Source organism: Alligator sinensis, unplaced genomic scaffold (genome assembly GCF_000455745.1).
Source record: "Alligator sinensis unplaced genomic scaffold, ASM45574v1 scaffold377_1, whole genome shotgun sequence".
Lineage (NCBI taxonomy): Eukaryota > Metazoa > Chordata > Crocodylia > Alligatoridae > Alligator > Alligator sinensis.
In genome coordinates, this window is record NW_005842047.1 from 441,325 (window position 1) to 492,970 (window position 51,646).

Here is a 51,646-nt window from a genome sequence, read left to right on the forward strand (position 1 = left end):
TAAAAGGCTACAGAGTGACAGGTGGGTTTGGTGTGTGGTATTTGCATCCTCTTTGCTTGTGCTGCTACTTTGTACCTGTAGCCTAAAATTTAGTTGCAACTTGAATTATCAAAATGGTAATGATACACTTTCAGTGAGGACTTGTCAGAACTTATACTGAGATTTTAGCTCGTCTGAATTTTAGCTTCTGGTCAGAGGTTGTTCGTTTTGAAGTCCATTTAAGCTTGATTCACTGTGAGCAGTATGAAGGCTGTTAATATTACTTCTGTTATGGCTTTTTTGTTTTAATGACAACACGATCAAAAATGGCCTGGGAAGTCAGTGGTATAGAGACTTCTCAGCCCCTGCCACTTTTTTAAAATGGAACTTAGGCTCTTAAATTATTTGGGACCAAACTTTTTCACAGGTGCTGTGGCTTTGAAGGCTCAGCTAGATACCAAGTGCCATCTACCTGGTTAAAGTCTCCCTTGATGAATGGGATTCAAATGCTAAACTTGTTCGGGCATTTGAAAATCCACTAAACACCTTTTACAGCTTTTTGAAAAACCTGGCTCTTGCATTCTCAGAATTATGAGGGAGTAGGTTTCTGCCTCCTATTTTAATGGGCAGTGCCAATTCATAACTACTGCAAGTTCAGATACTGGCAGAGACTTCATCCGTGACTTGAATGGGTGCAATTCTTCTGAAGTCAATGATGTTTATATTTTCCTATATGAGGATAGAGTTTGGCCCTAAATGGTGAAAAGCTGACATCTGGCTGCAAGGAAACCAGAAGCTGTATGGGGTGGAAGTGTGGCTTTAAATGTGACCTCCTGCAATATTCAGTATGTGTGATTTTTGGCATGATTTAGCAGTAAATGTTGGTTGAAAACAGAAGCCCAAATTACAGAGTGAATATGGGCCAAACTGAGGCCTCCTTTTCCATGTATGCATAAGTAGGGAATAGGAGCAGAACCACAAAACACAGTTGTTCCATATTGCTTCTGGTTCTCCTGAAGTGTGAATTAATTATTCAACTGAAAATGTGGAGTGATCATCTTGGGCAGTACTTGGGACCACATGGCCTGGTTAGCTCTTTCATGTACGTATGCAGTATGTACCCCGACATGTAAATCATTTACTGATTAGTCATGTATTTGGCAGACATCATCTGTGCAGGGGACCTTATGTGTCATAGCTGGGCTGGAATGCATACAGGGCATTATTAATTCTCCTTTGGTAGATGACCTAATAAGCGTTTTCCATTTAACTTCTGTAATTTTCTACATTTTAATAAAAATGGCATACTGTAAGGCTAAATGCACCAAATTGGGAGAGGACTCAAAATCTCAGAACTAGAAACTTCTCCTGTCCTGTTATATTCCCTCGGCTTTTAATCTGCCCCTACTGTGTTATCAACCAAAACCAGAAGTCATTAGGGAGATGTGCTGAGCTACCCAATGGGGAAATGCATTGAGCTATCCATTCAAAACACATTTGGATCACTTTATGGTAATGATTTTTGCCTAGAGAGGAAATGTATTAAAGGTACCTAGAGCTGTTGCTTAGTATGTACTTTACTTTTTTAGCCAGATTGTATGTCCCTTATTAATGCTGAGAAGTAATTTGGAAATCAGTTGGATGGACTGTTCAGTGAGCAAGGCACTGATAAATCAGTGGATTTTTTTGGCATAATCTGGATTTTTATCACAATGCTAACTGCCACAATTAATTCTTGCTTTAATAGCAAGAATCTTCTCTTTAACTGTAGGCTGCCTGGCCCTAAGAAAAATTAAAAACAATTTAAACGATACAGAACTTTTCCTGTCTACCAGGCAAAGGTACAGCACTATGAGAGAGAAGGCACCAAAGGCAGCTAGTAAATATCAGTTTGTGTTCCTGGGAAGCAAAGATGTGACTTTGTTGTACAAGGAAACCGCCTTGCAGCAATATAACATTTAAAACTATATGTCTCCAGAAGCTATGTGTTTCAAATGAAGGAGGATAATGGTTTCAAATGCAGGGGTGATTATACTTCATTATAGATTAGATTAAATGTGTTCATTTGAATGTGTTTGTTTCCTCTGGAAGCTAATACACAGAATAATGACATATGTAGTAGGAATTTTACCCCAGTTGTATAGATGCTGTATAATAGAAAAAAGTAAATAGCTCAACGATTTACTTAGAAAGTAATTTAGGCCAAAACTTCTCAGTAACACTGTGGTTTGGGTGCAGCTGAAATAAAACAGCAACACCAACTTTTATTGCTGCTTAAAAGTCTTGAGGTAGAGTACCGTTTAGTTGAAATAGGAGCGATATACCTGTTGAGGATGGAGAGACCATACCTTTAAGACGTCAAAAAATCTTGAGTAATGGCTGGTGGTTACACATTGAGAAACATGATAGTCTTGTCCAGCAATCTAGTAAGTAAGATCTTGGTACTCTTGCTCCTTGGCTTTGTAGATCTATTTAATCTCTGCATGTAACTCATGCTGTAACTAAATCAGCTGACATCTGGAAATATATTGATTTGCATTTGGAAGTAGGTCCATAATTTGTGAAGTACCACATCTTGACAAAAAGGCAACATCAATGTAAATTGTGCAGAGCATGAATGCATAGCAACTCGTATGAAATTACTCTGGATCAGATTAAATGAGTGAGACCTTAATCTGGTCTGTGGACACCAGATCAATGTTAAATGACTGCTAACATTTCATTTTGCTATATAATTTGCCTGAGTATAATGTGCTTCTGGCCTTCTCTACACCTACCCCCTTTGGCAGCAGCCAGTGGAAACACCCACACATTCCTATTTGGCTGGTCTGGGGCCAGAGTATGAAGTGAACCCTGCAAAAGCACCAGCAGCTGTGTAGGGACTATGGTAGTTGACAAAGGACACAGGAATTTCTTTGTGTTTTTTGATACCACCCAGCAAAGAACAGAACCCTCCACCTATTCAAAGGTGGAGTTATTCAGAAGAAATGGTTTTGTCACTTGAGAAGAGCTGAGTTTTATACTGTGCACTCCAGTGTAGAATAGGTAGACCAAATCCAGCTCTACCTTTAAGCAGGTAAATAGCACTTAAGCAATTAACTTGAAGGTTTAGCATTTCTAAATGTGCTTTGCATCCAGATGTATAGAAGAGAAGATTCCCTACTGTCTTGTTAAGCTACTTTTACTTGTGCTATCCTTCTATTTAGTGGATCACGGGTATTAATGAACAGGGTGCGAGATATTCAGACCCGTGTTGCTCAACACCTCTGTATCTGTGCAATCTTGTGGCACAATTAAAATGGCACATTGGCTCAGATCTTTATAGAATCACTGAGAAATATGCCACCACTTGTTCTTATTAATAGACTGAAAAAGCAAGCCCTAGTTTTTTCCTAACAGCATATCCCTTCTCTGACTCTACTGCTGCCAACAATCTCTTCCATTAGGTAGGCCTTCCTGGACTGCATGTGATGACTCTGATAAACTTCTCTCTCTTCTCTCTCTCTCTCTTCCCCCCGCCCCCCCCAATCTTCTCTCTCAGACTAAGCAATCCTAATTCTTTCCTTATAAATCATGTTTCCCAGGCCGCTAATTATTTGGGTCACTCTCCTGGACTCCTTAATCTGGGTGGTTCAAGATTGGTTATGGGTTAGGCTTTTTGCTACCAGAGAGCTGGTTCAAAGCTAGTCTGTAAGTTTTATCAATTGAAATCTCACCCTATGGCAGTTGACTTGTACCCTTTGTAAAATGAGGGTACTTGTACACATGACAGGGTTTTAGTTTTTAAAGTTGCATTCTGTGCCCTCTAAATTGAAACAGTGAATTTTTAATTGAAATGGAGGGTTTTATTTTTCCGCCACTGTATATATGCTGTTGTCCTGGTGGCCGCAGGCAGAAGTGACAAGGGACCAGATCCTTCCTTTTTTGGCAGAGCCTGCCCACCTCTCCTGCAGCTGGAGGGCGATTAATCTGTACCATTAATCTGTCAGCTCAGCCCCTGGCCATGGGAGAGGCTGGGCTTGCAGCACTCAATGCACCATCCCTGCCAACTTCTGCAGCCACCTTCCTGCTGCCTCCCTGCACTATCCCAGGAGCAAGCCAACCCATTCCTGGGAGGCCCCAGGTGTCCTTCCGGCTGCAGAAGCCTACCGAAAGCAGAAGCAGTGAGGGGCCCAGACCTTTTTTTTTGTGGAGTTTGCCATCTCCCACGGCCAGGGGGTGAGCTGACTAATGGCTGCAATCTTCCAAGTTGCAACATTGTAAACTAAACTACATCAGGCTGCAAACTCATTTTAAACCCCCCCAACTTGCGTATGTGTGATGCTATTAAACCACACAAAGGGAGATTTCGTCACATATACATCATGACATCATCATGTGTACAAGCACCCTGAACTGTCCTCATCTTGTTGTCCTCATCTTTCTTGAAGTGAATGGCCCAAAAATAGATGGACTACTCCAGGTGAGGTCCATTACTTTAAAAACTATTACCTTTAAATATGCATATTCCAAGGACATGTATCCCTTTTAGGATGTGGCTGATTCTTCTCCTTTTGCTTTTATTAAAAGCACAATACTATTTTAGAATCAAGTTTCATAAAGCTGTGTCCTTTGCACTAGTGTACTCTTCATCTTAATTACCTGTGAAGTGCCAGCCAGACTCCATAAGAAAATTATGCGGGAGTGGCAAATTTCTTTTTTAGTCATATCATTATTGCTTTATTGATATGTCGCTAGTTTGCAGTAGTCAGGAATCTTGTACAGGCAAGTTTACACGTAAAAATGCAGCTAAAACCTTTTGGTCACCCAAGTGAAAAGGTGACTAATTTATTTGATATGTATCATAAACTCACCACTACTTTTGAAAAGTTAATCCCTAACAAAACTGTTGTTTTTCTCCCCAGTTGGGGTCTAGAGCAGTGGTTCTGAACCTTTTTCAGTCGACCTACCCCTTGGTCTCAGAGTGAGACTTCACATACCCATTTTCAATAGGAAATTAATTTTTTAGGCTCTCTGACTGGTGTTAGACAATGTATGAAATATATCTCACATACCCCCTGATGAGGCTTCATGTACCCCCTGGGGGTACATGTACCCCAGGTTCAGAACTGCTGGTCTAGAGTTAATGGAGCCAATTCCTATGTTAATATAAATGGCTGAAACAAAATTTCAAGCAAAACTGGTAACTGTTTTTCTCAATCTGAGAACAATAGTGATGTTGGGTTACTGCCAGTCATTTCTTAGGTGAATATTTTTTTTCTATTAGAATGAATCTATTGAATCATTTGAAAAAATCTTTATGTAATTGCAGCAGACCAGAGCCAGCACCAAGTGGGTGAGAGGACCATGCTATATTCTAGGAGTAGGTCCTGGGAGGTCACATGAATTACTCTCATAAACTTAAGGGAGGATCCAGTGGAAGTGTGTCCCCAGTAGCAGCCCCAAACCACTGTTGCCCAGCACCTTCTTGCAGCTGGGGTGAGTTCTGACAGTCTTTAGAGAAGGAGCACATGGGATCTGGTGACTTGTGGCTCATTGTAGGATTTTTCCTACCACTCTAATATTTCTCCTGACTCCAACAGATAGCCCTGTCTGAGGCAATGCTCTGAGTCCAAATAAAACAACCTCCCTCCTTGCCCCAAACTTCCTTTGGCATGATGATGTGAATACCTAGCTGGCCCCTACACTAGCATTTCTACATGAGAGAGAGAATATCAGAACTACTGTACTGTACAGAATTGAAGTTGGTCCTGTACCAGCATACACATGCAATTTCAAAAATATTTTGGAATAAACTTGTCACAAACTGAATGGTTTAAAACCAATAAAAGTAGCCTTTGAACAATGAAATAAGTTTGACAAGCCAGTAACTTCATCTTTAAACAGGCAAGCTGGCAAACAGCAAAACTCCAGTAGATGGCAGCATTGCACTCTGCAGCCTCTTTTTCTTTTTTACCCTACCTAGTTTCTTTAACTCTTCTCTTGGTGATAACAAGATGCCAATAAGAAGTAGTAATCCAACACCACTTGGTTGAAATGTTCTGAAATACAGGTCTTGGTAGATGTTAACTATGTATTGTTCCAGATTTTTGGCTTTCATATGGAAAATACCATTATGCTGCATAAGGAAAAAGTATGGGACTAAACTTGAATCCTAATAGTGAATTTAGTCATATGCTCAAACATATGATGTACTGTGGTGCAAACGAAATATAGCTGGCTTTGCTTAAAGCTTAAGTATACAACACTTAATGATTAAACACATGCACGAACAGTTTGAAAAGGACATTAATCTGTCCATGCAAAACACAGTTAACATACATTTATTTAAAATCTGGGTGGTTCAAGATTGATAATGGGTTAGGCTTTTTGCTGCCAGGTTGCTGGTTCAAATTTAACTTGCGAGTTATAAATTGAAATCTCACCCTATGGCAGTTGACTTGTAGCCTTTCGTAGAATGAGTTACTAGTTTGGGATCAGTTCATTGTGGATAGATATTGACAACATGCAACCCCATCATAGCTGGCAGTGAGAGGCCTAGTTTTTATATATGAAAAAGAGACGATCAGCCCGAATGGCTTTTCATGTTTTGTTTGCATAATGTAAACCAACAGTTCTTTGAGCATGTCTCTACTGTAGTATCCTGCATAGAATTGAATACCAAGTAGTTGCTGGACTCTGCAAACCACGTAATCCTTAAAAATATAAATGTACAGTGCCTACAACACTCATAGTTATACAGCCATGCCATCTAAATCCTTCATTCTGTGGGCCATTTTTAGCAATGATGTAACCAGCAGGCTGATTTGATAATGTTACAGCCCTGTAGCACTGATGCAAATGTCTTTGTTTTAACAGGATCTCAGAAGGAGCATAAAAATAGTGTGGATCTCTCACCCAGTGGTGTAAATCAGATGTGTAGTGAGCCAAAGGAGCTATGCTTACTAGAAAACTAGTGTTGAAGATCCACCACATTCACAATTCCCAAATGAAGAGAATTTAAAAAATAACTGAACAACTATTAGTATAACTGAGTGGGAGTGATTGGGGTAGTAACCCCAAAGGCTGCCTTGAGGGGATGCGGTGCAAAAATAGCTGTGATTTCCCCCCCGCACAGTGGTGGCTGAATGTCTTGCCCCAATTGGTATTGTGGCAGCTGGCACTGGCCTGTGCATCCTAGCTGCCCTGGGCATGAACCTGCCCTGCTACGACTTGGTGTACAGCTAGGATCTTTACCTCCCTTACCTCACTCCTCTAGTCTCATCTTCTATAGAAAAATAAAACTCTACAAATAAGACACCAAATTCAAGCAAACAAGTTGAATTACTTAGGCATTTTTTGCTTTTGGTTAAATGCTAGAGTAACTGCATTTAAAATTGATGCAACTATATCAGTCTTCTGAACCTGGAAGTAACAGCAACAATTAGTCTTATACTTGTAATATGCTAAATTTAATGTGGCTTTACTTTTGAAGGACTCCATTCATGAAGCTATAGCTCAAAGGGCTGTGATCACATCACAGCCCATGAACTACATAGGGATGGGCCTGGTTATACTTACATGGGAGAGCTCCCAAAAAAATCAGGTGGCACAGGAAATGGTTTTTAGAACCAACAGAAGGCACTTCAGAAGGAAAGTCCTCAGAACGTGTTGAGCTAGATCGGATGTGAAATAGAAATCACTTGCAGTCATTTAAAATAATGCAGCACTCTTAAGAGTTATCTTGGTCTCTTGGCAGGATTCCATTGTGGGCAGCACGTAATTCCCATGTGGTTAGAACTAAATAGGATTCAGTGTCCATTTCCTATCTTAGACAGTTAAATAGAATTTGCTGTTTTAACCTGAGGCAGTTGTTTATTTTCTAAACCAGCTAAATACAAATTACAGTATAGTGAACTTATAAAGTACTCGAAGTTAATGTTGCAAATGGGACCCAGTCAGAAAAAACCAGCATAGCTTAATGCTTACTTGCTTTATTTTTTAATGGGGTATCAGAACATTGTCACACACCATTACACAAACACTGAACTGCTGTAACATAGTTTTCTTTGGTCCAGGCCAAATACTAGTCCCATTCTATATCTTGAGCAATCTGGAAGAGCCAAGAGACCGCAGAACAGTAGTAGAATCCCTGAGGACCCCCAGCCACTATGCGGAGTGATAATGACTATTCTTATTTTGTTCACCCTTCAGATGGAACATCTGGCCAATGGGAGTCGCTTCTGTCCTCAAAACTCGCATGTATCCAGAAATCTACAAACCTATGAACAGTTGTGTTGCTTGGTATAGAGTGCTTCCTTATAAGTGGATTCTTTTTCACTCTACTTTGAGGCAACATTTCTGGAGTAGGATGATAATTTTTAAATGCATTTCTACAGATGGGATTTCATAAAGAAGATTTAGCCTTTAGGAATTTCACGTGCACTTTGGTGTCTTTACAGAACTCCTCTCAATACCAGAATATGTGGCTTTCTTAATTGGAAGCACTAATTTAAAATGATCATTTGATACTTGTTCCAGGTAAAAATTCATTGCCATTTTAGGTCTCAGAATGAGTTTGGTTCAGTAAGTTTAAGAGGAAACCTGTACTCTAAACCCCATTTTAGAGTGCTTCAAGTCTCAGTAAGGCCATCAAAAATATGTAAGGACCTACCAAATTCATGATTACGTGATTTTTGCCAATTTGATGGTCCCCGACAAAAAATCCTGGTCCCAATGAAAAAGTGGTGGGGACTGTGAAAAAGCACAAAATCAATAGCAAGCTGGGGGAGAAGGGGGACATGAAGCTTCTGCAAACAGAAAAGCATGGAAACTCTGGGGAGGGGCAGGACTTCCAGGACCTCTCGGCCCATGAGAGACATGGCAGAGGGCCCTCCTGTCCCTTCCTGGAGATTGACAGATGGCTGTCAATCTCTGGGGAGGGGCAGGACTCCAAGGACCCCTCAGCCAATCAGGCATGGGGGGGGGGGCACTGCACTGTGCTGTGAAAATGGCACTGGATGGTACAGTGTGTGCGGGCCACCTCCCGATCCCATCCATGTCGCCATGAGCGGGCCGGGAGCGATATGCGGACCCGTCTTTGCGCACGCGGGCTGTGGCCAGCAGCCCGGGCACGCGGGGTCGGAGAGAACCGGTGGCGAGCTAGAATTAGTTACGGACGCGTAATGGTTGATTTAAAGATTATTTACTTACACCAAAGATGGTTGTGGTGTAGGCTGGACAGTTTCCAGGTTCAGCTCCGCTTAAATCCTCGTTAGAGGACTACGACAATTCGTTCTCAGCCCCGGAGTTATTGAAGCTCCGCGGGTTCGGTTCTTGGCCCCAGAGTTATTGAAGCTCCGCGGGTTCAGTAGTTTCTTGTATAGGAAGGGATACGTCTAGGAATTTATCGGTGATGGGGAGAGGCTAGAGGCTGTTCATTCTTTTCCCCGGAGTTGTTAAAGCTCCGCAGGTTCGGTTATCAGGCCTCTATTGCCTTTTAAGAACAGCGTTGGGTCCGTAAGGATCCGCAGCGCTTAGAGATCTTCACGCTCTTTCTCTCGAACTCCAATTGCTTTCTCTCCAGCTTGGGTGGAAACCACCCAAGCTCTTTATACGGCTAACAAGCCAATCACTAGCCGCCACGTGTGCATGTATTAGAATCGGCCAATAATGTGGCACGAATCTTCATACAAATGGCGGGAACTCCTTGCACCGTGCATTTCTTGGATGCAAAAAGAAATGCACCATGCAAAGAAAGCTTCAAATTGGCGGGAATACTCTTTTGCACTGGGGTTCTCTTCTGCAGCAGAAAACTCTACTGTGCAAAGAAGCTGCAATTTAGCGGGAACATAATTTAGCGGTGCCGAAGCACACACAAACAAAAAAACCCACAACTTTGGGTTGTGACACAGTGGGACTGTGAAAAATGGAGGCAGAGTCCATGATTTAGTTAGGTCCTTAAGGATAAGGTTGACAGCGTCAGTGCAAAACACACTCTTGGATATAGAGGGATTTGTGTTATGTTAATGTCTTGGACTCTTTCTCCTACCTCTCCCACTGTTCTCCAGTATAGTATGGAGTGAGCCATGCCCACATCTGCACCCCCCCGCCCTGGCTGGGCAAGTGGCTGGAGGACAGAGCCCCCCTTCCAGCATGGCCACACTTCATCCTGCAACCCCCCACCCCCCGGAGTAATGCGCACTCCTGCCCCAGTTGGGCAGCTTGTCCCAGCTCCAGCCCCAGCCCCAGCCCCAATCTCTCCCACAACCCCAACAGACTTACCAGCAGGAGGCAGCTGTGTCAGCTGCCTGTTTAGTCTATGGCCGAATCTCCAAAGAGGCCGAATCTTTTCTGAAGCTTTTCCAAATCGATTCAGATGCTTTGAATTGATTCAGAGCTTTTAATTGGTCTCCCAATTCGATTTGGATTCGGTCCCTGAATCAGGCCGAATCTCCTTCAAATCAAATCCAATACTGAAGCTTTGCATAGCCCTAGTCTATACCATACCCAAAGAACCATTAAGGCCTTTTGGAGCAAATCTCATCTCTTTTTGAAGTGTAAAAAATAGCACTAGTAAGACTTTTAGGGTGTCCGAAGGTAGCTGCTGACTATATCATATGGCTCATGGCTCTTTGGGGGCCCTTTGAATATCTACATATAAGGGTAACTGAGACCTTTTAAGGGGAGGATCAAAGCTGGGACTGATAATATCGTTGTTCATCTCCACACAGGTCATTTGTGGAGTCTAAATGCATGAAGTCCACTACCTCAACTATACACAGATTGGAGATTTGCCTGTATCTTATCCAAAAGTGACAATGCATGGGAGGAAAATGGTAAGGAGTTGTTTGTTCCCTAGGTGTAGATCTCATGATGGGTTGAAAAATATAAAGTAGGATGGGAAGTTCTGCTAAGTGTTATACTACAAAGAATTAATTTTTAATGTCTTCCCTAGCCTCTGTTCCCTGACTTGACCAAGAACATTTCATGTCTTACCTAGCCTCTGTTCCCTGACTTGACCAAGAACCGGAGAACTAGTAAATGGATTACATTGGACACAAAACAAGTATAGTTCTATTGACTGGAGAGGACGCAACTCTTATACTGTTTATAACTGTCACCTTTATATCAACTGCATATCATGGTTGTGTGGGGAGAGGGACAAGAACTGAAAGAACAACCCGTGGCATTTTATGGAAGTTACTGCTGAGACACTCGATACCCCTCCATTCTTTACTGGCTCCACTCCTCTTGATTCCATCTCTCATGGTAACCTGATTATGGGTTTTCTGTGACTAACTTTTACTGTAAAGGGGGTCATGAGAGATGTGGGATGTATCTATCCTATTGAGGAGAATTGGGGGCACATGCTATAAATAATACAGTTCGCAAGAAGCACTGTGGCACCTGAGAATTAATGCAAGGTAGCTGATGTTAAACCCTAATGAAATATTTTAACTTATTGTTAAACAAAAACTGATGGATTTTAACTTATCTGAATATAAAAATATTTTGTTCAGATTACTTCCAGTGGATTTTCCTGAGGGAACTTCTGTTTTTGTAGGAAACGCACTTTCAATCAAAATCTCTCAGCAATTTTTAAAAAGCTCTGCTACATACCCCTTCAAATAGTGTCTAAGAAAGGGTAAGTGACCTGATGACTCGATGCTGACCCTCAGCAAAAGGGGGTAAAAACAGTGAATGCAGATGGCTCCAAGCTTTTTCATTATTTAAAAATAAGGAACAGTCTCAGTAACTTTTTTTTTGAGCCCTGGGCAAACTTATTTTAGATGCACAAGGTCCATGTATGGAAATTCTATGTATGTTTTGGAGTATTGTATAAAATTTGCAACCATTTTGGACTGCTTTATATCCAAGATGTGCTTCCATTTTATCTAGTAATATATGGATAGATGGTGCTGTATGAGCAAAGGTGGACCCAAATCTCAGGTGACATTATTTTCTAACATTGACTGCCTATAATAAACAGCTTACAAGGTCTGGATTTCAGATTGCTAAGTAACCACTGTCACTGAAATCAATGGGAATGGCAATGTAAGAGATGAGGTAATGAGGTTTTGTTTTTGTTTTTTTTAAAGTTCTGACTACAGCAAAAATGTTTCTGTGGCATATACATTTAAAGCTATTAAGATGGATCAGTAGTATAGCTAGTTCCTCCTTCTCTATATTATGTATTGCCATTTCTCTGTGTTTAGGAATCTTAGGCAATGAAATATCTTCACTAATTGATATCTTCAAGAGAGATAAAAGGAGGTGATCTCTGAATGCCCAATATTTTTTGCATCCTGAATAGAGTCTTAAAGTAGGACCTTTATTCAGCTTCATTAACCAACTGAATAAAGCCTATTGCTTAAAAGTCTCCTTTAGAATGGTTTTACTTTTATGGGACAGATTAATTTAAGCACTGTTTTCTTTTCAAAGGTTTAGGAAGTATTTTCAGAAAACTGTTAGTTGTTTTTGTTTCCCAAAGCTAGACAAAGTCAATAAGCAGACAGATGCTTTTAAAACATAAGCCTGGGGGGACATCAGGCAAACTCTAGTCTGCAAGGGTCCAACAAAATGATGTCCCAAGTTACTAAAAAAGGAAATAAATGCATTATGCCATCCTGTTGCTAGAGGGATGGTAGTACTTCTGATGAGAGAGTCTTATCATGCTTTTTAAATAGATTCCTTCACTTGGTTCTATGCTCTGCCTGAAGATTTTGACCAAAAAAAGAAAACTTGATACCCGGAGAGTCTAACACCAGTGTTAATGCTGGTAATTGGTCATAGAGAAGGGGGTGGGTGAGAAACAGGTTTGGGTGGAAAGCCCTCTGCTACAGACTGTGACTGACAGTGGTTGCCCAGCTATTTAATAGCTCTGTTAAATGGAAAAGGTTTGATTTATTTGTTGAAATATAACACATACAATGGATCTCTTAATTTAGTGAAATTGAAGATTATCTTTTCTTTTTTTCTAATCAGTGTAGGGTAGATGCTTAATGTAGGGCCCTCTCTACAAGTGAAGGTAAAGGTGTGATGGGATCTAATGTGATTTGCACAGTCATTCCTCCTGCCATGCCACACATTCATGGCAGTTGTGGGACTTGCAGCCCTGGCTGGGCAAGGTGCAGCTGGGAAGCTCACAGTTGAGGGGGCTCCCAGCCAAAGGGGAACCTGCTACACATGCAAATTACAGCCAGATGGCAATTGGCTATCAAGTCCAAGCACATTTTTTAGGTGTAACTTTATAGCTGGTTGGAGCTTTTTATTGTGTGATAAGTACTTTGCACATGCGGCTGGTCAAGGTAATTGTACAATTAACCAATTAATTACATACCTGTAACATGGAGAGGGGGCATCAGTTTGGGGATGAATAAGCTATATTGGCTTTATTCCACCCTTCTGCCTCACCATTTCAGGAACTGAAAGAGTCCCCAGGATAATATATAAATAGTGTGGGGGCAGTCTTCCTAGACTGTTAAGCAGGCTTCTGGGCTGCTTGAATCTTTGCAGTTTGGTGCATTTCCACCCCCATACATCTCCTATACCAGGGCTTATAAGGGCCTCTTAAGGAGGCAGTGTTAGACACTTTTTCCTTGAAAATACTCCCCTTCATGTGGAATAAGAGTATTAGAGCCAGTGTGAGGATTTGGGTAGCTTGGGGTAGGTTTTACATGGCTTTGTGAACTAGCTGAGGTACCAGAAGAACTATAGCCACATTCTGGGCAGCAGTCCACCTGGGCTGATTTACTTTGAGAACCAGGGCTGTTTCATGTAAAGAGTGTTCAATGCAAAATGCCTAAATAGTTCTGGGAGCAGGAACCAGAACCTGGGACTCTTCTCTCCAGGTGCAGTGCTCCTCATTGGGCTACAGAGCTATGCTCCCTCTTGCTTGGGGTACTCTCCTGGGAAGTGAGAAATGTTGTTCAAAACCTAGAATTAGTCCCCTCCTTCCTGGGCAAGTGATCTTCTCATGAGTGTAGTATAAAAATAACAAATGAAAATGGCTGTCTGCTGTGGTCTCTGCTCAACTTGCTGTTGTTGGCTGAATGGCCCATGGTTTGCATGCACCTATGAGATTCAAATTGTTTGGGAGACTTAGGTGCACAGATGCTAGTTACTACTCAAATGGGAAAATGAATGCCTTGGTACCCACTATGCCAAGAGGGCAGTGTTTTTGGCCAGGGGGAATAGCAGTACATAAGCATGCGTGGACTCCCAAATCTGATCAGATATGTGGTGAGGTAGGCTGTGATTTGTATTCTTGTATTTGGGTGCCTAAATTCTGCCTCAGTAGTTTTCACATCTGGACCTATACTCTTTCTCATTTTAAGGCCAGGAGTCAGCAGCAAAACCAGGAACTGAACCTAGATTTGTAAGGTCCCACTCCAGTGCTGTCACCACCAAAACCTTTTCTACAGCTTTATTTGCTGGGCTGTGTTTTCTTAGTAGCTGACTATATCACAACCTTTTCATGCACTTATTCGCAGCATTCCTGAGGCAGTGTAGTGGTATATCCCAAACCAGTTGACCCCAGCTCCTTATCTGCAAAAGGGGATATGTAGATCCAGAAATAGAACTTGAATCTTTCAAATCCCTGTCTAGTTCCTCCTTAATCACAAGACCATCAAATCCTCCTCAAGACACTTATCTCTTGCCAAATTTAACTGACTGCTACAGATTTGTATATCCCCTCAATTATGATCAGCCTTTCAGATGAATGCTGACACAGATGAGCTCTTCAAGGCAGGGACTGTCAACATATTTATAGTATCAAGTAAACTTATTACTACTCAGTCCACAAGGCAAACTAGTAACCATCTACTTCATGTCTGGATTTCCTTGTGGAAGATTCATTTAGCTATGCAGTTCTTATTATCAAATCACCCATCAGTCTTTTCTTTCCTAGACTAAATAGCCCTAGGTCTTTAATCCTGTCTTCATAAGTCCTGCTTCCCAGGGCCCTAATAATTTCTCTTGCTTTGTGCTGGACTCTTTCCAATCTGTCCTCATCCTTCTTGAAGTGTGGGGCACAAAACTGGATACAGTACTCCAGGTGAGGACTCACCATTGCTGAATAGAATAGAAAAATCACTTTCCTTGATTTGCAAGTGACTTCTGTTAATACGGCACAGTATGCTGTTGGTTTTTTGTTTTGTTTTTGCAACAAGAGCACACTACTGGCTTATTAAGCTTGTCTTCCTCTATAACCCCCAAGTCCTTCTCTGCAGTACTGCAGCCTAGATAGTCATTCCTCAGCCTGTATTTGTGCATGCAGTTATTCTGTCCCAGCACTTGTTCTTGTTGAATCTCATCTGTTTGATTGTGGACAATGCTTTTTCAGTCATTCTGGATCCTCCCTCTGCTTTCCAGAGTGTCTGCTACTGCACCCAATTTGGTATAATCTGCAAATTTGCTAAACGTGCACTCCATCCCATCACTGAAATCCATTAGTGAAGATGTTGAACAGTAGTGGACCCAGGACAGACCCCATGGGTCTGCTCTCAGAGAAAATTTTCATCCGATATTGTTCAAAGTTGATAATCCAGCAAATCACCCTCTTGTTACTAAAATGGGTAGATCTAGAAAGGGGGAGAGAGGGAAGGGCAGTGCAGGTACATGCATCCCTTTGGCTGTGGAACATGTGTTCATGGAGCTCTCTGATCTTGCTGGTTGGTCAGTGTGGCTCCAGAACCTGAAGGTGAATGCTACTGCTGCTGCTTCTCTGTCCTGTTCCCCTCCCTGCCCCTTTTTGCTCTGCAGCCAAATGCAGTAGGCAGGCAGATTGGGCAGGGGAGCTCACTGGTGCTATCAAGGTAGCACCATTGGCCAGATGCTGCACTGAACCTGGTGAGTTTAGAGAACTCACTATGCACGTGCCGCACTGTGGGAAGGAGGGGTTGAACTGCACCCCATAATCCACCCATAGCTACTGGCAGTGGTGTGACATGGACACATCTCCTAAAACAAGATATCCTTAATCTACTACAGGGCAGATGCTTGATCAAGTCCTAGGTATTCCTCTGTGGCTTACTATTTTCTCTGGCCCTGTTTTGCTAATACTATTGCTGCCCTCCCTTCTGTGCTGTATCAGTCTGGTTTACCACAACTCCCAGACATTCCTTAAATATTTAGAGAATATTTCTGAAGCTCTGAGCTTCAGCATAAAATCGGCATCTTCTGCTGAGGAGGGGTTGGCAACGGGTAGATGCTGCCAGGTAGCTGCCTCTTTCTGCTCTTCCCTTCATTTTACTCCAGGTTTTCAACATTTTTTTTTGTTGCATGTGGTAGAAGGGAATAAATATAAAGTTTTCACTGTATGATGCTGATACTCCAGGGTAACAGAGTACTCTGTACTCATGACCTCACCTAATGAATTCAGGACAAAATTAAATTTCATAGCTTTTGTGTCTGTAGCTTTCTGAATATCTTTGACCACATCTTTTAAACGGTTGTTTTTATTAATTCCATTTTGTCACTTTCTATGTTGTTCTGTTCTGTCGCCTGTAAAAGTATCTTTCTTTATGAAGCAGGGAGATAAATGGCAGCATCCTGAGCCAGGCAGAGTATGGCTTCCCCACATACCATTAAATTTACCTGTATCTGTAACCCGTAATGCAGTGATTCTCAACCAGGGGTACCTTAAGAACCTTTCAAGGGTGCCACAGGTTGCCATGTAATGTTAGCACCATTAGGTATGCAAACAATTGACAAGATTAAACCCAGAGACATCAAAGAGGAATCCACAATGTCAAAAAACTATCTGACCTGTTGTGGTCTTTCTGAGGTCTTTGCAAAAGAAGAAGTGCTCTAGCATTTTTCTGTTGTTACACTGAAACTAAAAGCTGGGATTTTCTGAGGGGTGCCTTGAGTCTAAAAGGTCTTTTGAACAGTTTATCTATTGTCAACCAGTTTGAAAAATATAGACAGTTATTTGGAGAAGTCTCGATGAGGATTATTCTGAAAGACCAAATTATCATAGATACTCTTAGCTTTGAATCTAGACCTATAGAAGTGAACTGTCTTGCATGAAATGAACCCTCTAGGATCAAATTTTTATGTGCTGATAAAGTTCAGTTAGAGCAGAAGGTGCTTTAGAAAAGGTACCCAGTACCTCACAGGATTGTACCCCGTGTTAATCAGCAAATGGTATATGGTTGTTTATCTAATCTAAACGTTGTCCAGGCTCCTGAAACAAAATATTTTTCATTAAGGTTGGCTTTTATAATTGGAAATAGCTACTTTTTAAATAAATTAATGTTTCAAACTATGATTAATGGTCCTTTTAGATGATTTGAAATCTAACGAGGGGACTTTGCAAGTCCTTTTTGGAACTGATAGTGTTGTGCTGTACCGGACAGTATGCTAGCTTCTAAACGCATTAGAGAATACTTTTTAAAAGGTTGGCTATTCTCTGTGGCAAGGGGTGTGGAAGAAGTTATAAGGCCAGCATAAGCCAGAGCTGGCAACAAGTTATAGTGCTTGTGGTAGGTACTATTTGTCAATGCAAATGTCTAAGCAGAATTTATTACTTATCCTTTATTACTTAGTGCCAATTTATTACTTATCCTTTCAGCCCTAAGAAAATTAAAGCTGTTTCTTCTGTGTTCTGGCAAATATGGACTGTGTAAAAATGTGTTACTTGTTCATTTCTGTTTGTTTTTATAGAAAGCAAATTTTCTCAGTCCTCTGAGAAAATGACTGTCGGGATCAGTCTTTTAAAACAGCTTTCACTCCAAAAAACCTCCAGTTTACAATACAAAATGTTCTGTGGGGTTTTTTTTCTTCTCAGCTACTCCCTCTCCATAGATCACTCACAGCAAAACATTTTATTTTATTTTATTTTATTTATTATTTTTTGCATCTGTTTTTTATGGTGGTCCTAGTGTTACATAATTTGTCTGGTTTGAAGATTTTAGAGGCAGCTAGTCTTTAATTCACAAGGCAAACTATTTCTAAAGTTCTTACTGTCTGGAAATTATCCAGAGAAGCCTGAGGAAGGTCAGAGCTCTGGTTTCTGCACCCAACTGTGCTATTCAGAAGGAAACTCAGCCGGGCTATATAACACCCTCCCTCCTGCACCCCCTCCCCCAGATTAAGTGCCTCCCATGGAGAGTTAATGGGGATGTAGGCCTCATTAATAATTGTCTTTTCTGCTTCCCTGAGACATTAATCTAGATTCTTTATGTAGCTCTGCAACATGCATTCAGAGTTATTAACAGCCCTGTGCTGGAGTCCCAAGGGCTGGCATAGAAGATGTGCATGACTGACATGTGATCATTCACAAATATTCTGGGCCTTAATCCTCTTACTTGTTGAATAAATTGATTCTCTGGCATAGTCACCTATTCCTGTGCATGGCACACTAATAGGATTGTATTCCAGATTCAGTGGGCTGCCAATCAAAACTCATTAGAAAGGATCTGGATAAAACTTGAAGAGCAGTGGGGCCAGTAATCCTAATAGATATTGGCTGGACACAAAGTAATTCAAGACTTCTGCTTCTGTCCATTAGTAGGCAAAATGGCTGTCTATATTGTCCAAGAGTCTTTCAAAGGCATCTTTCCTCTCAAATAATAGAGTAGATATTCCAGGTTGCATCTCCACTGACAAGAGTATAACTGTACTAATTCCCGATTGCCAGTCTATTGTATATAATTGCCCAAATATCCATAATGACTTTGAACAAATTATTTTTTTTTCCTATTACTTGCATGGCAGCGCTCCAGGTGTAGTGTTCATGTGTGTACCTACATTCTAGCATATACAAGTCTTTCTTCATCTAGCTTTGTTTGAAAAAAAAATCATTCATAACCATCAAAACATACAGTTCTTAAACAACACATGAACTTGTGTACTGATAGTCTTAATACTTGTTCTTAAACAAAATGTTAACATATCTACATTTGAGAAAGGTAGGTACTTGACCAGTAAACCTACGTAAATATATAATCTCTTATGTTGGAGAATCGTTTAAATCCATGTTTCACAAGAAGCAATGAGGCAGTGGAAAACAGGCCTCTAATTTGAACCTATTAAGTAAGGTCTGAAGCTTGCTTAAAGAGTATTAAACACTAATTGTAAATATACAGGTAGGTCACCTTCAATGTTATAAACCAATTCTCAGTATTTATAACATGCATTCTGACTGTGAGGAAATCTGTTTTTGTCTTTTTAAATTCAGCAGACTCCTAAGGAAGGACCTTTTGAAATCCCCCTGGGAAACTTTATTTTCCTTGACAATAGTGTATTGAACTATACCCTGTTTTTATCATCCAGATGTACATGGACTAACCAGGCACCAGTGTAGATCTGACTAAAATGGCTGTTCAGCTCTGTTCATTGTACATAATGGATCCAGTAGAGAGCCTTTTGGTCCACTGCTTTCAAATGACTTTTACAGTAGAACTTACTGGGGGGTTTTATTGTCCACATTTCTTTTTTCACTATAGAGTGCCTATTGCCATACCAGCTGGGCACTTGGTTAGCTATGCTTCCAACATTGCTGCATATTTTTTTTCCTGCTTCATCTGAAATAGGAGGAATGGAGTAATGCTGTTTCCAATAGAAATCTTAGCACTTACTTTTGGCTTTTTATTGTTTTGAGCCTGACAAATGTTAAGCAAAAAAAAGAATCTAAAACAAAGTTGCATGTTTCATCATGCCCTCAAGCACCGTCTACTAGAAGCCAAATGGTGCTTTCTGTCCTGGTGTATATCCATGATCTACACCACTCCACTTAGTCCTAGAAAGCAGAAGCAGGGTTAGGGTGGAAGACCTGAACTCTGTCATTCCTGTCTCTAGCCTTTAGGACAACCCCAGGGGCCAACAGCAAAATCCCTCATAGTTTTTGATGCAGTAGCCTTGCATAGCATGCTTGAGTCAACAGGTTCTTTCATATCTAGAAGACAAAGTATTCAACCTGTAAAATGATCATGCCTAATGTACTTCAGTCAGTCTGCACCTTTTGGTCTTAAAGGTGCAATGTGCAGATGTTGGCCTTGCATCCATTTTACACAAGAGGCAGCATACGAGTTGCTCTAATAGCACCCCACAGTATAGCAAACAGACTAATAAAAAGGTAATAAATTGCATGGAAGGATTAATGCTTTCATTGACTTCAATAGCTGTGGGATCGGGACTAGACAATAAACTGCTGAGGGTAATAAACTAGATATGGGACAATTAAACAATTGTAAGTCAAAACTTGCTGGCTAAATAAGTTGAAGTGGCTAATGAAACTCAACAGTTAGAGTTGTATTACTGCTTCTCACAAACTTACCTAGTGAGGGAGAAGTCTGATGGGAAGAACTAGTAAATGGACGTTTGTGTGTTTATTCATCTAGTGTGTATAATTTTAGAGAATGGCTTGTTTAGTAGGCCAGGGTGTAGTTATTAGATGAGGGGGGGAAAGCCTTCTTGTTCCATGAAAACTAAGACAGAAAATTCAAGATTTTTTCATCCTAGAAGGGAAAAGAAAAATTGAAATATTCATATTTGCATGTCTCCCACTTTTGGAATGGGAAATTTTGGGTGGTGTTCATGTTCACAGCAAGCTCTGCCACTTAAGTTACCTAATGGTTTAAAATTTGTTTCTAGCTTAATAATTTGGTTTAGCATAAGGAGTAGCATAGGCCAAATTTAATTTATTTTGAGTGCTCTCATGAATTAATGGGAGTTTGCCTGAGTAGGAAATAGTGTAAGGATCCTCTAAGTGCTATTAATGTGAGCATCGGATTTAAATTTGTTTAAACATCCATTTGAAGGAGCATTTTAGCGACACAAGTAACTACTTTGGACTGTCTGCAAGTGACATTTTTGTTTTATTCCACCAGCAATAGTTTCGATGGATTGCCATCTCTTTAGGGGTCTTCAGGAACTAACTCTAAAGAATTCGGTGGGACATCTGAAGATGGCTAAACTTCAATTTGAAGCAAAGGAATACATTGTATATTTTGTTCCTTTTATTACTTGTTACCAGATTCAGAGGTTTAGGGATTTGCAGGTATGTGATTCTGCTGGGGTGACCATATGGAAATTTTTTTTTTCACTTCATTTCTGTCTCCTTGGTGTATATTCTCCAGAGTAAAGACCAGCTTGCTGGTAGGTTCCTGCTTCTCGTGTTTCTCCCTCACATAACTTTTTTAGGTCTGTAAATTCTTTGTATATCCCAAGATCAGGCTACAAGCTTTTGGGAAAGTGATACTATAGTCAATTGACATTGGGTGCATATAAAACTTTCTTATCCAAATATAGCTCTTGACACCTAGTCAACCAAGTTTGAAGCAAGTCCTTCAGTGTTTTTTACTGTTGGGGAAGAAGTATCTTTGTTCTATTCAGCAAAATAAACATTGTAAAATGTTACCTGGTTACTGTGTTTCCTTCCTTAATTCTACTTTCTGGAAAGACTCCATTACAAATGTATGAACAGGCTACAAAATAGCCAAGAATTTAGAAACTACCTCAAAAGAGATGCAGAACACTGCCACATATTAAACACATTTGTATTCAACTCTCTCTTTTTTTTTTTTTTTTTACAAGGCAATGGTGGGTGTTTCCACTTCAGCATAGTTCTGTTCTAAATTTAGAGATGCAGACTTCTATTAGTATGTGGAGGAGTTAGTGGAAACAGGAATTAAGTGACTAACTGAGAGTTGCATGGGGTCCAGTAACTCCCTAGCACATGTGTGAAAGAATAGATCCCTTCAGTTTTTTCACTTGAATGTAGGAATTTATCAACAGTTGCTACACACTGATTCAGCCATTCTGAGAGTAGAGCCAAAGATTTTCAAACCACATAGGTAGCCTTGAAGATGGATTTCTGAGGTTCAGAGCTCCTGAAACTTCAAAAATATTTTGGAAGCAAATTGTACAGACATGAGTATGTTCCACTATCTGTCTTGCATCACTCTGCCACTTAGTCAAATGGCAGGGGAAGAAGGTTCCATGGAGACAACCACAATCCCACAGCAGCACACAATGTGCCTGGCTTATAGGTGTGCCAGTACCTCTCTAAATGATGCTTATGTTTGCAACATCAGCATTGTGGATTTTCAGGTCTGGCACTGTTCTTAAAGGGATGTGGTAGTCTACCTCGGGGAAAGACGCTTTTTGCTGGGATTACTCGAAATTCCCTCTTCTGAAATTCTTGCAGTCCTGTAAAAACAAGTTAATTAAAAATAGAAGATTATAGTGAATATTAACTAAGAATTATTCCATGCTGTTTGATTTTTGTGTAACTTTGGCAAAAATACTTGCCTGCTGAGAGAATCAGTCCTTGCAAACCTTCATTTTTATTGAAAAAGAGACATTGGTGAAAAGCTTATCCACTGTCAGGGGTGTCAAAGATACAGCCCATGCATTGCATGCATCATGTGCTGGCTTTGGTGCTGCATGTGACGAAAGAGCCTGTCTGCCATGGACTGCACATAGCATGGTGCCAGCCTGGGTCATGTGCTGCATGCAGTGCCTGCACTAAACTGGGTCTAGCATGCTGCATCCAGGGTATGTCAGACTACTGGCCCATGCTAGACCCAGCATGCAGAGCAGGTCTAGCATGAATGCTACACAGCAAATGAGACCAGTCCAGATCAGGCTCATAGATCAGCCCTGCATGCCGGAGCCAGTGCGCAGGGCTGACTGGGTAGAAGGCTTGCGAAAAGTATTGGCCACATTTGGATATCCTGAAAAGTACATCGGTGTTCTGAGGCTTCTTCATAACCCGCTGTCTGTGACTCTGCTTTGTAGCAGATTGGAGATGGATCCATTTGTCATCTGAATTGGGGTCAAGCAAGGGATGCATCATCCCTCCAAATCTGTCAATTTTTTTGACAGTCATTCTGGAATCTCATTAAAGACAATCTTCCTTCTGGATTTGGCACTGAATACTAAGTAGATGGAGGGCTCTTCAGTCTAGGATGTTTTTGCTTGAAGGCAAAAGTATTCAAAACAACCATCATTGACCTTCAATACACTGATGACTGCCATCCTTGTGCACACTGAGGAAAACCTTCCGACTGTGTTGGATCTTTTGGCAGAAGCCTGCCAAACTTTGGTTCTCTCTCTCTGTCTCTCGTGGTACCCTTGAAAGGCTCTCAAGGCCTTTCATGGTGCTGCTGCTGCTGCTCCTGCATCTAGTAGAGAATCACTTGCCTGGACACCCTGCAACCCTGTCTGCTGGGCAGGAGGTCTGAGAAAGAAGGCAGCTTGAGATGGAGGAGTAGCATGGCATGAGGCCTAGTCTTGGGCAAGTTTCAAAAAGGAAATAAAAACGGGGCTGGCAAGAGGGCTAGAGAAAGGAAACGGGAGGGGGAGCAGGGAGTGCCGCCCCCCCCCCCCCCCTTCTATTCTCCCCATTCAGCACACCCAGGTGCTGAGGGGCCATGGCTGCATTCGGCCCCCACTGGCACCAGTGTGTCATAGCACCGCCCCCATGCCCCTGCCTCAGCCTGAGCGCTGTTGTTGCAAGGCTCCAGCCTCCCGCAGAGCTGAGGTGCAAACAGCACAGTTCAGCGGCTCCTGCAACTCCATGCAACTGCTGGAGTGGGCACCTGGGCTCCCCCCACCCTGCCCAGGGCCCCACGCTGCTGGGTGCCCACCTCAAACTTTCCTGGTGCAGCTCCCTCCTCTCCTTGTCGGGACTCAGGGCAGCCGGCCAGCAGCTCTCACTGACTCCCACCCGGGCAGTTAAACTATCGCCTCAGCAGGCGGGTAGTGATGGATGGCGTGAAATTAACCAGGCACTGACGCGTGTTGGTTATAGGAGATTGTTTACTTACATCGCCCAGATAGTGACGTGCGATGGAGGTCAGAGATACTTGGTTAGTTACAGCTTAGAGTTCCTTAGGTCGGTCAGCAGAAGTGTTTGGGCAGAAATGGTCGGGCCGGCAGTCGTTGATTTACGTCTAAATTTGGGTCGAAGACGGGGTGACTTTGGCAATTGATCAGATTGTCAAATTACTCTGATACATGTGATCAGAGGTCTCCAAGGTGTGCGCGGAGGTCTCCGACTTTGCGGAAATGCAGGCGGGTTTTATTTGTGTAATAGCCAATTGCTTTTCGCCACGTCATAAATTTAATTAGAATCTCCAATTATATAGCGGTTTTCGCTAGGGTGTTATTTTAGGGCTACTCCCTGTATTACTCTGATCAGTTATAATGATTTATGTAAAGCACAGAAGGCAAAAGTTTCATTTCTGTTAGTGGCACAGCTATAAATCTCTTTTTGGCATGTACAGCAAAGAAGGCTGTTACTATCATTTTGTTAACCCTTAGTTAACCTAGTGCAGAATGAAAATGCTTTAACTGGTATCTCTTGCTTGTGGCATGGGCACTGCTTAATTGGGTTGTGACACTCCTCTCTGTGGCCTGGCCCAGCCCAGCCTGGCGGGTGCACAGTATCAATGTCCACAAGGTCCCAGCTCAGCACCAGGCAAGAGCTGCAGCAGCCACCTCCTTTCCTGCCATGGCCACAGTGATCCCAAGTGGAGGAGGAGGTGGAAGAGGAGTCCCAGCAGTCACCACAACAAAGTCCCAGTGGGCAATTGCTGAGCACACCTGTCACAGCCTGGTCTGTTGTCATGTGTCCTCTCCCCACCGTGGGGCTAGTGCAGTGGGGCCCTCTGCTCCCCGCAGCTGGGAGGGAGGGGAAGGGCTGGAGGTAGACAGGGCAAGCAGCCACTGTCTGAGTCAAGTGGCAAAAGCAAGCATCTTGCTGGCAGCTGGCACACATGGGGAGGGTGGGAAAGCAGAGACAGGGCCAAATCCTGGACACTTGCTGATATTAAATAAAAAAACAACAAACAAACCAAAAACAACAACAGAAAAAAACCCGAACAGAGATGGGAGAACTCAAAAGCGGACATGTCTGGGGAAAACTCGGTCATATGGTAACCCTAGTCTTTAGTCATATCAGTCTCTGGAAAGATATTAAGCATGGGTGACTAGTGTCTCCTGAATCTGTGGGGGCACCCGCAGACGCTTCTGACCCTGTTGGGAGGAGGGGGGAGAGGCACCAGCCCTACCAACAGCATCAGTGTCAGCCATTGTGGGGGTACTGGCCCCATCCTGGGGGCACGTTCATCCCCGACCTGTTGCCTATGATATCAAGATGCAGCTCTGTAGTGCATCATCCCCACTCTCCTCTATGGATGTGAAATGTGGGTAAGCTACTATTGTTACCTCAAGAGCCTGGAGAGGTACCACCAACAGTGCCTTCAGAAAATCCTCTGCATCAAATGGGAAGGTAGCTGCTCAAACATCAGCATCCTTGCTGAAGCCAGTTTTACCAGCATTGAGTCAATGATCCTCAAGCACCAACTCTGCTGGACCAGACACTGTGTGTGAATGCCTGACACTTGACTCCCAATGAAAGTGTTGTATTCCCAGCACTTCTGTAACAGCCAGAGATCAGTGGAGATCACAGTGGCCAGAGGAGATGCTACAAGGACACATTGAAGGCATACCTCAAGAAAATGGATGTTAATGTCAAGAGTTGGGAGGAACTGCCTGCCAGCAGACTCCAATAGTGTTGTAAACTCAACCAAGTGGCAGCTCATTTCAAGGTAAAGCATCTTGCTGCAGAAGCAGAGGAGAGAGTGGAGGGAGGAAAAGGAGAAGAATCCCAACCTGCAGCCCTACTTTCTCCTGCAGAAAAACTTGTAACTTCTGCAGATATATCCATAGCTCAAGGATTGGATTCAAGACATGAATGAGCTATGGTACAAATCATCTTTGAATTGAGGGATTGTGGATGATGACACAGGGCTGTGGGTGTCACGTATAGCACATGCCCCAGACTGGCCCAGCTCACTGCATGTAGCGCACACCCTAGACTAGTCTTGCATAAGCTGCATGTTGTGCATGGGGCTAGAGGTGTAGATGTAGGGTTCCTGACAATGTTTTGTTGATAAAGCTGTGATGGAACTATGGCTATGTAGGCCCATCAAGTTCTCTTTGAATAGTATTTGTATGGCCCTGGGGCTCTGTAGCCTATGGGGTATCCTTCACCTTTGGAGATTCCTTTTCTTTGCTCCTCTTCAAACCTGGTTCCTCAGATTTCCTCCATAATGTATGAATGTGTTCTCTTAGGACTTTCTGAGGCTAAAACTGAGGTCTGGATTCCACTGAGGAGTCATGAGACCCAACATTCAACAATAGCTATTGGTATTTATCATCCTGAAGGCTGCAAGTTTTGTTGTTGTTGTTGGGTTTTCTTTTAACATCAGGCATGACTCATCCATTGGAACTGCTATAAATTCTAGGAAGGGGAGAACACTTGACAGCTTGGTTGTTTGAAGCAGAAGATGGAATTTTAGAATAAACCCCAGGAAATTGTTGAATAGAGTGGGTGTGTAGATTAATATAATTATTGGATTGTCACCATGTGGACATACATGATGACATGAGAGATGACACGAGATGGCATGAACATACATGTGTGCACATGCACATACACATGTGCTGTCTTAAAAGAATTGAAATTCTGAATGTAATTATACAAAATAAAAGCTATGGTAGCATGAAAGTGATATTATGGCAGTGACTATCCTGAAATTATGCTAGAGGCAATCCCCCAGGATTTCTTAGGATGATATCTTTTTATTCGACCATGTGGGTAGTAGAGTTAGCCAAGACCTGACTAAGAAGGTCTTGAGTCCAAAAACTTGTCTAAGTCTACTACCCAGTTCATCCAATAAGATAAGGAATCCTTGCCTTGCTTTAAGAAGTTAGCAATTTATTTCCCTCCCCCCATGATAAAGGATGCCATAATCAGAACTGGTTTGCTAATCATATTAATATTGTTCTTCACAATTCCCATATATAAAAAGCAAGTGGACAAACTTCCAAGACCATCTCTTTTTGCATTTATAAATGCATGAGCATGCATGCTTAAAAAAATTATGGCTATATCATCTCATGAGTATGGGGATTACAGTAAAAAATTTTGTAGCTTTAATTATTAGATTCAATGTGAAACTAGTTTGGCATGTTAATGAAGCATCATCATTTATATTGGTTTAAATACATGAATAAATTACAGAATTCATAAAGATCTTGCTATAACTGATAATTTACTTTGTTATGCAAATTAATTAAATGCATCAATATCTACCAGTGAAAATGAGGACAGGTGATTCAAGTATAGTTCACTAATAACTTTCACATGGGCATACTATAATTTTTCCCTAGATCATTTGTAGAATTTCAGTACAGTACTATTTTAAGATCCTGTTTTCCATTTTCCATTACAGTTTCTCTAACCTTTGTTATTAGTGGTTTGTATAGTATGTAAACAAAACAAAGAAGAGAGATTACATGAAATGAACAGATGCATTAGTCCTAGTGTTTATGGATTTACTACAGCCTCATGCCATCAAAATTGGGGCCCAATCCAGTTTCCACCTAAGGGAATAAGATTAGACGTATCTAAACATATCTATCTATACCTATAGATCACTGGTGCTCATTGTTTTGGCCCATGCACTGAAGCTAGGCTCTGTATCAACAGCACATAGGTCCATAGCCCATGAGGCTCTCCGCAGGTCAGGGGGGAGCCCTGCAGGCTGGATGACACAGCGCTGTGGGCTGGATCTGGCTTGTGGGCCAAGGGCTGATCATCCTTGCTTTAGATATTATTTACCTATTGGTTGGAAACCCAGTGCTACCTAATCAATGACACACTTCCCTTTGATTTAATGTACTGCCAACATTGGCAGCTAAAATTGTAAGTGCCAATTAATTCAAATTTTAAAACAAACCCATATAATCCTGATGATGTCTTCAGCAAGGCCTCACAGTCGAGGATGATCGTCTTCCATGATTATCTTATCTGTGGGTCCAAACATAGCTGATGAGGCCTATCTGGGATCAACAGACTCTACTGCAGCTCAGACATGTGTTTCCATGTGGGGTGGGTGGCACTGGATTCTTGATTTGGTCCACAACACACTGTTTCTGCTGCTCCTGCTTTTCCATCTCCTGTTGTTGCCATGAGGTTTTAAAGTGCTGAAATCCCTCCAGCAGACTCTTCCTCCGTTTGGTGTTGTTCTGGGTGATAGTCTCCCATAAGCTGACATCAATGTTGCATTTTTTTAAAGTTGGCTTTGAGGACATCCCTGAAGTGCTTTTTCTGCCCTCCTCTTGAGCATATGCCTTGGCTGAACTGGGAAAACAAAACTTGCTTCAGGAGTTTGGAGTTGGACATCTGGATGACATGGCTGGCTCAACGAAGTTGATGTCAGATGATTATTGCCTTAGTACTCATGATGTTTGCTTGCAGGAGGATGCTTACATTGATGCATCAGTTTTCCCCTGGATTTAGAGGATCTTCTGTGGCCAGTATTGATGGTACTTCTCCAAAAACTTTAGATGTCTCTTGTAGGTTGTCTGTGTCTCGGCTCCATACAGCAAGGTGTGGATCACAACTACTTGATTAACTATGAGCTTGGTTTAGGATCTGATGTCATGATCTTCCAGCACCCATTTCTTTAAGCATCCAAAGGCTGCACTTGCACATTTGAGGTGATGTTGGATTCCTTTGTCCATGTCGACATCCTGCGAGAGATGGCTTCCGAGATACAAGAAATACTCATTCTCCAATCTCACCATGGATCTGGATTACCAGAACTGGGAACTGTTCATTAGGAGCTTGTTGATGGAGAACCTTAGTATTAATGTTAAGCATCAATCCCATTTTCTTGTATGCCTTGGTAAAGACATCAATAATTGCTTGAAGGTCTGCTTCCAAGGGAGCACATGTCACAGCATCATCAGCGTACTGGAGCTCAGTGATTGAGGTCAGGGTGGTCTTGGTTTTGGCTCAGAGTTGGTTGAGGTTAAACAGTTTACCATCCATTTGGTAGTTTAGCTCCACTCGGGCTGGAAGCCTGTTGGTCGTCAGATGTATTATCAAGACCAGGAGTATTGAGAAAAGTGTTAGAGTGATGATACAGCCTTGCTTAAATCCTGGTTTAACCTCAAAGGGATCTCTGATAGATCCTGATGCATATGATATTTGTATTGCTCCCTTTATTAGCTAAAAATCTCTCATGTTTCTTGTCACCTTGTGAAGTTTTTCCTTTTTCAGATTAATGGTTCAAACTCCTGTTAATTCAAATCGATTTCAGGTTACTTTTGTTTTTTATCTGAAACAACAACCACTGAATATCAGAGGCACATTGGTCAAGGGAAACTGTTGAAACTGATTTGAACCTAGCCAGTTGAAAGTGTCCATAGGTCTCAATGTAAATGCATCACGTATCAGGACAATAGGGTATACCTAGGATAACCTTGTTATATATGACTTGTACGAACAAATTATCTTTCATTATAATATGCATAGCCATAATTCCTGGTACAAATTATTCCTTTTAAATGTAATCTGAAAGTCAGAAAAGGGCTATATTTTCAGCAGATTTATTTAATTGTTCCACCAAAATTCAGGCCAAATTCTGTTATGTCTCTGGGTATACTTAAGGCTGCATAAAGTTCTTTTGGTTTCAGTGGAATTCTGTAAGGTGGCAACACTATCAATCCTGCAAGCAAAGTTGCTGAATTTAATGCATGTGAGGTAGGACAGTTTCTCTGCATGTGAATTCATCACTAAATTGTCTAGCAATGGACTGCCATTCAGAGGTGCCAAGTATCCATAGTTTTCATTGATATCAATAGGCAATGCCACTTTTCATCACTCTTAAACAGGCAAAGTATACTGCTGATTAAATCTATAGATAAGCAGCCCACTATGAAAGCTGAAGGCATGGAAAAACGTGCACTTGCAGCAGTTTGAGAAGGGAAAGGGTGCTGTAGCACAGGAGCACACTGTAGCTGTTAGCTTCATAAAGATGGGTGGGTGAATGGGGCACATGCCCTTAAAGGGGTTTGGTGCTACAATGGAGGTAGGTGGGTGCCTCATCCTCCCATCCCCTGTCTGGCTCTTGCTTTGGATCTGGGGCGTGGAGGGCATAGCAGCGGCAGCATTCTGCAGTGCAGGAGCAGCCATCAGAGGTCATGGCTGCCGCTGCTGGAGATGTCACCTTGTATTTCTACCAAAAATCATTATTTAAATGGCTGGTCAATATCCATGTCTATGGCAAAAACCTGAGATCCTTCTGGCAGCAGTGTCCCTGTGCTACTGCTCCCATACTGTGTGGGGCCCAGGGCCAGATTAACCCTTTAGTGGGCCCTGGGCAAACAAACTTGTGAACCCCTACTTTTTTCCATTCAATTATAATATGTAAAATAAGCACAACTGGGCCTCTTCTTCACTTAGGGCCCTAGGCATGTGCCTAGTTTGCCTACGCATTAATACAGCCCTGGTGGGGCCATTGCCCAAGGCACGGTACTGGCCAGTTGTAACAATTACTTGAGTGCAAGCTGGGACCAATACAAATGTAGCAAAACTTTTTTACTGTGAGTGTTCATGCCCTGAGTTGCTACCTGTAAAATATTCAGGTATTACCATGGCCTTTGTTCCCAGGGCAGTTTGACACCTCTAACGTTTCTTGTCAATTATGCCTTCTTATAGAATATGAAGCACTTCTTATTTAACAATTTGTGAATGTATTTCTAATATTATAACTTAAAAATAGGTACTGGCAATGCAGATGCATCTTTATATATAGTTGTATGCCTTTTTGTAAGGTTTCACAAAACGTTTTTTTTGTCTCCGTTAGTCTATAAATATGTATATAGCAATTAAATGTTTATCGGTAATAAGTTTAAAATACAAGCAAAATAACTACTATTTAAGAACTGTGATACTACATGGCATGAATTCTTATCCAGTCATTTGTCTAGTTTTAAATTCATTCAGAAATCAGTTTCAATTGCAAATGAGCATGAATTAATTCAAACCATGGGGTGCCTTGATTGACTTTTTTTTTTCTTCAAGTGACATATTTACTACTTTCTTCTTCTCTTAAACAAATTTTCACTTACTTTTAGGGGAAAGTCCTAAACCTGCAGGCATGTGTTTTGAGCAGGGATCCTCCATGAGTAGATGATGAAATACTCCAAATCAGGGCCAAGTTTTAGAGTATCAACATAACCACACTAGAATATTTGATGTACAGGATTTTCTGTGGTTCTGAATCCACTGATCATATCTCCATCTCTTCCAAGTTCATTTCTCAATTTCCTTTGTACAATGGCACAGACAGAAACCATAGCATTTTAGAAGACATCTACCATATGCAGATACAGATGGATTAAAGGTCTGTCCTCGCTGCAGCTGGGTTCCATCAAGGCACTTGAAACTCACTAGTTCTTGTGTTAAGAATGTGTGTTCTTCTGTCAGGAATTGTCCTTCATCCCTTCACCTTTTACCCATTTAGGTCATGTTGATTGTGCATATGTTTGCTTTACTTAAAAAAAAAAAAAAAAAAGTGTTTGTCCATGTCTTTGGACAAGCCCCTTTTTGGAGCTTAGTTTCCCATTAGGTATCAGCTCTTCTTGAGCAATACTTGGTATTTCCTGCTATATTGTCTATATTATTCTGCAGCTGGGAGATTAATGTAATTTTCTTAGTCTTCAACTGTACCAGGGTACTAGGCTGACTGTATAATACTGTTTTCCAATTTCCAAATTTTACTTTGTTAATTGAGTGATAAATTTCCCTCTTGGAAATACTTGGCCCTGTTCTAACGTTTAGAAACAGCACACCTAAGTACTAACTACCTTGGCCTCCAGGCTAGATCTAAACCACCTCTGGTGGCAGGCTGAGTAGCAATAGTGTTCTACTGCAGGTTTTCAAATCCGTGTTGGCTGGGGGAGCTAGGAGGATTAATTCAGCTGTTGTTTCCCCTATCATTGCCAAAAAGTGCCCCCCATAGCACTACATATCCTGGAATTCAGTTGCGGTCCCCACTTTCAAATTCCTGGCTCCTTCCGGAGCTGCATGAGCCAGATAACACAACCAGTCCGTGGGCCTTATCTTTGACACCCCTGCGTGGGAGAACGCAACTATTACTACTGATCAGGCCAAATCCTGCAGTTCATGTAGAAAGTCTTCCTTCGAAGTGGTCTCTGCTTCAGCATGAACTAAGTAGTGATTGGTACTTGGTTGCTTGTAAATGCCAAACAAATGTCAGCTTTTCCAAATAGGGTTTCTGGGCATACATACAGTGACATTTCCTGTGAGCTACACAAAACACGCCAAATGTATGGCTTTGTATCACCACAAGACACAAGTGAAAGAATTATGCATTCTTTAGAGTGCCATTACAAAAAAAAAAGTGGATCGTATTTGAGGAGGAAGGATTTTCACATAGCACTTTTCATGTGAAAAAATGGACATCTTAAACATTTTTGCTTTTGGCAGCAATCATTTTTCCTTGAGGAAAAATGAAAACTAAACAGAAATGAAAGGTCACATTTGACTATTTATTTGTAGTTTGGCAGTTACTGTTCCTCGGGCTGTTATCACGTGATGATACAGTAGTTTTGCATAACGTGTTGTATCACAAACCAGTGGTACCCTGGAATTAATGTAGATTCCATATAGTTCCACTATATGCACATGCTGATAGTGCAACTGGTGAGCAAAAATCTTTCTACCCCAATCTAAAAGCTTCATCAGATACATTCACTCTAATTCAGTGCCTTTAGCATACTAAAATTTGGTTATGTTTCCACTCTTCCTTGGTTTTCTGTGTATTCCTTGCATGTATCTTATTGGTTGGAAACTGGGGGTTGGGGAGCAACCAGAAGTGGTCTTTCCAAGACAGTAAGGAAATGCATAACATGTTCTTGTTAGTAGTCAGTCCACTTAAACTATCTGGCTTCTGACTTCAAAAGCCATCTATGAATCAGGGAAAATAATCCTTCCCCACAAAATTCCAAAATCACTAACTAATTCAGCCAGGCCAATAATTCATATCAACAGCAGCTTTGAACAGCAATTTCATAAATATAGTGGTTATGGGGAACCTGTAAGCATTTCAAGTAATAGGTGTTTTTGTAGTGGTGAAATGTCAAACATGGGGTACAGATTACTTAGCAGGGTTGGAGAAGAGAAAGTAGCAGGGTACCTTTAGAAATATTTTTTTAAATAAATGATTAACAGGAAAAGTTTTCCACTGTGCTTTCCCACAGTCTCGGGGAGAGTCTTCTGGAAATCATTTTTGCCTTCTGCTCCTTGCCAATGGCTTTTATGTTGCTTCCACAAACTTATTTTCCTCCATGTGGAGTAGGGAAGAATGCTTATTTTCATTTTTCATGTTCCAAAATGTCTAGTCTTTTCACTGTGCCTCTTAAACTTAGGAAGTTACTTGCTGCATATTTTTCCCTTTTCAGGACATGTCACACAGACACTTGGTATGTGTTAAATCAGCACAATGTCATGGAGCCTTCAAGTTGCAGCATGTTCTGAGTAGATGCATGGTGATGTTTACTAGGAACCCTAATATGCACAGCTTGCACTCTGCTGCTAGAGGGTTGGTGAGCAGGCATTCCAACATACTGGGCCGGTAAGGCTTTTTTTTCTGTTTTCAACAGCAGCCAAAAACAACTGAGTACAGACAAAAGCGCCGACTGGCCTACTGTCTCACTGAGGAAACAAATTCCAATCCCTCCTCAAAGCTAGATGGGATTGCATCTCCACTGACTTTCTGTAGCTGACGAGTGGTGGAAATCAAGCAAATCCTTTCCCAGGCCGCTGTAATCCACAGGCACTCCATGCTTTGACAGTGCAAGCTCCTGGCCCCAGCAAGGTGATGCTTTGGTGGGGATCGTGATGCTGCCATGGGTATCATGCTGGACCACTTGCAGTAGCCGCAACATGATACTGCAGAAGCTGGGGCACTGCACTGGATGCCACCTCATTGCTGTTGTGCACTACTGGTGTGCTTGGGCTGGTGGAAGCAGTTCATGCTTGGAACCTGCGGGTCCAGGGTCCCTCATCCATGGAACTTTGTGCTGAGCTGCCTTTCCTGGTCCAGTGCTAGGACATTAGGCTTCAGTGTTCCTTGTCCACCAAGAGATGCATGGCCCTGGCCATTCGGAAGTTGGTGAACACCAACTTTGGACCATGTTAGAAGACAACGTTGATGACGGCCTTGAATGAAGTATGTGACGTACCATATTTGAGGAGATGAGGTCTTGATTCATCCAATTTGGGGATCCACAAGAGGTGATCAGCAGACCTGCCACTTACGCCTCCATTCCATGCTTAGCATCCAGCCATGCTGGGGGGGTGCAAGGCAATGGTTGGTCAAGGTGTCTGGAGTACGGGGCAGCACATCTAACCAGACTCCTGCTTGCTTCCACTCACCACCTGGCAGCAGTTCTTAGCCAGAGAAGAGTAGGTTAGGGGAGTGGAAGGGAAGATGGAGGGAAATAGCCACTCTCCGTGGTAGCCTGAGCTGATGTGAGGCTGGTGCCATTTGCCCCTGGTTGGGTTGGGGAGGGTAGGCAGCTACCAGTGGCCACAGCCTTATAGTTTGGCATGGGCGTAATCCTCCACATCAGTAGCCACCCTGTCCAGGAAAGACCTGTATGACTCTGTGACCAATGAGAGGGATGCATGTGTCTGGAGGGCTAATTCCTGGACCCTCTCTGAGCCCCTCACCAGTTTCAGGAATTGGTAGTCCCAAGCTGCAAGTCTACTTAAGTTCTTAGCAGCTCCTCTGACTAGTCCTGCCAGAGTTCATAGGCAACAAGCCAGCTGTCAGTAGTGTTGACACGGCATGTAGAGGATGCCATGTACTCCTCCCAACATCTGATCCCACTGGCACTTTCAGCTATGGGAGGTCATCTCATTGGGAGTGTCCCTTCATCAACACAAGAACATCCTAAGCTCTCCTGGACCAGAGTAAAATTGAAGGCATGAACAAAGTAGAAGCAACCTTCAGTGTGTCCCTATAGTTAGCAGATGTTCTGGACCCAGAGGCATTGATAGCAGAGCAGACCTTGAAATTGTTATAGACTTTTAAGGTGTATGAGGAAAAGTTGGTGCATCTTGCTCTCCTCTTTCACTTTGGGCAAGCAGGATGAAAATAGGATCATGGCATAGACAAACACTGTCCCAGCTCGCTACTCTCAGCTACCCACAGTCTCCTCTGCCCACCTCCTCCCTGCCCAGTGGTTTCCACATGCAGATGGGGATCTCACCGTAGTATGGTGGGTGGGGGAGGGGGGGGAAGAGGTGTGAGTGGTGGCTCCCTAACTTGTCTGTCCCTGTCTCAGGACACTGTTTCTCTGGCTGATTTATCTCCCTAGCAAGAGTGTCCCAGCAGTGCAGAGTGGAGCTTTTTGAGTTTGCAGGTGGTGACCCTGCAAGAGATGCCATCCTGCTTTTGCAAGCTTTTGTGCCAGCACCAGCCCTGAAGTCATCTGTAGCTACTCCCTTCCATGACTCCATGGGAAGGCTAGTGATTCTGCTGGATGTGTGAGGTTTCAGAAGCCTTCCTTTGCTTACATTACAGCTTCATAGCTCTGCCTGACTTCCTAGCATTGAAAGCAGTGATCAATCATGGCCAGAAATAAGACAGCCTCTGTTGCCCACTGCAATCTGTCCCCTGAAAAATAATACTATATCTTATGCCTTGTCAGAGTGCTTTGAACCTGCTGCCACTACAACCCCAAGCTGTGAGGCAGACTTGGAATCCTGAAGGATGATGACTTTCACTTTGCTCGGTATCCCTGGAGTGATGGAGGCAGCTACTGTGTGGGACCCAAAAGACTGCCACTAGCCACTGGGTGGTGGGGATGTGAGGTGGTTTGGGGTTACAGTCTATTCTACATGCCCCTTCCTCTCAGGGCTTTACCCCCTCAACCTCTCTGTTTGCACTCAGATGAACCTAAATAAAAGCCTTTGATTGTATGTTTCCATGTGTTGGTGCCCTGAAATTCTGTCCTAGGGTTGGACCTTGGTTGTGTAAGTGGGAGCTCTGCTGAGCCCTGTTCTCCAGGTACTGGTGTGTGAAATTCAACTGGCAATAGCAGATATTTGTGGACCAGGGGAGGTGCCCTCCTCCTCCCCAAACCCACATAAATACCCTATTGTGCATGGGATAGCTTGCTGTGAGGGGGAGGAATTGGGCTTTGAGCTGCCATTGCTAGATAAGAAGGTCTGGGGGCAGAGTTGGGTGCATTAGGGTTCCACTTGCCACTTTACACTAATGCAAATCAACCCCTAAGTAGGGTGAATGCTAACTGGCCCACCCACTGAACATCTTAACTGGCCCATCAAGCCTTAACTGGGCCACTGGCCCATGCTCAACTGCTGTGGTTCAAGCAGAGGTGTGCCACTGATTCTCATCTTTTCTGTATTGCACAGAACACATTACTCCCCTCTCTTCTGGTAAATGTCAGGGACAGGGGACAATCTGCACTGATTTACCATTCTCTCATGTAGGCATTTCCCTGAGCTGGATGCCACACAGAACCTGGAGTCACTCTCAAGCCATGGGTCACTCACAAGCCACATGCCAACCTGAGCCCCAATTAATCTCATCAATTACCCTTTCCCCTGGATCTACTGAAATTTACCCGTGGCTGTTGTGGGTTGTCTATGTCCGTCTACTCAATGAGGGTCTCATTTCGCTTCTTCATCTTGTGCATCCTAGGTCTGGGTGGGGAACAGGTCCAGTAAGTAGGCATCCTTGTATTCCTCCATGGCATTCTGGTAGCAGGTGAGAGGGGGGATCCCATAGTCATTTTCAGTGCCATTGTCCTTCTACATTGGGCCTGTAGGTGTGCAGTGCATGGTGTGGTGGGGAGTGACTGCACAGTCCTCCAGGATCCTGAACAGCTCCTCCTGGAAAGGGACCATGGTCCTCATAGTGCCCAAGATCTTGTCATCCCTGCCCCAAACATACCACAATTTTGTGCACTTGTTTTTTTTTAGTGCACATCTGCTACTAGTCCCACTGGTGCCCCTAAGCCACCAGCTGCACTGTAATATACTCATAGACTACCTAGGCTTGTGTGCTGCCCTTCATACCCTGGACAAGTGGGTGGGGGGAGGTGGGGATTAGAAGGGATGGTTCGCTCATTGCCCCAGCAGCACTTCTCCATGACTCCAGTTTAAGGCCCTCCTGCAGTGGTCTGAGGAGGATATTTGCTGGTTTGGTTCATGAAGCTAAGTGATGGCTCTGGACACTGGAGCGCTCAAGCAAAAGGGACCAGCCTTGGCTAAGCCTGAGGTTTCATTGCATGCCTGGGGTGATGTCATGTAGACTGCGGTCACCCTCCCCCATCTTTCCCTCTGCAGGATGGGTGGGAGTGTTGCCTTTGTTGGCTACAAATGTCCAACTCAGGATCCTTAAAATTCTGATTTATTAGGCAGATTGAAACACTGCAATGAAGTCAAATCATAAACCTTGGGGCTGCCCCACCCCCAGTAGCAAGTTACAAGCGTTGGGTATACCTATCTCACAGGTGCTGGAGTCTGCCGTCGATGGCCAGTTGAGGTTTCTTCCAGCATGGTGTTATCTTCCAGGAGGGGGTTGCCGGCTGGTCCTTCTGGCTGGACAGGTCGGGTGCTGGTCAAGTTGGAGATCAAGAGGGCACCGCTGAGGGTAACTTTTCACTGCTTTTTATCTGTCCTTGGCAGACTTTGGTGACTCCCCAGTTTTCAGGTTTGCCCAATCCAGGGGTCGTTGACCTTCGTGGGACTTCCCCCTTGGTGGCTACTGGATGGCATCTGTCAGCCCCAGGGGTCGTCCGCATGTCTTCCCTTGGTTGATCTGCCGTTTTCCTAGGGGTTTATCGCTACCTGCTACTGTGTTACCATTCAATCACTGATTCACTCACTCTTTCAGGGGCCTGCCTGATACAAGGAAGCGGCAGTTTGATTCCTGCCCTTGTTAACATTGTTACAATGTATACCTTACTTCTGAAACTAAACACATTTAGTTAAAAGGTGAGGAGTATAAAATATAAGCTACAAGAGTAATGCTATGGCGCACACAGATAAAAATACCAAAATAAAAGGGGAGATACAAAATACACACATACAAACTTTGAAACACAATTCCTTATCTTATACTGAAAGAAAGAGGAAGGAAGAAAAGGTAGAAGATAAACATATTTAAAGAGGGGAGAGTAAATGCAGGCAAGAGGAAAAGGGGGCTTTCTGATGCACCTTAAGGCTGGTAACATCCTCATGGGAGCTGATACCATCCCCCTGGGCAGTAGATTTCTGGCAAGTGGATAGACTAGCCCTTGGAGTAGGAGGTCTGGCTATGGGTAGTAGTGGCCAAGACTGCATAGCAAACTCAGAAGTCCAGATGTAGTTGGCCAAAACCCATGACTATTGGACTTAAGACTCAGGGCAAGGGAGAAAAAGCTGTGTGCTTTCCTTCCACAGCTCAGTGATTGGGGCACTTGCCTAGGATGCTGGAGTCTTGGGTTTTAGGCCCATCTCACCCAGAGGAGTGCTTGAACCAGAGTCTTTCTTACTCTTTTTTCTCTAGCACAGGACTCTTAATGACTGTGCCACAGATCATCCAGTGATCCATTTGAGGCTGAATCACTAGCATATTTACTGGGGATGGTGGGGGCAGGGAGGGAAGAGGATGAGGTGCAGTGCAGGGGGAAGCTTCCACTTACACAAATTAAGCAATGAGAAAATGCCATATAGATGACCAAATCTGGATGCCTAGGCTTCCACAAAAGCAAGACTGCCACCCTAAGTGTGAAGTAAGATACTCTTCCACTTGAATAAGTTTGACAGCCCTGAACCCAAATTCATAGCTTTGCAAATTTGAGCTTTTGAACTTTAAGCATATGCTGTAAAAACTCATTGACAAAAGGAACCTAATTGACCTAGAAATTAACACCTCTAGAACCTGTCAGACGGGATAGGAGCCATGTTTCCTCTAGCTCAGCATCCTTTCTTTGATTACAAGTAGCACTGATGCTTCAGGTCAGGGGTAGACCCAGAGGCGGGGTGCACTGGTCTGGATGCACTTTACTTTGATTCCTGCTTCACTCACTCAGCAGCTGTGCAGAGGGAGTCTGACCCACTGGTCCTCTGTCAGGCTGGCCTGGGAGTTCCCTTGCAGGAGCTGGAAGAGCAAAATAGTAAGAGCAGGTGGGGAGACTAAAAGGGGGTAGGATAAGGGTAAACAGTGCAGAGCCATAAGCCAGATGTGCCAGAGGAAGGCACCAGAGCCAGCAGGGAATAGGTTAAGTGGCATGGAGCTAGAGCAGGTGGGGACAATCTCATCCCCCTCCCTGCTCCTTCCCTTTTTCCATCGATTCCATATAGGTAACAAGGCTGCTGCAATAAGGGAACAAACTGCCCAACAAGGAATGGGTTAAACAGCACCCTGTCCTGGGCCATGCTGTTCAGACTGCAGTTTTTCCACATGCATGGCCACAACCCAATTCCCCTGCAGTAGCACAAAGAACAGCAGCAGTGAAAGCCCAGCATGCTTTACATGGCTCTGGGAAGCCTTACAGTGAGCCTTTGGCCTCTGCAGCCTTCTTCACTGGGCTCCTGTCATGCTTGTTGTAGGAGTGCAGACACCTTGTAGATCTTAGTCAGTCATGTTGCTACTTACTATTCTTGAGGCCTGTGATTTTTCTTTTTTGTGATATGTTTATTAGACCAACTATATATGGATAGTTGTATGCTTACACACACACACACACACACACAATAATGCACAGTCCAATAATTAGATTTGTTTTTGCTTCAGTCTTGAACTGAATAGCAGATGCACCACACCACTTGCACCCGCCTTTTCAAAATCCTAGATCCACTCATACTTCAAGGGAAAGGGGAAGAAGCCTGCTGTAAGCAGCTGCAGGATAAAATGCCTCTCCTACTTTTTAAGTTCCCTGAACCCTAAGAACTGAGAGCAAAGGACAAGTCTTACTCCATCCAAGTGTGATGATATTTCACCTTGCTCAGGTTTCTCTATACTGTTAGTACTAACGTTGGGTAGGTTCATCTCTTCTTTTACAGCTCTTTTTTGTGGCTTAGTTTTAAAATCAAATGACAGCATATTACAAAAATAGGTGCATTCATGGATTTTCAGAGACTAATCAGGGTTGAATAGGATCCCACTGGGGTGCCTCATGAGTGGGTTAGGATCTGGCTGTAAAAAAAAAGTCTAACAGTTACACTGGCCTAAATCTCAGAGGATGAGGTGTAATCTCTTTCAAAATTGGTTAACGTGTATCGTTTAAGCTCTGGATAGTCTTGATCTTGTATCTCTTGGATTCTCACTAAGTTTATGCCCCACAGCATCTTCTGACAGCAATGAATTCCATAATTCAATTGTTCATGTGGCAAAACATTTCCTTTTCTCTATTTTGTATCTGCTATGCTTTTAAATTAGTTTCCTATCCCATTTGTTCTTGTGTTTCTCCAATGGAGAGAATAGAAGCTTCTGATCAACCTGCTGCAGACCATTCATTGTTTTTATGGACTGTTATGACGTTCCTGATTATCTTTAAGGCAAACCACCCCAGTCTCTTCCATCTGATATTGAATGAACTTTCTGAGACTCATTCTCTTTGCTGGTTTTCACTGTTTTAAAGATAAATATCCAGTACTGCACAGAATATTACAGATGATGCTGTTTGGGGGGGAAAATTAAGTTTGGTATCAAAGTATCTTTTTCAACATAATTCCTTTTGCACCCCTCATACTTTCTGATCACAGTTATGTAGAGGGTCGATATTTTCACTGAAATATCCATGGTGCTATACAGTGTAAGGTACAGCTATAGCCTAGATTTCCCACCACACCCTCCCCTCCACCCCACTTTTCAATTTTGCATTTATCAGAATTTGAACAGCATTTGCCATTTTGTTGCTATTCATTTAGTTTGCGCAAATCCAGATGAGGCTCCGTAGAGCCCTCTGCAAATGCAAATATAACATTATCTTTTTCTTTTTACTGCCTCACTTCACACTTGCCTTTCCAGATAATTATTCAGTAGATTGAACTGGATGAAACCTCCATACAGACCTTTGAAACACCACCCTATTAACATTTCTCTCCAGATCTGTTAGTGTCCATGGTAACTGAGCATTTTCACTGATGGAAAACATCCATTTTAATAAACACAGGGATGCAGAGGAGGGCCTGTTTTGCACACACGTGGGAAGATATCAAAATCAAGTTTGAATGAAACCTGCACTTGAAATTTAAAAGGCCAAAGCAGTCTCTCTCTCTCTTTTTTTTTTGTCTGACACACATACCTGCTAGAGTAATCCACCCTTCCTCCCCCCCCCAGTACAAAGGAAATAAGAGAAAAGTTTCTCTTTGCTCATGAATTTATAACTGTGATTTTTTTGGGGGGGTGGGAGGAAGGCATTCTGGTTTGTTTTTGTGTTTTGTGCAAATTTAAATGGTATGGTCAACTTAAAAATCAGCTTTAGCGCCCTATTCAGCACTTTATATTAGCAATAGTTGCAAGGGTTTTTTATTGCTGGTGTATAACTAGATGTATTTGAGGAGTGTTCACTTTGGCGCATACGTGAGGGAAGACAGACAACACTCTTCTATACTGGGATCCTCACACTCCTTTAAGTGTCTGTCTATATTATTTATCAAAGCACAACAGAAAATGCAACTTCAGTTATTTTAGGCTGGTGCGTTGGTCAAGGCGGGGGGATTTTTGGGGCACTGAGGATTTCCATTGTGTTATGTAAATCTTGTGCAGGGCATTAGCATATCCATCACTAGTTAACTGAAGTGTCAGTCCAGCCTAGAAGTAAAACTATTGAAGAATTCCAGAACTTGTTGTACCTTAACTAAAAAGGGTTACTCCTTTTATTGAAAGCTATCTAGTTCATTCTGCAGATGGTTGATGCTAAATGTAAATTTAATGTGGGGATGCCAATCTAGACAATAAACTGGGGTTGGACACATTTAGGATTATACATTGAAAAATCCAGCCTGCTTTTCTATGTGCAATTTGTCCCACAGAAAAGCACTTGTAACTTGTGTCCTTAGGAATTGTCTGATTTGGTGGTAAAGAACTATGCAATTGCTAATACTTACATCTGACCTAAAACGTTAGTTACATTCATACCTAAATGTACAAATGGGTTTGCTGTATACAAATATAGCATACTAACTTTAATTGGATCTTGTGGTAATTAACTTTAGAAAACTTTTTTATTAATGTTGATGGCATCCCCTGGGGATGAGCATGACTGTTTCAGTAGATAAGGAAGAAATGAGTGCCAAGTACAAAAAAGTTGTTATCATAGAGAATTAAAGCTGGAAGGGACCTCTAGACCAACAAGGGATCAAACCTTCAATATTGGTGTGATTAGTACTATGCTTTAACCACTGAGCTATGACTATCATCATAGTCATTATGTTAGTATAGGTCCTTGATGATGGGCTTCTGGTAATCACTAGCACTTTCCCCTGTTGCCACTTACCCATGGCCATAGCAGTTGCTGTTGATGAAAGATGCCTATGAATGTCTGGTGCTGTTATACATCAGCAACCATGTGATATGTCAAGGGAAGAAAACCTTAATCTGATGGTGAGGAAAACCCAAGATGCCTGGAGGTACCCCATCTTCAGCTTCTAGTGTACTTAAAAGAAACGTTGATTATCTTTTGTGTGTCCAGCAAGTTTCTCCTCATTCTTTCTTAGCTTTTTCTTATTACAAATGTAATACCTGATGTGCCAGAGTTTATGCTCTTCTTATTTTCTTTGTTAGAATTCGACTTCCAGTTTTTGAAAGAAGCCTGTCTTCTGCTTACTGTCTCTGCAACTCTGCCACGAAACCATGCTGGCTTTCTTTTGGTTCACTTTCCCTTTTTTTGTGGTGTTCATTTGTTCTGTGACTCCAGTGTAGTGTTCTCAAGCAGTTCCCATGCTGTTTGTAGGAGGGGGTGCTTTTAACATCTGTTTAAAAGCTTGTTGTGGTGTAGTTTTCCTTTTTAAAGGCTACTGTGGTAGATTTTTTTCTTATCTCTCCTACATGGAAGTCGAACCCAACTGCATTGTGGTCACTATTGTAGAATGACTCAGTAGCACTTACCCTTTGCACCGAATCCTGTGCACTACTTGGGACTAGGTAAAAAATGACCTTTCCTCTTGTAGGTTCCAGGACTAACTGCTCCATGAAGCAATCTTTTATAACTCCCGGTAATATGGTCTCTGCATCCTGGCCTGATGTTAGATTGACCCAGCCCAGTTGTGGATAATCACCTGTTGTTACTGTGTTTTCTATTGTCACAGCCCCTCTTATCTCCCTTTAGCATTTCTAGCTCCAGACCCAGCCTTATGGGCTGGTGATAGGTATACACATGCACATGCTACTGACTTGAGGAAGGCATTGGTAATTGGCCAACTGTGGGGCTCAGTGATGATGAGGAGGGATCACTACCTGCTGGACAGGGTGGAACAGGTAGGCTGTGAGCAGTGCCCACTGCCACATGCCTGTAACTGGCTCTATGAGTCCTACTGCATTAGCCAGCAGCGCCCGCCTCTTGTGTTCCTGCTGCTCGTACTCATGGGTGCATGCCTGGCACTGCTCACCATCGTCTTCGCTGGTAAGAGATGAACCCTTCCATTTATCCCACCCTTTTCCTCTTGCCCTGCTTGGCTACCACCAGTCAATAATGTGAAGAAGCAAGCCTTGTGATCTAGCACAGCAGCTGCCTCCAAGGCTTTACTTCTGAAACTTTTGCTAATGTTATTACATACTTAAAGGGCGCCAAAATACAAGTTCAGCCAGGGCACTATTTTCCCTAAGGCCAGCACTGTCTAGCTCACTGCTATGGTCCTGGCCTGGGGGTCAATAGTATATCCCCAAACATGTTTTTTTTAATTTTTATTAAAACCCAGAATTTCTATCCACGGTGATTCTATGGTATCCCCCTTATCAGCTGAAAAATCTATTTGATTTGATGGTGTCTTTGATGTAGAGTGCCACTCCCCCACCAGTATGACTTATTCTAACATTCCTGTATAATGTGCATCCTGGTATTACAGCATCACATCTATTTTCCTCATTCCTACATATTTCAGAGATACCTGTTATGTCAATATTTATTATTTGCTGCTAAGTATTCAAGTTCCCCCAGCCTTGATCTTGGACTTCTAGCATTTGTATAGAAGCACATCTACTTTTTGTTGTTGCTTGGTTGGCTGCTTCTTTATGGCTTCTTAATCATTAAAGGTATTTGCGTGTGCTCATCTATTTCCTGTTTCTTATCCCCATTTTTTAATGGTTTGGCACACCCTAAAGGGGTGAATCTGAACAGCACGCTGTTTTGCACCTGTCAGTTTCCCCCCATTTTTAGTTTTAAAAGGTGCTCTACCACCCTTTTGTACCAAAATGCTGGCATGTAGTATTCATTTTGGCTCGAGTAGAGACGGTCCCTCCTGTATAGACTCCTCCTGTTCCAAAGGTTCCCCAGTTCCTAATCAACCTAAACCTTTCTCCCTACACCATCATCTCAGCCACGCGTTGAGACTCTGGAATTCTGCTTGTTTAGCTGTATCTGCGCATGGCACTGGAAGCATTTTGGAGAAAGCTACCATGTAGGCCTTGGACTTCAATCTCCTACCTAGTAGCCTAAATTTAGCTATATTTTAAAAATAAGTTTTGTCACTTTTTGTTTAATAACTTACTACGTTGCTGCTCAAGTACAGCCACACACCAGGGGAAGTATATCAAGAACTTTTAATGTGTTTTATTTTGACTCTTATTTTTCTAATGAAATGGGTTTTCAAAGCTGAAACCACTTTCAAAGGTAAATGTTAGGGCATAGCTAGAATTGAAATGGAACTGTTCTGTTGTGACATCTATAGCTTTAGCAATGTATAGTATACAAGAATGCATAATTTTAGGATGAAGGGATTAGTGCCAGTTGGTCCTAATCTACTTTATTGTTACCCAGGTTGGAACCAAAATAGGCACACCATGGTAAAACTGTTGTAATAGTGTGAGGAACTGGGCTCACTATATTTATGAACTCTGGTTCAGAGGAGATACCATAGTGTATACTGGCATCCACCCTTATTTCTTCCAATTATTCCACAGAAACGAGCAAATTAGAGAGAGAGCTTTCTAAATTAGTTGCTGCATTCTGAAAATAACCATAATGGATGCATGTTGCAAGAATGCTGATGGCTGTCCTGTTTCTATAGTAGATTTCTGCTTAAAATATATAGCCTGTTTAATCCTATTCTGAACAGTTATTCTGTTCTCTCCATTTTTAGGTTGGCTTGTATACAAATTCTCACTAAACAGCTGTAACAGAAAAGCCAGGGAGGGAAATAGGGAAAGTGTCTTGGAAAAGTATTTTCTTTTTAAAAAAGAAAGCAAGTAGAATGGACTCTATCTAGGTGCTGCATCTTTAAGGCAATCATGGTTACCAGGCTGTTTCCCCCCCCAAGGCTCAAAGGCTTCACCTGGTGGGCTTGTAGAAAAAAAGCTATTAAATGATAGAGGAGATCTGGTGAGAGGGACACTCCCTTCTCTTTCTTGTGTTTGTATTAAGAGCGCTTTACTGCCAAGTAATTTGCAGAGTCTGAAACTCTTAGAGGTCTATCATTCTTAAAAGAGATTTTTGATACATACTTTTGTGGGAAACTGTGTGTATATTGGAGGAGGGGGAAGCCTAAAGGTCTTGGAAACTGAGCTGAGTTCAGTGAGTAAAAAAAAAAAATCAGTCTTAATAGGTAGGCATACCGCATAAGAGACCTGCCTCTAATCTAAAACCATTTGTGTGGTGCTGCTGCTCATCAGCAGTATGTGGGCATGGGGGTTTAGTCCTATTGTGGAGTATTTTGTGTTGTACTTCTTGCTCTTGAACTTTAAGATATTTAACATATGCATATTTATACCTGGCATTCTCTGGGAGGGAGATCTTTTGGTATTCTCTGCTTTGTGCTTACTTTGTCATACTTCCGGCTGAAAGGATGAAGGACAGTTTAGAAACAGGCACTTGTTAAGGTTCTCTAAAACTTTTGTATTCTTGGCAAGTTCTGAAGCGTTTAACATCTATTGAGAAAAAAAAATCAATGGAAACTGAGAATGCACAGTATTTTCAATAGGTCCCTTTTTATGAAGCATTTCCTTGTCCCACCTCTTGAAGTCACATAAGTATATTTTTGTAATTACTAGCACCTTTGGCCATGTGAAACGTGATATGCATTACTATCAGGAAATGAAGTAGTTTATAGCTCTCTCTAAACAATCTACTTCATTCCCTTTTAAGGACAGAACAATAGACTTTTATTTCCCTTTTTGTAGTCATCTTGTAAATTGAGGAAGCTTTCAACCATAATATTAACTCCCAAGACATTCAGTAGGCAATGACAAACATTTTTGAAAACCCACATTAGTTACCACTGATTTAGCAATTACAGTAGATTTAATTAAATGTTCTTTCATGCATTCAGCTTGTACAGAAATTAGGCATTAACAAATGCTAGTACTGGTACAGTTCTGACCTCAAACTGCCAGAGGCTTATGACTGTCCCAAAGAGATTTCAGAGGTGCAAATCTGTAGTTGTGGGTTTTTAAGTGAAAATCTGTTGGTCTGCTTTCATGGTAGAACAGAAATATCCACAATTTTGGGATAATTATGTAACTCCTGCCTTAATTTCATAGTTTGGGGGTGGGGGGTAAAGTGTGGAATAAATGCACTCTTCTAAAACAAGTTAGTAATTAATACTTTAAGTGGCTACTTTTACATAATTCAAGTTTCACAGTTCAGCCTTTGCTCTGACTGAAAAGTATTGGGACCACACTTCATTTTCCCCACTCGTGGTGCTTGTGCTAAGAATTTCTCTCTCATCTTTATTTTAACCCAGCTTTCCATCTCTTGCCTTGTTTCTTCTAACTCTTCTCATACCTGTCTTCCTTTTGTGGCTTCCTTTAGCAGCTCCTGCACCTTATTTTACAGCTCTCTAACTCTTTTGTTCTTTCCCTGCACATCTTTGGCCTTCTTTCCTAAAGAATTCTCCCATCCTCTTCACCATCATCCGCCATTCTCTAGTACTTCCCAAATATTTCTTCAGTGTTTGCCAGCCCTCATACTGTTCTGTGTACACTTCACATCTCTTCAGCTTTTAACAGCCGCACACTTAACTTCCACAGTCCCTTCCCCCTCATGAGGCTCTTAACAAGACACTTTCACCTTCAGCCTCTGGTGATCACTACAAGCCACATGTATGGTTTATTCCTTATCTCTATTTCTTTTGATAAAAGCACACATTCAATTCTTGATTGTTTCTTTCCCCTGGGGTCTGTTTTAGTGAAAACTGTCTGTCTTAGCCACACATCTCTTAACTCTTCTTTTATTCTATTTGTTAATAGTCTAGAGCTCTATATCCTCCTTCCTCTGTTCTGCTGCCTGCTGTGATTGATACAGTTGAAATCTCTCACTGTTATGTGTGGTCCTCCCTCTGACCATGTAAATCACTAGCTTTCCTAGCAGCACATTCCTTCCCTTCTTCCCTGGTGGTGCATATACACTGAAAGTTACTAATTCTGGTCCCTTGAGTGATAGTATCATTTTAGTATCAATCTTCCACTGATGACTTCTACCTGCTCTGCTCTCAGATCTGGGTCCTGGAATAATACTGCTATCCTTGCTTTGTTTTCATTTGTCTCTGACCACCAAGATGGTTCCCATCTCCACTTTTTTCTCAGAGCGTATAATTCCTCTCCCCTGGTATACCACATTCTTATAGGCAGATTGTCTGCCCTTACTTGGTTCAGCACTTGTTCTATCTGTTCCCATCTTTTCCTTGTTAAGATAACCCTGATGTTAAGCAAAACTATTGTCAGTACCATTTTTAAATGAATGCATCTGTCCCTTTTAAAGTTTGTCAGTGCTTACTTTGAACTGAGTGCATATGTTCTTTTGGGCTAGGGACAGAAGTTACACACAAACTGGTTAAGTGATCAGAAATTGGTTTAAACCTGTAACAGAACAGAAGCTCTTTGCATATAAACCAGGTTCAAAATGTCTGAAACTGGTTTAAGATAAACCTGGTTGAATGTAGTATCAGACTTAACTGATTTGAGTCAAACCAGTTTATGAAACTTCTGTCCCAGACCCCTTCCTGGTTCAAGTTAAATCACAGTCCCCCAGCTTTCCAGCCCAGTATGCTTTGTAGCCCTGGACTGGGCTGGGCTGTGCTGTCTGCTCCAGCTGAGCAGTGAGGGGGGGGACCGGCTGGGGCTGCAACCCAGTCTGCAGCAGGGATGGGGAACTGTCCCTGTTCCTCCCCCCAGCAAACCCCAGCTGGGGACTGGGCCCAGGGAGGGGGGTTAAACACCCATTCTCCTGTTTGAACTTACTGCTGGCTGCAAGTGTTGACTACAAATCCCAGAGGCACCTGGAAGCAGGAAGAGGAAGTGATGAGCAACCCCGCAGAGTCCTATTGCTGTGCTTCTAGACTGCAAATCCCAGTTAGCTCAGGGGCAGCAGGAAGAGGAAGTGAACACACAGCCAGAGAGCCATATTCTAGCACCCCCCAGCTTCTGGCCTGAGCCGTGACAGGCACATGGCTGCATTGCCTGAATCGAAGGTAAATGTCTGTTCACTCCTGTTTTCAATTTAATCTCTGCAATTTAGACTAAACTGTAAAGACTGAATCAATTCAACCCTGGGCTTTTGGACTGTGTGCACTTAGCCTTATGATTAGTCTGTGCTACTGTTCTGTGTGGTCAGCTCCTCCCCCTCCCACTTGCATCTCTGTAGCCTTTGCAAGCTGCCAGATCACTGTCACATTTAGGAAGGCTTGCATATTCCCACCTCCCCTCCACTTCCTGCCTTCTGGTATCCACTCTGGGCTGGAGCCTAGAGGCGTTAGTGGCAGGAAACTGGTCTCCAGTTGTTCCTCTGACTCAGTTCCCTCATTATCATATTTCTTCTTCCTAGTCTTCAGCCCCTGTGTTTTCTTTCTTTTCTTGGTCTGTCTCTGGTTCTTGCTCTTGCTCCATCTCCACTTCTGTTTGTAGGGTGTCTTCTTTCTTCCCCACCTCCATGTCTGAGCTGTTTGCTGTTCCTGCTTTCCCTTCCTTCTCCTATCTCCTTTTATGCTGCCTCTGTCACAGCAATTTTGCCCACCTTCCTCTCTTTTTTTCACCTTCCTGCAGGGTTTCTTTCACCATTTCTACCTCGGTGTCCAACCCTTCTGTTCTCCCCCTTTGGGTGTTGCTGTTCCTCAAGGGATCTGACTATTTGCAAAGGCTTTGGGGAACCTACAACACAAGTGTCCCTCTCTCTTACAAATAGTGCATTCTACCAACTCCTGGCATTCTGCTGCTCTGTGTCCCATCCCTTCATATCTGTAGCACACTGAGGGGATAGTGTACAGATAAGTGCCCCACCTCTCTGCATTTGCTGCACTGTTTTCATTGCCTATGGTACATTTATAAAACCCCAGTGTTCCCTAATTTGGATCACTAATGGGAGGTTCAGCACCTCACCTGGACTCCATTTGTTTGCTTGTAACACTACTCGTGCCCTCCAAGATACTATATTTGTCCCTTTCTTTCTCTTCTGATATGGCCCTTTGGATGTACTTTTCCACCCATCTTTCTGTATCTGTTGCTTCTACTATATCCATGTACATTCAAACTATAATCCCTCTTTCTCTTGATTTTTTTTCCCCCCCTGCTATGAACTTTATCCTTCTTAATTCCTCCCTCCCACATTTCTCTGCATATTTCTTATAAAATTTCCATACCCTTCTCCATCCCAGTAAGTCAATTCCCATGCCTTTCAGTTCAAGAAAGCAGTCAGGCTAGTGAGATGCTCTGCCTGCATCTCCAGAATCTCAAACAGTACCAATTCCAAGAAACCGTACCTGTTCATCATCAAGTCCATCTGCCTCCCATTGCTGGTTAAAGTTGTCTTCATGCACAGCCTCTGCTCCTCTCTAGCTTCTCTTGGTGCCTCTTCTGTGTTTTCCTCCTGTTCCACTCCTGGTGGGCTGGCCTACTGTCGTGCTCCCACTGTCCTCTCCTTCTACCTGATGTACGTTCTCCTGCTCTCCTCTGCTCCTGTTTTCCTTCTGGTGCCATCACTCTCATCATTTGCTGCCTCTGCTGTTCTTCCTGCTGTAACCTTCTTTCTTCTTCACCTTCATCCACTCCCCATCTGTCTCCAGATCTTAATTTCTGCTCTTCAGCAATTTTGTTTTTCCTACCTCATGCTTACTTGCCACCACTGCTATTGTTTTGAGCTTTGGGTCTCCCTCCTCCACTCCTTACACTCCGATGTTCTATTAATCCCTTTTTTTGCCTTTAAGGCTCAGATCAGGGTTTCTATGCTGGTGAGCCTAAGTTAGTACAGCCCATTTGAATAAGATATATGGTAGTGCCCATTAAGCACAGTCCCCCTCACCACCAACTTTTTATAGACACATTGAGCCACTACATTGCATACATTTTGACTTCCTCCTGACTCCTACAGCTTCCTGTTTCTTCACCAGCCTTAAATGCCTGGCAAACCATAACCAAATGGGGCCCAAACAGTTCAGAATCCCTCTGTCACCTGCTGTCTCAGCCTAGTGCATATGATTAGTGTGGCCTCACACTCCACAAAGTAAAGCTAGACTATGTTGCCCTACACCTCATTTGCATATACATTTTTGGAGAATTCCAGGACTTATTACAAGATCACCTATTTCCAGTCTTGATTTGAGGCTAATTAGCACATAGATTTTTTTGGCAGGGAGTATCTGGAGTACTGATACTGGTACACATACTGAGCAGTCAACATGGTTTGAAATACTGTTGACTCTGGTGGGGTCCAGCCCAGTGACTATGTGGTAAATCATGAGCCTTTGCCTTGAACTAATACCATGCATAGTTTAAACTATTTACCTGGCAGGGGAAATACCATGATCACCAAGGTGGTTTTCCTGCTGGTGGGGAAAAAACACTTTCTTGGCAGGGGGGTAGTACTCCATAATTAGCCTCCCACTTTCACTTCTCATGGGAAGATCTCAGCTATACGCAGACTTTAGGGAGGAGTCTCCCATTTCCGTAGCTTGCTCCTGAGGCAGTATGGCTGAGGGCAAGCAAAACTTGGGGGCATCCAAACCCCAAGCATCTGAAGCCCCAGGCAGGGGTGGAAGATGCTTACTGGGAGCAGGGCTGCATATGGTTCTTGAACTGACTCATGGATTTGGAATCGATTTGGCTGATTTGACTGGGGACATGAAAAATTTTCTTTTTTTCCTTTTTTTTAACGGAAAAAGGCGGGGGGGCGGGGTAGTTTAAACTATGTATAAGTAGATGGCAAAGCGTTGCTCAACAGTGTTTATGGAGTACCTGTGCTAAAACTGGCAGCAGTTAAGAAAAAAACACATAACATGCATTTATTCTTGATGAACTAAGTGTATATGCAAATTGCTACAGCCATGTTTAATTTCAAGGTTATTGTTTTTGTCACAACCCAAAGTTGTGGATTTTTTAATTGTGTGTGTGCTTCGGCACCGCTAAATTATGTTCCCTCCGAATTGCAGCTCTTTTGCACGACGGAGTGTTCTGTTGTTATGGAGAACCCGCGTGCAGAAAAGTGTTTCCCGCCGATCTGTAGCCTTCTTTGCATTGTGCATTACTCTTGCATTTAGTGATGCATGCTGCAAAGGAGTTCCCGCCATTTGTATTGAGATTTGAGCCACATTATTAGCCGGTCTTAATTTAGGCAACGTGGCGGCTAGCTATTGGCTTGCTTGCCGTACAAAAGGCTTGGGTGGTTTCCGCCCAAGTTGGAGAGA

General features: G+C 42.6%; 1 long non-coding RNA gene across 1 annotated transcript; it reads left to right on the forward strand.

The window, feature by feature from the left end:
• The first annotated feature begins 10,691 nt into the window (after positions 1-10,691).
• Positions 10,692-35,766, forward strand: LOC112550182. Its single transcript, XR_003093863.1, has 4 exons — positions 10,692-10,796; positions 10,961-11,229; positions 33,259-34,093; positions 35,515-35,766. It is a non-coding gene; the product is annotated as an uncharacterized LOC112550182 (long non-coding RNA).
• The last annotated feature ends 15,880 nt before the right edge of the window (positions 35,767-51,646 follow it).